Below are 52,512 nucleotides of genomic sequence, written 5' to 3'. Positions count from 1 at the left end.
TGCTATCACAGAGCACCTCACCCACTAATAGCTCTTGAATTAGATCCTCTGCACTTCGGAAGACTAAATTCAGAGCTGCGTTTCATCTTGTGGCTTCTTGGGCCAGTTATTCTAGAAACAAGTCATTTATTGCACCCAGCAATTCTTTCTCCACATTTCACCCTGATGAGGCAATTGACCCAGCGTGCATGTGGGTGGCTGAGCCCTCCCACTGCATGTCCTAAATGTGCAGCTCCTCTAATCTCACTTAATGCAGCTGTTGAAATGAATCAACGCAGGGAAACCAGCAACCTCTCAGCTCAGCACAGCTACGGCTAATGCCCGTGAAGTTTTCTAGCTCCAGATCAGCACCTGTAATGCCTGCAAGGTGCCGCATGGTGATTTGTACTACAAAGTGGTCTGTGTAAGACTCAGCTTTACCTTAAGCCCTGACCTTGCAGTAATGGGTAAAAAGAGCTGTAGGGTTGAATTCCTCACCATCGGGTTACAGCCTGGTAGGCAGCTGCAGTTGAGGCTAGCTGGAGTTTTCAAATCATCTTACAGGTGGAGTGCATCGCACCTTTCAGATGGGGAAGGAACAAAAGAATTTGCTACTTTTTTTATAAAACGATGTCATTCAGCTCAGTCACTTCCATTAAAATCAGCTTATCCTATGGCAGTATTTCAGCATTGTGTTTTTAGTAGTATATAGATCAATGTTGCTCGTGTAAAAAATACTTGAGTAAAAGCAAATTTTCCAATTTTTACACCTAGCAACCTTTCTAAAATTCCCCTGACCTGAGAGCAAGTCAGCTCTGCTGCTGAAGCCCACATCCCAGAAGTCAGAAGACACATCTGATACAGGAGGATTTAGGACACTTTCTTGACTGCTGCAACTAACACCCTCAGTTCCCTCTGTGACCGGATCCTCTCACTCTTTCTTCACACCAGACTCGTGTGCGGTGTCCAACCTCCCCATGGCCTTGCACAAAACCTCCACCCCCATCTGTTTAGCTGGGCGAGCGGGAGCATATCCTAATTCTGTAGCTGGTTTGGGGCTATGTAGGTGTTGGCCAGTGGCCACCTCTTGAAACAGTTAAGAGCTCAATTGGGCCAGCCTTCGGGCACACTCACCGCAGGAAATAATTTCACTCTCTCTCTACCCAGACATGAAATTTTCATGGAAGTTTTCACCACTGATTATCGTTGCAGCCTCCATCCTATCTCTGCTTTGACAAATTTGGTCAAAATTAGCCTGAAGGTTCAAAAGTTATCAAGGAAAGGAGGAGGGGAACAGATGGATGAAAGAGGAGTTGACAGACAGCATGATCTCATAATCCCCGCTGGCATAAGAATTCAGGATAGAATTGAAATATTTTAGGTCAGAACATTGTGCACTTAAACTTCTCATTTTGAAAGAACAAGCCTCTAATGTGAAACAAATTTTCATTTGTCAGACCCGAGATCAGCTTTTAGGGGCAGAGATTAAACAGCAGCCTTCTCCTCCAAACACGTTACAAACATATCTCCGAAATTTCTCACAGTCCCCTACCCCACCCACCCACAGCCCCAGATGCTTCCCTGTGTTTGCTTTTGCAGCTCCTTATGGGTCAAGAATGTTTTTCTCTGATTCATTTTTTTTTCCTGGTTGTGTTCAGACAAAACATAATTAAAGGCTTACCTTACCCTTTTTTTCCATTCCAGGAGCAGTTGTTTTGCATCTGTGTGCAAGAACCAGAGAGGTTGCTCAGATAGCACATTGCATTCACAAGGCATTTTATGGTGGATTCCAACAAATTAAGACGTGGACGTTTCTGGAAAGATGTCTGCAAGCTCGGCACTGCTCCATCTGTGCCATGTTGCATTTGTTTCGCTGCAGAACATGCCCGAGTTGTGTCTGGTGCCTCACGGAGGAGCTATCGATTGCCCATCGGCTGCAGAGAGCAGCCAAGGAGTGCAGTTGCCGTCATGCAGTCACTGCAGCTGCCTGAGATAAACCCTCCCACCGAGATACATCTGTCACATGAAAATCTCATGGAAAAGTGTTTTGCTTATTACACGTCTAGGATGGGGCCTTTTTTGGTGAAAAGAAATAACAGAAGAGACATGGAAACAAGTTTTTAGCTGAGGAGCTGTGACGGGGTGGAAGCTTTTTCATTTTGCATCCTACTGTTCGGTGGCCCGTAGCAGCAGGATTTTGGAGGTCCCCGATGCAGGTCGCTGGAGTACCAGCCACTCTTTGTAAGCATTGTGTTCTAATGAAAGGAATCACTTTAAGCAAATTTAAACTCTGAATTAAACACAGCTTTTGAAGTGCCATGTGAGCTTTTACAACAATCAAGGTAGATTATAAAATCTGGCACCTGCTTGCTTTCTCTCGTGAGCACACGCCTCTTCCCTCTGGAGGAACAGGAGATCTCATTCTGAGACCTTGTGTTCCTAGAAAAGCAGGCCAAAGTGATTAGCTCTCTTCAGCTGTAGTGGATACAGTGCCATAAATAATAATAATAATAATAATAATAATAATAATAATAATAATAATAAAGCAGGTCCCTGCCACTTCCTCACACTGCTCACTGATGGCAGCCCTCCGCTCCTTGCCTGCCCACCACACCGAACCCCTCCTGCCATGCCAAGGCCCTTAAATACGCTGGGAAATTTGCAACTTCCAGAAGTATAATAATAGTAATGATAGTAATAACTGAGATCTTTGCCATTGAAACCTCTTTAGACTATATTTTTAGGGGAAGCCGATGGTTATGTTACTATGAATTTAATTATAATTTATGGCTCTTTCCCACTGAAATTAGCTTGAAAAAAAAAAATCATCCTGATAGTCAAGCTTCTGGATTTTTAATATTAAAGTTACTTTTCTTATAAACAAATCATAAGATGTCACAAAACTCAGCAAAGAAGCTGCACAGGTCTCAAATTGACTGGACTTTCAAAAATAGTGCCCCAACATCAGTCATAATAAATTTAGTCATAATAAATTTATAAATCTATGATAATTTAGTAACGTGCTGGATAGTATTTTATATGACTGGCACTTTCAAGAGAAAGCTTTGCTAAAAGCATGGTTTATAATGCTTTGTGCATGAACATTTTTGCTCATTCAGTGGCTTACTGGAATCAAACGTAAAAATACTGACAAGCCACGTACCAGGACTTCAACCTAAAAGGACTGCTTCTGTATTTTTAAGTCGTCTCTGTATTTAAGTGCAACATGCTTGAGAAATTGAAACAAAAACCAAGGGATATCTCACACCACGGTTGAAAGTGTAATGACACAATTTGCAAAAGCAGTTCAGTTCTGTCCCGCCTCCCATCTCCCCTACTAACAAACTGAAATGCTCACCGTTGGCTGGCTGTGCATCACCTGAGGTGTGAATTCGATATGCAACAAAATACACAGGCAGGACTTGTAGGCTGCCTGTCACACGCTGCTTTTCTACCTTGCACCGAGCTGGAGTGACTTCAAGTGCAACTCTTTCGAACAGACAGTAACGCATTTCAATTTGCACTTGGTTTTATAGGTTGGTTTTGTCCTCAGAAATTTAATAGTGGGAATTTACACAGCACCCACGGTAACAGACAAATAACGTTAATGACTATTAAGGTTACGTTGGGCCAACGTAGGTAAAAGAACTTTAATTTGAATAGCACTCCGACCTTAATGCCATACTATTAATTTGAATTGCTAAAGCTCAGTGAGCTCCTTATTAAATAGGCATTAAAGCCATATGTAAAGATCTGCAAAGGGAAGAAACACTATAAACAGAGATGGTGGAAAATCCTAAGAAAAAAAACGAAACCCACAACAAGAAGGTATAAAAATCTGTATTTATATTATGATGAGATATTGGTACAACACAACACTCCGTGCGAGCACCTCGTAGGTGTGTACAGATGACCCCTGACAGTGTCCCACATCTCACAGACAGACCCTGCCTTTTGGCTCTCGGACCCAACGGCTCTGGCACAGAACCACTCGCAGCTTCACCAGTGACCATGCGTTCTGAAATGTCACCGTGTAAAAATCCTTATTGCACAGACTCTATAAATTAAAGACCCCCACGTAACCACATTTTATGCCTCTCGTGCTAAATGGAAGGAAGAAATTCTGAAATCAGAGCACCTTCACTATGCTTTGCTGGGGGGCAAGCCTCTCGGTGCACTTGCCTCCCCAGGAACCTTTTGCAGGGATTAATTTAAAACAAATTAGATAGAAAGAACGTGGTCAAATGGTTTCTAGTATTTTCTGTTTGATATTTCCCCTGCGTTTTAATTCTAGGTAGTTAGGTAACATTGGATGGGCTTCTGCAGCTACCAATTAACGATGTTGCATTTACTCAGCCACTTGAACAATTTGCTTAGTTGCTGGTGAAGCTTCTGTTATTTCTAATCCGTTTCCCCCTTTACCATTTGGGGGGAGTGCAGATCTTCTTTAAGAGTATCTAAAGGGATTCAGGTCTCCTTCCACCGGTTTTGGAAAGCACAAGTTAGTGGATTAAATATCAACTGTTATCGGCTCTTATCACACGCAAAAAAAAAAACGGCCTGGAGCATCAAAATATTTAACAGCTTTCTGAAGGAGCAACCTGCTTTGCAGACATTCCTTGATCAATACCAGCATCAAATGTCAGCGTATAAAATTAGCATCACTTAACTAAAAGTGGCGGTGGAGTGCTTCTTTCTTAAAGTGTCCATGTTTGCCACAGCGCTGCTCTGCAAGGACAAGTTCAGCGCTTGGCACCGTTCTGCTCTGAAGCTGGTCGGGTGGAGGTGGAATCGCTGCTCCCAGGGGCAGAGGCTGCTGCAAACACCCTGAAGTCCTGCAGACGTTCGTCCTGCGGCTGAGCGCCTCTGCCTCGTGCACGCAGCTTCACCGCGTCTGCTCCCTCGGCACTGAAGTCAGTTCGCTGGAGTTGGTCACCTACAACGTACAGGAGGGTGCTCAGGCAGCTGTCACGGTAACTTGTAGATCAACAGGTATAACTCGGTCTTTTTTAACAAAATAAGGTTGGGTGTGGTACAGCTGAGCCCATACCTGCTGATGTCAAGAAAAATAACCCCACTGAAGGTCACAAAAAGTCGTCATTCTTTAAATTAGAGGCTGGTTGTATTAGCTCCTTTTTTTTTTCTCCATCTCAAATCTCACACTAAGAAGTTAGTAATAACGAAACAGCTAGAAACAAGCTAGAAACACCGGAGGAAAAACTCTGCCCTTCTCATGGGTTCGGAGGGGCTGTTTATGGCTGCTTTAATCTGATAAAGCTCACTCTGAGATGAGTTTGGTTTTTGCACGAAACAAAAATTCAGGACACAATCTGTTGTTTTTTTTTTTTGTTTTTTTGTTTTTTTTTACAAAACTCAGGATGCACTCTCTGCGTAACAACGTGCTGCAGCTTCTACTGGTCAAACCCTGCTCTTCCAGGAAGACACACCAGCCTCCGTGGGATACAAGGTAGGCAGCGACAGGATGGGAGCGAAGGCGTATTCATCCTCCTAATTGCAGTGGAGAATCTGCAGAGAAAGTTAACTGTTTGGGGCAGCTCTGCAAGCCTCTCCCGGCTGGCAGCAGGCTCGCAGCAGAGACCCGGGACAGGGGAAAAAACAGCCCCAAAGCAGCAGAGGGGCGCGGGTCCTCTCCCAGCCCTGTGCTGCAAGGGGGCACGCTCCATCCTCCAGCCCAGGAGGAGGCTGACCCTCCTCTTGCAAAAAGGGCTTCTGGGTGACTTCATCTCTCCAGAGCCTTTTCCACAGAGGAAATGACCCAGCAGCCCTGTCATCTTTTCTCTGCTCATTCTTTCCCGGTGCGGTAATTGCAGAGTGGAAAAAGAAGATGGGCTGAGAAGTGGGAGCTTCTCACCTGCTAAAAGTATGGTCAGGACACCAAACGGCACCTGTAGGGTTTAATACAGGAGCCAGCAGCATTCATTTTGCACTAACGCCGTGCTTACAGACACAGTTGCGTGCACACACCAATGTGTGCACGCACACCAAGCACATGTGCAAGGATTCAGCCTAAAAATGAGGGAAACCAGCACGCCATCTCCATCCCTCGATGACACATCCGAGCCCCGGCTGTCCCCAGCGAGGGTGGCTGCACCCAGCAGCAGCCAGACCCAGCAGCGGGTGCAGCCGTGCCGTCACCTGCAGCCGGATTTCTTCGGTACCTGGTCTGCAGACAAGGGGGCTACAGCTGAAAACACCTCTCAGAGCAGGCTGCACGTAAGGGAGAACAGCACGGTCACGTTTTTCTTGATTGGGAGAATAGCCCCCACTGGAATAACTGAAAAAGTGAAAACAAATAAAGCCTTTTTATTTCCACTCAAGATTATTCGAGTAATTTTTATTGAAAATATAAGATCTACAAAGCCATGGATACCCAGCGTGGAAGAACTCATTAAGTTAGCACATTCATCTTTAAAAGGAAAATTTCAGGTCGACCTAAGGTACAATAATGTTCAATTTAAAATCTTGTCTTTCCTTCTGTAAGTTTCAAATCTCTTTTCATTAGGAGGTTCTGTGCAAGAGCTGCTTGTCATGAAAGGAAACACTTTACAATTCATGAGTGTGTTCATTATATAATAAATGAACAGCAACAATATACTAGCCTTTTTTTTTTTTTCCTGTTAACAGTCGTGTGTTAAAGTAAACTCTTATTTTTTTTTTTTGTTTCCATGATTTGGAAATTAGTTACATATGCACCAAAGGAGCTAGTAATTTCTGCTGCTTGTCAGCTACACACAATGAGTATATTGCTGTGTGCTTTCCCCAACAACGAGGATTTTAGTAATATGCAAGGTGTAGATAACATAATACCAAAACCTGCATCACAGAAAAGGTTAATTGTTTTCTTATTCAGCTGCCAGAGTTTATAACCTTAGGCCCCTCCCCAGAGCCAAAGTAGGGGGTGGCCATCCATTAGGTTATGTAAATTAAATGTATACGTTTTCCTTGTTGGCAAGTTCCAAGCGGTAAGCGAGAGTGCAAACAAGGATCTGTAAGCTGCCACAAAATGTATTCATATTTCTACTCTGTGTTGTAAGAGCCAAAGGGAGGACACGTATGTCAGATGTTGAAAGAACAACTGAATCTTTGTTTTTGATCATTATGGTCAGTACGTCATGAGGTCTTGTAGCTGAATGCTAAAAATGGCACCACACTTGGACATCCCATAGCCTGACACAGTACATTTGTGTTTCCCTAGCCACTGAGCGCTGGTCTCACAGAGACCCTGACTTTATTTATAAGCTAACAAAAAATAGATTCGGGTGCTGAAGAATCACAGGGAGGGCTCATACAAAGACAATTAACCCTCGCACCAAAACCTAATTTTATGGTTTTACTTAAAGCCACACTGAATCAGTTGTGAGAGGGTGAAGATATAAATACACCTCTCTGCTTCATCGGCAAGAAGGTGGACAACTGACCATTCAAACAGAGGGGCTGGAAACAAAGCTTAGTTGTCCTTTAAACAATGAAAAGGAGAGGCATACATAAATGGTCACCAAGGCACAATATGACAAAGGTGAAGAGTCCCTGAGACTCTGGTCTGGGTCTGTACCATTCCCCTCCCTATACAAGTAAATGAGAACATTTAGGAAAATATAATACAAAATCTCTTACAGGAAATATAGACTACACTTGCTAAAATCACTTCCCTAAAAGTGTTTATAGCTTTTTTCTTTTTTTTTCCTTTTTTTTTTTTTTTTTTTAAAAGACCTTCTTTAAACAGGTAATGCAAAGACTGGTCCGTTTTTTTCTTACCCGGCAAGCCAAGCTCTAATGACTTCACTAAGCAGAAGTTGTATTAAAATACATCTTCATAGTATTGCTACAATTTGGGTAAATATGTTCTGAACAGCTTGATGAGTACTAAATAAACTTTGCTGTTTTACAGCATACATTTTATTTTTTTTTTGCACTTTTAAAGAATAGAAAAATGCAATTATAGTGTGCAAAAGAAAAAAAGATTAATTATCTTCTAGCTGAATACTGTAATTTTAAGCCATGCCTTCCATAAAAATGTATTGACATGTGTAAATAGAAAAAAAAAAAAAAGAACAAGCAAACAGAAGTTTTCCTTGCGAGGAAAGATTATCGCAATCTGGATCACTTGAGTTCTGTATTCTTCAGACAAAGAAATTGAGGAAAAAACAAACACCGAAAACACTGAAATGCTTCAAACGTCATCCATTCCACAATAACAGGTTAAAATTGCAGTGTTGGTTTCTACTACTCCTGTTAAGATGGATAGAATGATTTGCTGCTGGTTGGATATTGAATACAAAAAAGCAGAAGAAAGTTGAGATCATCCCACATGAAGTCATTGTTAGAGCTGGCTTTTCCCCCGTTTTGAAGTACAGTAGTGACTTGTAAGTATGACCTTTCTAAAGATCATCTGAAATTTGAAGGTTTATCTGCCTGCTTCACCCAAACAACAACTGCTGAAAGAATTTACGTTACAGAGCCTGCTATACAGCATTCAAAATGTTGGGTTTTTTTTCCATGAAAAAATACCACAAAAAGTAGTTTTAAAGTTTTTGCATCTCTGAATCACTAACACATTGCAGGTTCCATTTATTCCTCGATGTTTGAAAATGGTTTCTGCAAAAATCAAAAGAACTGTCAAACTTCCTGACGCCATGCTTCCAACAGTTTGAATTTAATACTTCTTGAATGGAATGACAATTTATTTTCTTTAATTTGCAGTATGGCTACATCAAGCTAGCTTTAAGTCACAACTGTACCTAACCACAGTTCTCTGCAGCCAACCCATGATTTACAATATCTAATATTGTGGTTACAGTGCAGGGAACCGTGGGTACGAAACCTCCATGTCAGAGTTACTGTGGTTGGGGTTTCCTGGAAGAGTGGCAGTTGACACCTCTGGAATATTCATATATAAGTGCTTCAGTCAGATGGTCCTGAGTCGAACTGGTCACTCAGGCACTATGAGAGCCTGGCATTCAGTCTGCGGGAATGTGTGTAACCTCCGTCGCTCGAGCCGCTTTGCAAACTGTAGTGGTCTTCAGCATCACTGGCACTTCCAATACTGTCCATTTCACCTGGTGTAAATTCCATTCCTTCAATGTCTACTTCTAAAGGAAACACAAAAAGGCACGTTTTCAGAAACGCAGCGGCTCTAACAAGTGATCAGGGGCCACTACTGCCTGTGTAAATCAACATTCAGGTGAGACCTGGATGGTACCTCATTTTCTGTAATTAAAAAGATCTGGAACAGCAGTTCCTGGGGTAAGCAGCATCCTGTCCACATGAGAATTAAAATCCCTTCTGTCCTCATCCACGTACAGCACAGCATCAATACCAAATGCTGTCCCAGAACTGTTCCAACCTATGCATAGACACTTGATTTTAACAAAAAAAAAAAAAAAAAAAAAGAAACAAAACAACACACGCACAAAAAAAAAAAAAAAAAAAAACAACAACCTGAGAGGCTGTAACACTGCAGCACCACCGTTCACACTAATTCCAACCTATGCAGGTGTCAGCTAGCAGTGACTGCGGTGTAGCCATCTGTCCCCAGTAACTGCACTGGGGCTGACAACTCATCTCCCATAGCCCCTGAAAAAGTCAGCATGCGCGAGTTTTCGGTCTCAGAGAAAACTGCAAATAAGAAAATAAGAAATGGTGACAGGGAGCTTGAAGAGCTTGGTCTTAAATGAGAACCAAATGCAGAAGACACTTGGTGATCACTGCACAGAAAATATTTTAAAATTTCACAATAAATGATGTGGAATTAATTTATTCACACAAATGAATTAAGACAAATAACATCTTTTCTTCCAAGAAGAAAATATTATGCCAGCCTTACCAATAATTACACTAAAAATTCGGAACATTAAATGGTAATTGTTTAAAAACCTGGCAAAAACTCACGCTGTATAAATAGCTTTACAAAAATCAAAACTGATTAGAAAAAAAAATGTTTTGCAAAGAATGTACAAAAGATATAGTAGTTTTTTATTCTGCAGATTGCATAATGGAACAATTTTTCCTGGGTTTTGTTGAAAGCTTGATTTTAGTTCTAAATAATGCTTTTCTGTTTTCTTGCTTCCCTGCTTCCCTTTTCCTTCCTGCTCCTGCAGCTCCCTCTGGGAAGCCCTGGTTGCGTTACCTTGTTCAGAGTCAGTGGATATTGTTGATCCCATGCTGTCAGTGCGGATGCGCTCCATGCCCTGCACGGATAGCTGCTCCAACCTGCGCTTGAGGTAGCGGTGCTCCCGCTGTAATTGTTCTTTAATATTTAGAGCTTTTCGGTCCTGTTCTTCCAATTTCTTAAAGGGAGAGAGAACTGGTAAGCCACCGGTTTTTATCCACATTAAAGCAAAAGTAACTTAAGATCTTTTCATGAGCAGTTCTTTTAGAGCAGGAATTGATGATCAGGCAAAATCGTCTTTGCTACTGTTATTCAGAGCTCCCTACAATTTCAACTGTCCAGGCCAGAACTGAGTTTGTTTCACAGCAAAAGACATGGATACAGGGGAAAAAAAAATCCCTTAGAGACTCCTTTGCCACTAGCAAGTTCCTCAGCTAAGACTGAATTATTGTTGCCTTGGTTCTGGGGAATATTTTAATCATTCTGTCAGGCAAAACTGTCATCATCTTTGATAACCAGAGCACAGCTCAGGTTTCAGTCAGAATGCAATGCCTGTTTTGGTGAAATAAAGAAGTTTTTACCGTAAAGGAACCATTATGAGGCTCCTCAATGGTCTCCCTCCTACCACAGGCTATGGAAATGTTTTCCTCTTAGAGCACTTCACTAACATTACTCCAGTACTGCTTGTATAAAAGAGGAGGCTTTTACCAACAATTACCTTCATTCTTGCATTTCTCTTTCCTAGAACTTCTCTGGAGCTACTCTGGTAATTCTATGATAACCGCCTATCAAATCAGTGCTATTAATCCAATATTTCCCAGCAAATAGCCTCTGAAAGGATCCCGGCACAGCTCTGCCTAAAATCTCCCCTGTTGCTTGGATAAAAGAAGGTATTTGGAAATAAAAAGAATACCTCACACCCTGTAAAACGTGCTGCACTGTTGGTACAAATGTCGTACAGAAACATTTTACTCTAGGGTTTCAACTGAACAATTTGCCGATGTTTTTGTACCGATAGCCATTTTCAAAAATTGTCTACATAACTAGGGAAGAAAATACAATGAGTACAATGGGATCAAAAGCAGGAACTATGAACAAATCAAAGCCAAAAAAAAAAAAAATAAAAAGACGATTTTTTTCATCTAAATTATTAAATAAATTGCATGTTGTAGCAGTAAAAGCACATACAAGGAAGACTGAATTTCTCTTTGAGCTGTGTTTACATGCCCATACAATTTAGGGGATGTACTGGGAGCGAACACTGCTGCTGCTGATTCTTCCCTACCGTCTGAATGAACCTAGGCTTGGTTTTCTAGAGAAGGCTGGCGTGGGACAGCATACACCAAACCACAGGCCAAATGACCACAAAGATTCTGCTGTTCCAATGCAACCCTTAAAGCAGACGCATTTATCTTTGAAAACCTAATTGCCATTATTCAACGAGGCAGCTTCCCTGCTGACTTGAAAACTAACTTCTGTAGCCTGTAAGGCCCCACACTACTTAGATACACATCACGCATAGGAACACAAGGTTAGAGTAAGAAAATGGGCTGGCACATCCATGTACACAGCAAACCAAGTGTGCCCAATTGATCAGATTTCCTTTTCCTGTGTTTTCCTGGCCGCAGTCCCAAACTCTAACAACTATTTTGGGAATGAACTTAGTGATTTGTATCCAGGAGACTCAAAACTGTCTCAAAACTGTCCAATCATTCAGGGCAAGTTTTGGTGAGCGAGTGTGTGTTCAAAACTAATTATTGGACTAGATTATTGTATTAGAAATGACAGAGGGGCACTGGCACGCTCTGGCAGTGCAGCAGGGAGGTAGCTGTCTTCAAAGCCTGTAGGCCGGATGAAGAGGAACAATTAAGTGTCAGGCCAGGAGGGATAGGTTTGGTTAAAATCTCAAAAAGAAAACTAAACTTCAGTTTCACTTTTCAGAGAATGAGGACTTGGTACTATGCGTGATGGACTTTGAAACAACATGCTCCTAGCTTTTTTTTTTTTTTATCAGCAGCTGAAATGGTAACTACATGGCTGATCTCTCACACTTGCCACTTGTAAAAACAGATTTGCAGTTTGTATGCATAAACCCACGATGGTGGGGGGGGGGAGCCCAAGACAAAAACCACACGCAGTGCCTTTCATGCATGTTAGCCTGAATTATAAACATGAGGCCAAAATCTCAAATGGTAAAAACAGGGGTTGCTCAGCTGGAGTAAATGTGCTTACAAGAGCTGAAGTAGCTCAGTAACCTTGTTCTCGAGGTATGGTTTTGCTTAAATTCATCTTTAGTACTTCCTACGAATTACACCCATTTCTGCAATTGCACGGAATCTTAATGCTGTACAACAGCAGGCTGTTTGCAGAAATATTCCTAGATTACTGGCAGCGTTTGACCTCTCTTCACACTTTTCACTTTCCTATCTTTTCCCCTCTAACACTGAAGAAATGCCAGATGAATAATTACAGTCTTGGACACAGCAGCAGCAATCTGCATTCTTTAAGTTTTTACATTTAAATACTTGTTTTATATTTGCACGTAGCCTGATTTCCCTGAAAACTATGAGAGTGAAACTAGAGTGCCTTGGAAAGGAGGAGGCCTGGGGAGGATCTTCCTTTGTTTACCTGTGCAAATACATGACCTGTACTGCTGCTGACGCACAGGTGAGGTTTTGGTTTTGTTTTCAACTTGTGGCACAGATGTTACATGCACAAATATGCAAGGGGAGTGGCAGCTAACATGAGATTACATTTATTTTTGGTTTCTTTTTGATGACTGTCAAATGCTCCAGGATCTGGTCATCGGGGTAAAGGATGAGGACAAGACTTATAGTGGCTATAAAATCCTTTGACTCCACTCGTTATTTCATTATTACTTGTTAATATTTTTACATTGAAATTAGTGGAGTACCAACGCTACTTTGATTAAAAAACATATATTAATCAAAGAAGAGCCCTGATACATATATATTCTTAATACAATGTAAACTAAGCAGAAACCACAAAATCACCATTTCATGTATCTGAGACTGCTGGGTAAATTGTAAAACACACCAAAACTTGACACTGAGTGAAATCCCTGCATCTAATGAGGATGAACATATCCAGAAGATGAGACATATGGGTATGGATTTTGTGTGAAAATTAACTTCCTCTCTATGGATACACATTCTGGAAGGTTCTGCCTTAAAAACGGAAAAATAAAATAAAATACAGATGAACGTTTTTACCTTGATATGCATCTTAGCTCTTTTCAACAGGCTGAGGGTGGTGTGCCTGGTGCTGTCCGGCCCGAGAGGCACAAGCTGTTTTAGCTGCTCCAAATATAGCCGGAGTTTAGCCCGCCTGCAATCATTAAAAATGAAGAGCGTTGTAGTACAGTTGCACTCGGATAGCACATCCTATATGCAAACACCATCTGTTTGCAGGATCTCTCTGCAGAGCTCGATTCAACAGTGGCTTCCTCTCCCCTCCCTTTGGCAAAGTTTCAGAGCAAAAGGTCACTCGAAATGTAGTAATGCTGCTTGGCACATTTATGCAGTATTTTCATACCTAGATTTCAAAGCAGTTTGCTCAGCCTGGCTAGTCCCAACTTAAGGAAGGGGAAGTACACTCAGAGTAATTCAACCAAAGTTGCACGCTGACTTCGAGGTTGTATAAAGAAGAAAAACACGGACTTCAGGGAGAAACCAGCTCTGGCCACGCTGGGTCCTGCTTCACCTTTTCAAGTGGTACTACTAACTGCTCTCAACAGCCTTTCTCCTGTGTTAATGACATCAAACCCATCAGCAAAGCGTGGATCAAGGAGGTGGTATTTCTGCAGACACTCCGTTTCCAAACATTTTATATTTCATTGTGTAATTTCTTTGCATTTCTTTGTATTTCTTCATTTCTTACAACCTTACTTTAACTATCCAAAACAAAGCAATAGTGAAAAAAAGAACATTGTGTGAGTATTTCTACAGTTAAAACCAAGAGAAAATCCCTCCTGTTTTTCGTGCATAATCCTGAACAGGAATCCTGACGAAATTACCTCTCAGTTTGACAATAAGATAGAAATAGATGCAGAAGCGCTTACATGAGCAACATCTGTAATATTTTCTCTCTGCCAGTCTGTTACAGCTTGAACAACACGATGATCTGGAGCGTGCCTACATCCCCCACAAAGCAGTCATAGCAAGCAAAGCGGATCACAAGTGTGACATGAATAATTATCTTTCTCAGATCTGCTACATGCTGTACACATGAAGGAAACAAAACAAACTGCAGGAAACTGAACACTCCTGGTCAAGAATGAACCTTCTTTTGAACACTCAGTTCAGAAGAAGAATTCAGCATTAGTCTGAAGTGCCACTTGAGAGGATTTAATATACACTGATGACAAATTACACGTGTAATTGGAATGATTAGTGCAATATAGAGACAACCTGAGAATAAATGGGGGAAAGAAGTAAAACAAAGCAAAAAAACTAATTAAAATTCAGTGCTGTAATGACAACACATTTAGTTCTGGCTGCCTATACATCAGCAGTGTATTAGGTGGGAATTCAAAGAGCATTTCTATGAAATTATTAATTCTTCATTATTAATTCTCCATTCAGGAGAAAAAGATTATTGGTGAAAATGCAATTCTCAAGAGAAAAGCAACGACATGTTCTTTGTTTAGGCCTGGGGTTTGTTTTTAAATTCAAGGTTCTAAATTTAACAATATAAAAGCTTTTATTTAACCAACAGCACTATGGACTCGGGTAGATACCCAGGTAAGTAACCCCACCAGCCTGCAGAGCACCCTGTAACTGCTGATTTAAATTCAGACACTGACCTTTAAAATAGGTCCAAAAGAGAAAGTACCCCAATTAGGGACTACTGGTATCTGTACTGAAAACTGTGTCTCTAGCCTCTGCCAACTACCTGGCTTTTCCGTGTTTTAAATAAAAAACTTGCTTCAGGCACTAAATTCTATTAATCTTTTTGGTTTTTAAATGGCCTCTAAACACGCACGCAGTCATCTGCGTCACTCAGCACAACTTGGATGCAACTCTATTTAGACAGCTGACAGAAGTAGGGACTGCAGATAAAGGAGGACGTGGCAAGGAAGAGGACAAGAATAGCATCCAAGCAGCAAAGAGAGAGTTAAATACATGGAAATGGAACTAGCAGTGTGCTTACAGTAGTTAGAAGCATTATAGTGAACATACAGAACTGCTGATCTGAGATCTGCTTGGTAGGAATCCTGAAAAACATTAACGGAGCTCGACTGCATGCTGAACTTTTCAGCCTCTGTTGCTATTTGAAGAAAGTCAGCTTGCCACGGGGAAAAAATCAGGTTTTAGTGTGCTCCATTACCGTCAGCTGGGGAATTAACAGAGATCCAACCACGATCAGTGGGCAATGCCGTGTGCCTTTTCAAAGCACTCATTCTTGTTGTGTTGTATGCAAACCAGGTAAAGCAGGACTTCACAGAACTGCTAGGAAGAGCATGTGACTGAAGCTAAGAAGAATATTTTAAACAACCAACAAGAAGAATTAAAAAGAGCTAAATATTAAAAAAAAATAAAACACTTAAAAGCATTCTCAGCACTAGCTACTGTCAGCACTGTATGTAATAAGCACATCTACTAAAAGACCTATTCTAATTTCATTTTTTTTAGGGTATTTATTTCATTTATTCACTCAGCACCTATAAAATCATGAAAGATTTTAAAGCATAAGCACGTAGATCTTTACATAAATACGGGCATATTTATGAGGCTAATTCATACATCACAGCACAAAAGCATAATCGATGGCAGGGATTAGGAAGGTAACAAAAGAAAAGCAGCCCATCACAGTTACCAGAGTAAATATCCCCGTGTTTTCCAGTTTACACATCACAGAAAAAAAAACCACTGTAATAATGCCAGCAAACGTTTCAGGCATGTTATGGTAACAGACCACACCACCAGCAGCAAGGGACCCGAACTTCACGGCAGGTGAGCTGTCACGTACAGGATCTGCCAGCACCGCCTTCCCTCCTTTACTGCAGGGACCCGACTGCTCGCTCTCCTCGGCCGAGGGGAACCACCCAGCAGGCAGCCACAGAGGTAATCACAGCCCGAGCTGCTTTGTGCTTCGCAGATCACGCCACGTACTCCACCTAGAAAACAAGCCGCCCGGTCCCAGAGGAACAGGGGAACGGTCTCCCTACGTGAGATGCGGTTCAGGCGCGGTAATTACACTGCTCCAGCTTCAAAACCCGGCACGTTCGCCCACACCACGTGTGATGTCAGGCCAGTAAAGCAGTGCCTATAAAAGCGAGCACTTTCCCCACCTCATGCGGATGCACAGAAACATCCCCCTCGTTGCCACTCCTGAATTGATCCAAGGTGAGGATCTATTAAAAAGTGCCCCAAATCTGCATCCTTGAGCTGTGCAGCAGCAGTGAGGTGCCAAGCTGGAGCTGGGAAGCCAACGCCAGAGGGACCTGTCTCACACTGGTACATCTGCTTTTTGCCAGAAAATACCAGGGTTTTGGATGTTCTGAGGCAACGTCTGCCAGCTGGGACTCCCCTGAACTGGTTTTGACTGGGCACTACTGGTCAGCACTTCTGCACAGACAGCAGGACGAAACCTGCCACACCACAAGGTGTGGGTCAGCGGTGCTGTGCCTCAGGTCTCTTCAGAATCACAGAATCATCAAGGTTGGATAAGCCCTCCAAGATGATCTGCTCCAACTGTCCCTACCACCAATGTCACCACCAAACCATGTCCCCAAGCACCGGGCCCAACCTTTCCTTGAACACCCCCAGGGACGGTGACTCCACCACCTCCCTGGGCAACCCGTCCCAATGCTCGGCCACTCTTTCTGAAGAGAAATGTCTCCTCATTTCCAACCTGAACCTCCCCCAGCACAACTTTAGGCCGTTCCCTCTTCTGCTTCATCACCTGTGGGCGTCCAGCTGGGAAGTTGAGGCCTGCCTCAGGGCGCTCCACCACAGGACAAAGCAGAAACCCTGTGGTGCTGGCAGCTTCCCCACACGGGCACATCCACCAGAGGTTTGTCTGAAGACCACTCACTGCAGCCCACAGAGACCCCACTCCAGCGCTCGACCACGAAAAGCCAGGAGAAACACTGGCCGCTCCGCTCACCGCATCTCCCAGACAGGCTGCCACACAAAAGCAAATGAAGATCTTTGGCTCGAACCATTTTCGAAATTGCAGTAAATGCATCTGTGAAGTAATAGTCAAAAAAACTTCTCCATATGTAGGAAATCCTGGGTGCAAATACATTTTAAGACAGCAAGAAATGGAATACTACACTGCAAAGGGGGGGAAAACGAAACAAAAAAGCCTATTGTTCACACTGGATAATCTTAATTCCAGGAAAACTGCAACAATTCCAAGAAATTCCTACAACTACTTGATGGGTGGTTGCAATGGGAACAAAATCCTCCTCAGTAAGGCCAATTAATGTAATAAGAAGCAATGGTTGTGAATTGGGAGCTTCATGATGGTCATTAAGAAACAAATTTTTTACGAGGGCGGTGGTGCACAACTAGCATAGGTTGCCCAGAAAGGCTGCAGAACTGCTGTCCTCGGAGGTTTTTCAAGAGTCACCTAGACAAAACCACCGGTCCCTCCGATGGAGATTTCAGTGATCACACAAATCAGATTGCTTGTGAAGATGCAGTATTTGACTCAGAAAATTGCCCCTGCTAACAAAAATGATGCACTTGACACCGTGCCAATCCGACCCAGTACAGTGCTGTAGGCTCGGGGAGCGACCTGATCCACCTGTAGTCTTTCCACATGGGCTCTGCAGTTTTTTTACACAACACAATGACAGAAACAGCCTACAGACAGTCAAAAAGCAGGTATATTCAGCTGCCCAGCTCCCTGATGGCAGCGAAGAAACAAAGGTATGTTTCCTAAACCATACAGGTACAAATCCAGGGACCCTATTTGGGGCCTGTTATTTAAACCACCGATCTACACAAAGCCAACTGGAAAGGCAAAGCTTTCCTTTGGCAAGTGCATGTCCCATACAAGTTGCTTTTTCCTCAGCATGGCATGCCTCAGCCAGGCCTAAGCAAAATTAAATGGCCACAGATGCTTGTGACAATGAGAAATCCTGTCACAGCTGTGCGGAATCACTTGCAGGAAGCATCCAAATGGCAATGCTCAGCCGTGATTTCTCAACAAGCACAGGGAAGAACATAAATCTCAACAGATACAGGTCAAATTCCTGACATGTCCACCTGGTGTGTCCTCGAGGTCTCAGTCCCCGTCCTCCCCAGGCTAGAAGAGCGACTCTCACACGTACTCCTTCTCTTGTTGACTCAACGCTGGCTGTAAAAGGGAAGGCCCAACTCTATCAGCCACGTTTTCTGTCCCATGGCAGGTCCTAGAACTGTCCACTCCACTTTGTTTCAACACCCACAGCCCAACCATCATGTACTACTGAGGCATGCATGGGCAGGAACCAACGCTTGCCTCACAAGAAGGCCCAAGCTGTGCTTTCTGCAAGATGTTTTCACTGCTAAAAATGCTTGCATGGCTGAACATGTGTCTCTATTTCAGATCTCCCAAATTTAGTCCACTAAGCTAAGCAGTGTGTACAGGAGGTTGTCATACTCTCAAATCAACTGCTAAATATACGTGCATGGTGATGCTATGCAAAGAAAAGAGCACAATACATCAAACATTCAAATGACGTTGAAAATCCAATCATTAAAAGCTGTACTAGTGAGAACAAGCTACATTTGAAATAATGCAAAAATTAAAAATTCATCATTCCTGTACTCAATTATCTCAATCCAAAAGCCAGACAGCCTCGGATCCTATCACGGGGTAAGTTCTGTCCTACCTCACAAGTAAAGCCCCCAGAGTTTTTAATCCAAGCACCCTCCTCACACACACACTTCAAAGAACATAAACCTATTACAGGTAATGTGAGCAAAAATTTTGAAATGAATCTAGAATTAGCAATATTATTACAAACTGGACAGCGTTACCGAAGCATTTCAAATTCTTCCTCTCGTGTTTTGCATTTTTTTCCACATTTACACCTATCCTGGTCCTGGTGCTGTGCAATGAAGTTAATATACACAGGTTTAAATATAGAGCAGTTACTAAATTTTTCATTGTTGCATAATGACTATGTAATCTGGATTAATAACGTACCTAGGATGCAGTCAAGAGAGGAATCTCTGCACCAAAAAAATCACTTCTGGAGTCAAATGTTCTCCAGGTACTTTGTGAACCAAAAGGGTCTGGGCTGAGCCCACAGCTCAAGGTCAGAGACCCCTGCCACAATCTAACTGTTGTGTTTTCTCCCTAAAGAATGGTGGTTTTATCTCCCTACCAGACATGAAATTCAGCATAAAATACAGAAGTGAGCTAACTGCAGTTGTAAGATGCTTGCGTTTCTACAGGAAGACTCTTCACAGTTTTATTTATGAAAGATCAGCACCTGCGTATGGGGAGCAGTGAAGTTTTAGTCATAAAAAATCAGCAAATCAGGATCTTTCGCAACTCTTATTGGTCATGATGAATGAAGACAGCATTACTATTCATATCTTTACCATTATTTGTTTTTTAAAAAAAAATAGAGACCAGCATTAAAAACTTCCCCAGTGCAACGTCAGAATTCACCTGACATGAAGGTAAAACAACAGAGAGGATTCTGCCTGCACACCGACCTCAGCGCCAACTCCTTTAGAGTGGACTCTGCCACAAGAAGTCAGGATCTCTTCAGAGCTTCAGTTCTTTGCATTTTATGCACAATCCCACTTGAGCAGTGACAGAATATGGCTGCAAATGGCTTTAATGGTACTGTAAATGAAATGTTCTCATGTCGTTTTCTACATTCGTGGTATTGTGTCCATACATACAATGTAGGCACATGAGTAATTAAATGCTCTGCTTAGTCTAAGTCAGTATTCACACACACTTGCCTTACTCCTCCTTAAGCTAATACTTTTCCTGAAGTACGTGTCAGGAATGATGTATTTACAGATGGAAATACTTTTTGTAAGCTACCAAAGATAATCCTGTACCAATTAGAAGACATGTTTACGAAGACATTTTGAGATATTATAACTAAAACTTCAATCATAAATAATAGAAAGTCATAGAAAAATGCTCTAAAGAAACCTCTTTATTAATGATCTTTACAGCATTTTGAATATCTTCAGAAAAAGATCAAATACAATGGAAGATAACAACCCTCCACTGAAGAATGAAATCCAGTCTTTTCCGTATTTATTTCAATCAGAAACACTTTCAATATATTTTTTTTATTTTTTTATTTTTATTCTACAAAGGATACCTCAAACATATATTCCTTTTTTCAAAAGAGGGTCATATTCAAGCGGCACAAGCTACTTCAACAAATTTACTTTAGTGAAAAGGAAAGAAAACCTCTTAGTATTAAAGCACTGTACCATGGCAAGGCACCCAGTGTGCCGCACTTGGACATTCTGATTGCTTCGAGATGTGTGAAATATTTGCTCACAGCTCAGTGCCTCCGAGTCAAAACCAGAAAATTCAGTAGTGCCCTTACAGCAAACTTCTTTGGTTCTTATTATACAAAGAAAAAATAAACCAAACATCAGCGGCCTGTAATGGATGCACTTTTCTTTTCTTGAACTAAGAAGAAAATGCTAAAATTTGTGCTGCAGGTGAAGATTCATAGAAGGATTGTTCCAAATATATGTATTTTTTTCTCTACATCCAATACCTCACACAAGCCCCTACAACTAAATTCAACAGTGAAGCACGGGAAGGTACTGTGGAAACAAACAGCTGGAAAAAGCTCTGAGTACCTAATTGAAGAGATTGCTAGTGGATTAAATGCAATACCCAGCCGTGTTTACTTCAGCATTTTCTAGGAGTTTCACACTCTACATGCATTTTCAGAGTCCCAAATATTTTCATGCATCCATTTCTCTACATTGGAACTCGCCAAATGGCTCTAGCAGCCAGGTAGCTGTCGGTCTTCAGGTACTTCTGAAGTGCCCAAATATGTGACATCACTTGCCTACAAAGGCAATGGCTCCAAGCGTATCTTAAAATCATTACCTTTGAAAGAACCATGGCTGCTATGAACTTGGTCATCCACAAGTTTTCATGTGAATACCGGTTAGAAATGGGTGGTGATGGTGCTAACTCTTGCACTACAGGGGACAGAAGAAAATATCTGCTGCCCCGACAAAGTTTACCATTTCCATGTTTTCTGCACTTTATCACTCTGAAGCATTCATACTGCCTTTATTTACTTTCACTTAGTGTCGCTTTGGCCCACTTGCTGAGCCAGGACCCCACACTTTTAACTGTTTTTGTTTGTTTGTTTGTTTTTACCTTCCAAAAGCTGCAGATTGTTCACATTTTAGAATATATGCATGTACCAGACCTATTCCTATATCTTTTAGCAAGTGTAATTTAAAGGAAGTATCTGCAATACCGTAAAGGTATAAATATTTGGCCTGCTAAGCAGCATGCAGAAAGCTAGCTGGGGACAGGTGGATACTGGTTTATACTGGGAGGCTCCTGACTGCTGACGGAGAGGAGGAAATCTTGGTGCCTTATATTGTCCTCTTCTCTTCTTCCTCCTTTCCCTGACCCTTGAGAAGCTTCCTGCTGGGTAAAGCAGCTGCCTGTCCTACAGTATGAGCACAGGGTGACACTGATATTTCTTCATCTCTCAGGAAACCTACAAGCAGCTTTCAGTGCTCTTGCACTGGAGGGTGGGCTGTGGAGGCCAGAGTACCCCCATAAGACAGAAGCAAGGTTGCAAAAACAACAGGAGCTCCTGGGGGGGCTTACTTTGGGCTGGAACATCTGTGTGAAGCAGCAACCTGGGCAGCAGCGGTGTGAGGCCCAACCTGAGCCTCAGCAGCTGGGGGCTGGCATCTCCCACCCCAAAGCTCTCCTCTGCCTCACCAGGCCCCAGCATAGCCCCTTCTCTGCGGCCCATCCACTGCTTTTTGTCCACCAGCTGGTGCCAGAAATGAGACTTGAAGCACCAGGACCGATGCTCACCTCAGCAGCCAAGCATGCCCCTTGTGAGGCCCTGGGTGTCCTGGGCTCAGGCTGCCCCTCAGGAGCGTCTCTCACGGCAGCAGCAGAGCATGAAACATCCCAGAGCCACACTTTACTTTGGCCAGCAGAGGAAATAAAAGCCCTGCGGTACATTTAGTCCCTGTTACCACCCAACTCCTCAATCTTCTCCCACTCCAGCACTCCCCCAGCCGCGGTGACGCGCGCAGGAGCCGCCATGGAGGCGCGTGAGGCGTGACCCTGCTGCGTGCCCTGCCGGCGCCATCCCACCTCACGCACACCCCAGCGCCCGAACTGCCTGCAGACCGACCCCACGAGAGGACAAAACGAAAACACAGCTTGCTTTCTTCACACCATGTGCACGGCAGCACAGTGTGAGCAAGGGACACCAGCAGCTCGGACTGGTACCAGTTTTAGCTGTGGGGGAACCACAGCCTCAGGACTGACATCTGACCGCTCTCCTCTCCTCTCCTCTCCTCGTGTTTTTCCAGCGCTCCTCCTCCCTGCAGTCAGGCTTGGCTTCCACACCACTTTCCCCAGGCTTCAGCTCACTGTCGTAAGCTGCTCCGTTTTGAGCAGCAGCCAGGGAAGGTTTAACAGCCCTTCATTGTCTCAGGTCTCCGAGGTAAGTAACAGAAACATGCAGAAATTCGAGATGTGCTTCTCGGAAAACTTCAACAGGAATTTACAGGCTATACAGGGATTCCCAGAAGCATCCCGAGCAAACAACGGCAGCTGGCTGCCATTTGCCTTCCCTGGATGGTTACCACCTCAAAGCTACACGTAAAGGATTCCCCCATCCTCTGACCAGAGGCAATAAAAATCTCTGACCTTGCAAGAAGCTGAGGCAACAGAAACCGGAAATTACGGTAACCGATGAAATCATCTGCAGTAAGTTTTCACCCTCGTATGGATTTTTTTTCCTCAGTTTAAAAAAAATAAAAATATTCTAACCAAGTAATGTAGCCTTTAAGGTTGTGCTCATCTACAGACAACAGTTTTCTGTTATTTTAAACCTTCAAAGTCAAACAAGCGTGAATAATTCTTACACCTACGGAAAAGGAATTTCTGTTTCTAACGTCTTCTGTTTTCAGCCCTGGTATCTGCTGGTTGTCTTTCAGCTTTTACCTCCCAGCTGCCTGTGAGCAGTAGCAGGAGGTATCACATAGCACAACAGGCTTGGCATCACATCTGCCACACCTGCGTAATACAGGCAGAAACCAACAGTGCCTTGTGGGGAAATGCACGAGTGATGGCAATGCATTTGTAGATACTCGAAAATACAGCTTACAAAAAAAATAATCAGCCTTGTTTTCATTAAACTTATTAAATACTTCCTTCAGCCTGCCTTACACTTGTTTGTTTCACACATTACGATGCACACATTGCAACTTAGTAGTCCTCCTAAATTAGACCTCTCAAATCCATCTGTCTTACTGGCACTCAAGTTTCTTACGCTACACTCTGGGGAGACTTCAGATCTGAAGTTTGTCTGTTACCTCAGAACACTGATAGACCAAATGAGATAAGCAAAGTGTCGCTGCAAGATCAGACCACGCTGGTATCAAGCGGTTTTAATTCCCACTTGAAGTTACACAAGACACACACGTACTTACACACTGTCCCTCTGAAACCCCAGGAGTGGGTCACGACTCCATCCTGCACACGGGGGCAATGCTGCCCTGCTCTCTGTGATCAGGGGAACACCATATGCCCTCCTGCACGACAAATCCAAGCCTCCTGCCACAGGTTTGCAGTCCTACAGCAGGCATGCCTTTGGTACCTTTCCTAGAGCTCTTGTCAGGAATTTGTTGAGGACTGCAGGGCACGGGTTGAAGAGAAGTGAGCTTACTGAAATAAGGAAAGACTCTGTCATCACCAGGGGTTTGCACGAGTGGAGGACAACAAGACAACTGGTTTTTCCACAAATCAACAGCTCCCCAAAAGGTGGTTTAAGAGGACAGATGCCCCCCCAGCAGCTCTGGGAGCACGTACATCCCTCCCGAGGATGAAGGCTCAAGGTGCAGTGTGGCACCACACACGAGCTACGCGGCCACCCGCCGACAACACCCCAGCGCAAGTCACTGCTTACAAATCAGCCCATGGCTTCAAACCGGCTTTAATTATCAGACTGTTTCCCCACATCAAAATGCTAAGCAAGAACATCGTGTCTCAGGACAGTTGCCAACAGGAAGGATCTTCAAAAAAAAAAAAAAAAAAAAAAAAGCGGGGGTGGGGGGACGACAATGCTTAGAGAAGCCGAGAAAAGTTGAGCTTTAGCTCAGCACTGAGCAAGAAGAGCACAGAGCGAGGCCCAGCAAGCTCCTGCTGCCTCATTTTAAGCCTCCCTAAAGACCTAGTTATTTTATACATGTCAAATATGTTCAAGAATTATTATTTTATTTTTTTTTAACACCACTGTATGATGCCAAATTAAAGGAGAGGCAAGGCGGGCTGAATTATTTTAGCTAAATTAAAAACACAGACTGCCTTCACACGCTGAGCGCGAGGCCTTTGGATGGCAGTGGGCTGTGACGGGATGGCCTCTGCCTGCCTGAAGTCAGAGTGATGCCCCAGCATCAGGAAGGCTGGATACCCGTGGTTGCCATTTTACTGCCTGTTATATCCGTGTGTCCAACCGAAAAGGAAACACCAAGGGACCGATGTGACCCTAAGGGCCGTCTCTAGCCTGAGAAATGCCACAGGAACCCACCTGGCATCGAAGGCATGAGGCACCACAAGGAACAACAACCAAACAGCTTTTTTAAAGCCTATTTAGAGTTAAGGCGACCGTATCTCCATTTAGGCACCCGGACGATCACTTTATCCTTCTCAGAGGTAGGAAGCGTTAAGTCTGACTGGGAAATTCAGCGAATTAAGCATCAGAAATGGGTGTGCAGTGCGTTTCTTACTTCTGTTTTTGCTTGTGCTGATACTTCCTCAGCACCTGCCTCCACCAAAGCCTCGCGGCCATCTTAGAGTAGCAAATGGCGGATGCTTGCGCATGAAGGAGCAAAGAGAATTTGCTTTGAGGGGAAGGAGCCGGTGGGTACTGCTGTCTTTAGTGCTGTAGGTATCCGAGATGTCCTCCAGCGAGGAAGCTGGGGGGCCTTCCTGTCCCTGCCGGAGACAGCGGGGTGCCTGTTCCAGCCAGCCCAGGACGGGCTCAAGCCCCAAGTGAAAACACCAAAGGAAAAGAAGAAAAGAAGTCACCCTGAAGTAAATAACAACAAACATCCCCAAACATCTCGCTGCACGTCTCCAACCCTGTCACTGACACCTTGTAATTAGAGGTGGGTAGAAAAGAGAGTGTAGATGCATATATAAACAAATTTCAGGGAAGAATTAAGTACGCCGGCTGTAATTAAACATGGTCTGCTCCAGGACTAAATGAACTAGAAGCTCAGCAACACTTCCACGGTGTTTTTCCCCCAAAACAGTGGCCCAAAAGGGTGCCACGGGACAGTGGAGGGTTGCAGCCATCTGACAGCCCTGCCTCAGAGGTTAGCTTTAGCTGGCCACAGCACAGATAGGGCCTTGTTTATAATATAATTTCCGTTCTATTTCCTCTTCCATTGAGCAGCACAGAGCTGATTGTCTCCGTGCCAGACAGGGGACAGTTGAGCAGAATATGAAAGCAATCCATTTTGAGACGGCAAGGTATGGCACGGCTCTCCAAAGCTCTGCCCCTTCCCTTCTTCTTCTGCCTTCCTCACAAAATTCAGCCTCGATTTCTTCAGCCTGGTGTTCTGAAGTCATCTGGCAGTGAAAGGAAAAACCTGAAGTTTGGACCCACTTGCCACAGGGCTATGTAAATCCAGGCACTGGGAACCGAGGCATCTGACAGCCTGTTTCAAATACCTGTGAGCACCTAAAGCCAATAACTGCTTCTAGCCAAACGTACACAACCAGCTCCCGAATTTCCCTATGAGGAATTATTTGCTCCACCCATGCCGTGTTTATTTCAGCAGCCAACACGACAGCGCTCACCTATCGGGATTGGGTCAGCTTTCTCGGGGGAATTACAGGGTTTGCCACCTTCGTGTTTGGTAAACACCAGCTAACCTGGTACCTACGACAGGGTCTGTGCAAACGCTGACGGGGCTCCCGACTTTAATAGCAGCTGCTGAGTTCTGACAGCGACCACATGCCAGGCAGGCCCTTATTTAGCAGCTTGTATCTTCATTTAGGTACCTAAATGGAAACAGCCACGGAACAAAGGCAGATAGATTCGTTAGGCATTAATCCCAGGCTGCCTGTTGGGAGGACAGGACTCACAAGTGCTTCTCCAGGCTTTTAGAGGCATTTTGGTACGTTCAGAGGCAGTCTCTGTCTCCCAAATCTTCTGCATTCCTGCTATGAAGGTAAAGCCTAGTACAGGTTTTCCTAATGTAGGGCACGCAGCCCGTGACAAGTTATTAAAGTTAGGAACATTGCAACAGATGACCTCATGTACATCCAAACCCACACCTCTCCTGTATCAGCTGTGTCAATCTCCTCACGCTACGTAATTAGTTATGCTAATTTGAGCAGAAAAAGCAATTGGGTAACATAAACGAGGCTTGAAGGGACGTGCTAGCCACTCGCAACCTTTGGCGAGTCCTGCCACTCCGCTCGGCTCCCGCGGGACACACACACGGCTCCACCAAATCCCAAAACAACCTCTCCTTCCAAAAATAGGAAGGGCCTGAAGAGACGAAAAAAGGAAAATCTTACCCGCTCTTGTGGACTGCACTTTTTAGGACAAGGAAAGTCTGGATCAGGCGGGGGGGGGCGGCTTTTGGTGGTTTTGTTTGTTTGTTTTTCAAAAAAAAGGCCCAAACTCAGCTGCTGTGAAGGAAGAGCATTATGCTTTTTTATGCTCATGACCCACTGGCTAAAATGTTCATGCTTGGAGCTTCCAGAACCATATCTGCAGGCTCTGCAGCCGTCCAAAATTGTGGGGTCTGGCCAGGTTCAGGTGCAGGCACACACAGCTCCTGCTGAACCCCCTGAGCTGAGCACAGAATTGGGCCAACAGCCTGCCTTACGCTACCCCACCACGTGCACCGAGGAAAAAATAGAGTGGGAATTAATAGACCTGAGGGAATTCCAGGCAGTGCATCGAAGCCACGGACTGCTACGCTGGCACAGAGCGAGGAGGGAATGCAGAACAAGGTGTAAGGGGAAAGCATGTGTTGTTCCATTCAGAAGGCACCGTCTGAATTTGGGACCAGGCCACGTTATTCCCAGTACAGGACTGGTTGGAATTCAGTCGAGGATTCCCATCGTGTTATGCAGGGCTAGCTGCAGAGGCCAGCTTCTTAAAGCCCATTAGCTGCCTGAATACCTTAAGCAAATAAATAAATAAATCAAGCTGCAGTTTACTTGCTCAGCTGTGGCTAAGTGAGCTTAAAAGGAAAAAACTTTTTTTTTTTTTTCCATATCTGATTCAGCAAATCTCCTCCAGTTAACAGAGCAGCCGCCAGCAGGCACCTCTCCCCCTCTTCACAGGGTGCAAGCACCTCGCTGCTGTCTGTACAGTCCTGAAAGCACCTGGAAGCCTGGCCCATCGCTCTGGTTTCTGCAAGAGCCACCCCTATACCGTGGTGGATAGGGACTGGTCCTGTCACTTAGCAGATGCCAAGGACGTAAAGCACCTCGCACACAGTCCATTAGAGGCAGACGCACAACGGGCTCATGTTTGGAGAGCGAGGGATGAACAAACGCAAGTGGAAAAAACGCGTGCACTTGGTTGCTCGCCCATCTGCCTTCTGCTCGCTGTTTGTCTGGCCAGGAAGCACGTGGCATTCTGCAGCCCGAGCCCGTACGTAGGGCCTGCAGCTCAGAGCCGACTTCAGCAGGAAAAAGGACAGGACAATTTAGTCAAGAGAGCACTTTAGTCAGTTTTTCATCGCTGAACAAAAGCTTTGTCCAAAGCATGAGGACGCGTGCATGTCAGACACCTGGAATATAACTTCCTTAGCAGCCAGATTTCCAAGCTCCATCGGCTTAATGCACTCCTCCCTTCCAGAAGGGCAGCATACGTGGGAAAGCTCTTTTGTTGGGAGCATGTAACCCATGTCACGTTGCTGTGGGCCCTGAAAAGACAATACTTCAGAGCACAGGCATTTACAATAGCTATTGCAGCACGTTGTGTGGGGCGAGTCACAGGTCCTGACATCTGCTGAACAGCGAGAGATGGGGAAAAGGTGAGGGAAGAGCAGCACCACAGGACAAAGCTCTGAACCTTCTGATTCCATCAGAACAACTCAACAAAACCACAGAATTAATTTTTTTTAGTTCCGTGGGTCCGGTTCTTTAAAGACTTTGCTAAACAAGCTCCGGAAAAAAAAAAAAATACAGCAACTTAAAGACACAAACCCCATCACATGCTTTGCTCCTCAGCTGGAAGCCTGAAAGTTCAGGCAAAAAGGGTTTGAGCTGGCTGTGGCAACACCATTCATTCACCTGATGGCTGCAAATGGGATCCTCCAGGAGGCAGAAGCAGCCAGGAGGCGAGCAGCTACCTGAACAGTGGTGCCTGCCTGCTCCCAAAGGCAATTCAGCCTCTTACGACATTACCTGCAAATGTATCTTTATTGCAATTCATCTGAAAACCTCTTTTCACCAACTAGATGGCGTATAAAGTCCTTTGCTTGATGGGAAATTAACAACATGGAGGTTAAGTTCTGCTAGTAAGACCAGGTGGTTCCCCAAACTAGTGTAGCAGCCACGGATCAGGATGGTTTGGGTATAATCTGCACTCATCCTAGCGATGGCAGCTGTTTATAGACCGATTACAACAATGATTTCTGTACCAGGTCAGCAAGACCCATCCAGTTCAGCAATCTCTGGGCAACAGCAGCCAAAACTGGATGTCAAGGAGAAGCATTAAACTGACAGAGGAGAGCAGTGTGTTGTTCTGTGCTGCAAATTAAGCCTGTCGCTCACAGAGGCGATCCCACCCTCCCTGAGCTGGCATCAGGGCATGCCTGTGACAGGCAACTGGCTGAAAAAGCCAACTTCTGCCTTCCCTGCCACGTCAGGAGGCAGCAGGACCACCAGCAGCAGGGCTGGATTAAGCTCACGATGGCAGCCCAGCAGCAGGACACACAGCAGGTGATCCTTCTGGGGGAGCAGCCTCACGTCCTCAGCCTCCAGCGGGCACCTGGGGATTTCCTGAGCCAGCGGCTGCTCCGTAACCTTCCACTGGGATGGATTGATGCAGTTATGTCTTTGTGCTGCACAACGGTACAACCTGTGATGGCAATTTGCGATTTGGAAAAGGCAGCTCATAATAAAAATAAACACCAAGTATTGTTTTGCTGCACTATTATTTCAGTGATCTTTCAGTTCTGCTTCAAAACCTCCAAATTTATCAGCAACTGGTGGCTGCACGCTTCTTATTAACCCTGCCACTCGGTAGCACGAGGAACCAGACAGAACTTTGAGACCATCATCTATACACTCTCCAAACTCAAAATAACCCTGATGGGGGAAATTAATGTGATGTAATCATGAATGTAATTGTGCTCCTGGCAAGCTCATCCACGCTTCTTTCATGAGAACCGATGATCTATAAGAATTTAACTTCGGAGGCACCTGCTCTGATTTATCAGCTAATGCTGCGCGTCATAATGCTTCCATCAAAATACAGATATATTTAATCAAACCCTGTATTTATATACAGGTGCCTGCTTCATACACACAATGGTGCAATGTAACAACGTTTGCCAGGCAAGATTTTGGGTTTAAGGCCTGCCCAAAGCACTACACAGAGCTCAGGACATTACCTTCTGCACACATGGGAACACACTTTGACTCTCCCTCCGATCAGCACCATAAAGCTGTATATAAAAAACTGTATATGTGGGGCTGTATTACCCATTTTGGAAAAGGAAGGTTTGTTTTCTTCTGCTAGAAGGTGCTTGCTGTGAAGATGCTGCAGCGCTGGGCACCGCCATGTCCATTTGCTGTCTTCAGGAATGTACACAGGATGATTTCTACTCCTTGTGATCTGCCCCTTCCCCCCTTCTTGAAGAAAAACTGACCAAAACTCACCGAGAATAATAAAATCAGCTTGGCAGAGGCAGGAGATAACTGTCCCTCCAGATCCAGCCTCACCACGTTCACCAGCCAAACAAGTTGCCAGCCTGGGGACAGCAACACGTGGCCTGCCCATTTCGAGGAACGCTACAGCAGATGCTTTTTGTTCATTTCCTCACTAACTATTAAGAGCTGTGCTTTAATACCATCCAGTTTCATGAGCTATTTTCAAAGGCTTTGCCATCGACAGGGCAAGATCTTGACCGCACATAGCTCCTCGCAGCCAGGTGAGAGGAGTGGAATTGCTTTGTCCGATGCCCCAAGTGTCAGCCCTGGTGCTCCTGTTCAGGGCTCCCCTGCTTCAGACAAGCACGGACGCAGAGAAGCAACACTTCCTCCTGCAGTCCTGCACGAGCTGCAGGGACAAGTCCAACACGAAGAGCAGAGGGCAAATGACTCACTGCCTTCATGCCGTGGTAAATCTCAGTGCAATCTCAAGAGGGCCATACCTCGCTTTTTCAAGACTTGGTTTCAATTAATGCAAAGAAACAAGATTACACCGTGTCTTTTTAAGATGCTCCGGTCCCCCAGGGGTTCTTGTTTTTGTACTGGGAAAGCTGAATTCCTCTGTATAGCTGTCAGGTTTGACTGACTGGAAAATATCCTTGCAGAAAGTCATGATTACCGATGCACTTGCTATTTACATCGCTCACTGAAAGCTTACTGATACAATGCGTGGGCTAGGAACAATAAAAATACATATATATTATCTGTTGTACCATTAGAAACTGCTTAAATTTGAGTGCCATTCTGACTGACATCCCTTCAATTATTAAAATATCTCCTAGAACACCACCTGTCCTTTGGACAGATTTCTTTCCTCCCTACTTTTTCCTTAGGGTGGGTTCCTGTTTCGCAGCTCTGAGATGCAAACCTGACCCACAACCAGGACTGCCATCAGATGGACGGGTCCTTAGGGAGTGTCGCTATAACAGAGCACATCCAAGGTGTGAGCAGGGTATCATCTTGAGGCTAAAATCAGAGAGAAAGGAGTTTTATGCATGAACTGCTGATAAACACTTCACATCATGTACCCGTAGATGCTATGAGGCGCTCCAGTTAGTGCCAGCTCTGGCTACCCTCATCCAGGAAACAAGGGCCCTATAAAATAAAAACCATTTCCCTGCCCTCTGGCTCACATCCTACGTGAGGGCCAGGGCCAGGAGGAGGACGTGAGCAGCCACCTCCTCCCCGTCGAGCTTCTGGGAGAGACCCAGGCGTGCCTGGGCCGGGAGCATCGCGGCTGGGCTGACTCAAAGGCGCTGGGGCTGGAGGGATCCACCTCCAAAATCAACAGGCAGTGCTCCACAGCTGGCAGGGCAGGGCTGCGGCAGGGGACGAGGCTGCTTCAAGGAGCAGCTGCTGCAGGGACCGGCGATGGCTGCGAGTCATTAAGCTTTACAAGATGCTTGGTGGGGTTTCGTGTAGTTTTGGTAAAGTGGAGTGAAGAACAGTATGATCGGTATTATCAGCTCGTAAATCAGCTGGAGGAGAGGGCTGGTAGAGGAAAAAAGTTACAGGAGTCCTTCACACCAATATGTTGGGTAACTAGAACCGTGCACACTTCATCTGCTTTGGTAAACATCTTTTTTTTTTGTACATCCAAGGCACCTGCACTGTTTCCCAAGTTCACACCCAGGAATAAAATCTGGTGTAAAGGGACAGCCTAACTCCAGGAGGTACAGCAAGCAGCAGCAGTTACAAGTTCTAGTTGTACAGTCCCAAGACACACCTCGCAGTCTACCTATTTTGACCTTGAGACAGCAGAGAAAAAAAATGTAGCACAGCAAATACTGCACAGCACAGGTACAACACAGAACTGAAAGCAAGAACAGAAATTGGACAATGGATGGATCCCACTTCTGTCCCTGCATCTGCTGCACCCGCCGTACTGTGCTGCTTAAACACACCAAGGCAGAGCAGAGGGAAGAAGAGGCAGCTCCGTGCTCAGGTTATAAACATGTCTGGGAGCAAAAAGAAGGAATATGCAGGTTGGATGCTGACAGGAATGACAGAGCAGAAGGAATGGAAGAAATAGAAGAGAATATCTGGAAAGAGGATGGAAAAAAAATAAAGACAGGGAGAAAGAAGCACAGCTGGGGCAAAATATTATTATTATTTTTTTTTTTTAATAAAAGAAAAAATAAGCCATTAGGGAAGGGCAGAATTTAGCACGGAGTTGTTTTCTGGAGGGATCTGTCAGCTGATTTTCCCTGCCGTGGCCACGGCACTGCATTCTGCAGCCCAGGCCTGCATCTGCAAGCAGTTCCTCTCATCTCCAGCTGACCACGTGGCCGTGAGGCAGGGCTGCAGTTTACTCATATTACAATTAAACTACAGGAAAGCATGTCGGCATGCAAGGGAAGTGCTGGCCGAGCTGCTACGTAACTGTGGCCACAGAACAGACTTTAAAAAAAACAAAAACAAAACAAAACACGAAAAGCCCCAGTGAGTTTGGGCTTGTTGTGGCACCAAAGCAACCAACAACCACTTTCTGCACGTTCAGAAGCAGGCGGATGGCTTCAAGTCATCTGTGCTCACACAGCCCTGCCTTCGTTGGATCCATGAATCCATGAAACCCAAAATGCCACAAGCTAGCGAAAAAAGGACAAAAATGACCCAAAAAGACAGCTTGTCCTGCTGCCTTGATGAGTGCCAGCACGAGGACGGGCACCTTCAGCATGCTGCATCCTCAGGGCAGTGCATCCCAGGAGGTTTCCTACAGCTAAACCCCACCTGCAGACAAACCCTGACAAGATCCAGCAGACATTGAAACAGTCCCTGAAAGCCTGCAGACACGGGGCCTCTAAAATTCACATCTTAAGGACTAAAACGTCCGCACAGCACCGAGCACCCTGCACCAGGGGCAGCTCTGGCCATGACCTGCACCAGCAGGGAAGCAGACCAAGGGGAAAAATGTCTCTGGAGGTACCAATGTGCAATACAAATCACAAGGCTGAAGCTAACTGTTTGCTAAGTACGCCTGAAGTACACCAAATAATCCGTTGTGGCACGCTGTTCCCTGAAAATCACCTGCCTCCATCACAGCACACCTCTAGGAAACAGGCGCTGCAGTCGAGTTCGTTACCAGGAGCAGTACAGTTAACCACTCACAGCATTAATTAGCCAAAAACTAATTATCAGGGGCGTTTAAAAAATAGCATACTTAACATAATAAAAAACAAAGCAACATTATACCCATTAGATTTCAGTTGACAAAAAAAAAACAGCACTTAAGTGATTTGGTGCAGAATGAATAATTGCCAGATACTCTTAATTAAGCACAGCCATTCTCACGTCAGCCATACATCTTTTAATTTGCTTTATTCTCAAGACTTACCTATGTTTTTCTAGTTCGTTGTGTGATGACCTATTAAAAAAAAAAAAGAAAAGAGATATTAGAGAACAGGATAAATACCAAGACTTCAGAAGATTAAGAAGCCAACGCCTGCAAATGCTGCAGAAGAGCTCTAAAATCTATCCTTATAGGTGTTATGAAACAGCTCTGCTGTGAAATTGGCTCACTTTTACAGCCCTTAGATACTTCAAGGTACCACCTTCATTTCCATGAGTAAACCGTGGGTTTGTGGGGAATTATAATGAATTTGCATACATAAAGTTTTCAATAGATTCAGAGACTGAGTTGGACACAAAAAAAAAAGATCAGGTTAGTAATAAAAACAGCCCACAAGATCTTTATCTGCAAAGAAAGATTATGAGGGGGCAGAAAGCGTTAGAAGATCTAACTGGCAATGGGTAAGAGGAAGAAGCCCCCAGAAAGCTGGCTTCCAAGCCCAAGGAGAAGCAGAGAGAAAAATCAGCACAGAACCACTGCCGTTGCTGCTGACATCTTTATGACAACACAGAGGAATCCTCTCAATTCTTCCGAGCCTACAAACAGAAGAAAAATCACAGTCTCTGAGCTGACAACCTCAGCACACAATTCTCTTCCAGGCTACCAGGATTCAAGATTTGAGCTCCCCAGCCCGTTACTTTCGTCCAGCTAACTCCACTTCCAGTACATAAGGATCTGAAGACACGGCAAGGCAGCTCTCCTACATCGTGCCATGACCCCCTGCCTGCCCCAGGCGTTATGTGCTGACAGAGGTGGTCGTGCTGAGGCCCGGGGTGCAGGCACTCAGTCCGTTCTTACCCGCAGGGTGTGAAATCCCTCCTGTGAAATCCCTCCTGCTCAGCCACAGGCTGCTCTGCCTCCCCCTGCACGCACGCGGCTGCCGCAGCAAACCTCGATGCTCTACGAGCAAGAGGAACAAAGCAAGGAGAGCTCACGTGAAGGAGTAACCACCAAACAAGCCCAGCACAGCGCCACATCCCGCAATGAATTAAGTGGACGGCCCCTCCGCAGGTGAAACAGAACTCAAACGTGTCCAAGGTTCAGCACTGATGCTAATCTGCTTTTGCTGGAAAGCATCCCGGCGTTGTTGCTAAGACATCAACTAGGTCAACCATTACCTGGTGTCATTTTCTGAGTAGCCTGGGAGTTATTTTTTAACCTGCTGCATCAGGTGAGCCACGGCCAGGTAACACTCGTGTTCCTCCAGTGCCAGGCAAGTGGTGCTGAGCGATGTGGCCAGGCTGAAAGAGGTTTCAAGATGTTCTGCGCTGCACCGACAGGTGAAGGTGAACCAGGTTTATTGCAGTTTACTGTCTTTGCCATACGACCACAATAAGGGGTGCTGTTTTTATTTTCCACTCCTACGTCCCCTGAGATAGATCAAACTTCTGCTCCACAACAAGTGAACGCCGCTGTGCCAAACCAGCAAAAACACCACAGAAAACACAGGTTCAGTCTGGAACCGCTGCCCCCAAACACAAAGCCACGCAGGTGATGTTCACAGGGGACTCCCAAAGAGAGGCAAAACGTAGGCAAACCTAAAATGGTCTTCATGGAGGGACCTCCCTCACTTTTTGAGGATTACACACGAGCTCTCCACAGCCAAGCCCGATCCCCTGATCACACCTGACTTTGGTGACACCAGCAGGAGAAGCACTCTCTCCTGAAGCCAGATGCACTCCCTCCTTGCACCAGGCACAAACAAGGGGCTACGAAGCAGTGTGCAAGCACAGGCACCAGCTGCACGCTGCAGGTAGCGCCGGGAGGCTGAGCACCAGCTGATTAACACGCTGGCTGATTAACATGCTGGCTCTCGGGCCCAGCCCCGGAACCAAAACTGAGCACGCTGACATTTACCTGACAGCTGCTGCAGCTACAGAGCAGGCTGAATGCCCTGCAACCTGACAGGTCGGCTCCAACAATTAATTAGAAAGCACAATAGTGTGGTTGGTTGCTTTGGGAGGGGGCTGGGGGAGAGATGAACACCAAAATACCACGTACTTCCTCTTTCTTCTGCATATCAGGAGAATATCCATCTCCTTTTAATGCTACCTGAAGTGAGGGAAAAGGAAGTGAGCACTGGTCTGCAGGTGAGCACTGCCTCGATTTCAAAATGGAGCCTTACTATTTTGGTAATAGGGAGTGGGCCAAGACTAAGATATATAAATACATATCTATATAGAGGAAACAGGTCTGTGACTGCATTTTTTGGATAAACGGTCTGCAGAACTCCTCAGAAGTAGCTGCAAGAGCAGAAAGACTCTTGGTGTTCAGGTTAAGTCCATTACATTGGGTTCTCCAACCAAGATCCTGGGGAGCTGGGGTAGCACCGGTACCTGAGAGGTGTCAGTGAAAGAATTCAGCTAAAAAAAGGGAACAAAATGTAAAAAAATCATAAACAAAAAGGATTCAGCAAGAGAGCAGGAGTGGCACTGCTCATTGCTATGCTGCTGATTTGCAGCGATGGCACTGCTGACCCGGGGCACCCCCAGCACCCGTGCAGCACACGCCAAGCAGTAACCAGCTAGGAAGCAGCAGTTGTGTTCCCTTGGAGAATAAACTGTCAAACGAAGGCTTGGAAAAAGGGGGAAGAACCAAGTAAATTCCTGTTTTGTTTCTGCAAGATGCTGCACCAGGAGTGCTTCCCCAGCTTGGTTTCAGAGCCCCGCTCCCCTCCGCAGCCTTCCTCCCCGAACCCATGCCAGGCTGCAGGTCACCGAGACGCTCCCAGTTCCCAAAGCCTCCTGCAGCACTAGGGCAAGCAGAGCCAGCCACTGCTGTGCCAAAAATGCAGGCAAAAAAAAAATCCTGCGTGCACCGGGGCTTTCAGGTAGAGGCAGGGCTGGGCAGGCACCGCACAAGCCCCGTGCAGAGGGCAGCACAAAGTCACGCAACCCGGCGGCGGCGGAGGACACAACCCCACCTCAGGCAGCACTCGCAGGACTGCGAGAGCAACAGGCGGTGTAAGAACTGCTCTGCCTGCATTTCACCTGCCGGCCAGGCCAAGGAAGCAAGGACAGAGAAAGAAGTTGTATGGGATGCTGCATGTTAAGCTTCTGTATCCAATTCCCACTCCTGATGTGCCGTGGTGTGAGCACACAGCTCATGAACCTCATCATCTCACCGCTGTCCTGGATGCCACCTCCACACAGCTCTTCCCTGGACGGATCCTGATCTGCTTCCAGGGCATTCCTTGTCCTCACCCATGACCTGCCATGGGACGCACACCAAAATACCAGGGCCTGCAGCACGTGGGGCCAGGAGGAGCGTAAGACCGAAGCACACGCAGGCGGCCCGCCTCCGCAAGCTGCTCCCGGGGTGTTTTTCCATTCGGTTTCATCCGGGTGCACCGCTCACCGCTACGGGATTAATCCACCAGAAATGGCTCCTGCATTCTCCTCACAGCACACGCGGCACGCTCCTCGTGCACGGCTCTGGCTCCCGATGCAAGCTGGCGCTGCCACATGCTCGCAGCAGCGAGCTCAGAGGCACTTCCCAAACATCAATGATTTTTTTTTCCTCCCTCGATTACTTGAAGGTTGCGAGTCCTCGGCGGTGACAGAGCAGTTGGTGAGATTTCACGTATCAGGACTAAAATGCAGCAGTTTTAAAAACAAACTCGGTGGTGCAGGTTGCTGCCCCTCTGCCGAGGGTTTCAGGGAAGCAGACCCAGGGGGACCCGTCCCATTCAGAAAGCCAGGCAAAGAAAAAAAAAAAAAAAAGCAGAGAAGTCATCTCCACAGCCTGGCTCACGGTGTTTTATTCTCAGCCTTCCACAAAATAATAATAAAAAAAGAAGATCAGGCTCTGGTCCCTCAGCTGCTTTGCGTGGGCATGGAATAACATCTGCAGGGAGCAGGGGGCTTGCTCTGCGGGGCACGGGCTGCCTCTCGCCGCGAGCCAACACTAACAGAGGAATTCGGACACGAAGCTCTGTTTTCGTTTGAAAAACCAAACGCAGCTTTCATCCTCTTTTGCCCATAACCCTTCACCAGAGCACGGCACCGAGTACGGGTCTATTTATGTAACACTCCAACGAAAACACCGATTTTGATAGATCCGGGAGATATATTTATAAACGGGCGCTTATTTTGCTTTCCTTCCCTACAGCAGCTCCTCAATTAACACGCCGAGCGCCGCTGACGTCCAATTCCTTTCTCTGCAAGTCAATTTACCCGTGACCTCAGTAGACTGGCATCTAACGCCACAATTTCGCTTTTCGTTTTACCTTCTTTCTGACCCTTTCACGGCAGGGACGCTCGGGGGCTGGCGCCCAGCCTGTAGGGGTTTGGTGGTGGAAATCCTCCCGGCCCAGGGCTGCAAAGGGTCCAAGCAGCAAGCACCGAGCCCTCCGGATCCTCCATGTGCTCTGGCACGGCCACGAAGGGTGCTGCCCACAGGGAGATCACTTCAAATCCTCTCTTCTTCCCTCTATCTCTTCTTTTCTATCAGCACTCAAACATTTGGGCTTGCTAAATGCTAACACCGTTTCCACGGCACAACCCCGCGAAACTCAGCTGTTTGTTTTATGCCTTTTCTTTAATTCCAGCCAGACGTTAACAAGAGTTATTAGACTGCATTGCACTGCTTTAGGAGCTCCAGCTCCTGCTCCGCGAAGAGGAGACATTTATTACCCTGCGGTCAAGTGCATGATAAGTATTTGTGTAACAAGATGTGACCTAGGTTTACCTTTCCTCCCCAAAAACATCAATTACAGACTTCTGCTTTTCTCAAATCTCCTGTCCTCCTTGCAAAACAAGCAGGCAGTTTCATTCGCCAGAGGATTTTGGTCAAAGCTACTGGAGGAGAACAAGGCTGAATCTCAGCAGAGGACACCGTAAAACAACAAACTGGAGAGAGAAAACAAAGCAGCTTGGCTTGTGTGACATGGGAAAGGGCACGTTGTAGGAAAGCCGGTGAGAAGAAAACACAAAATCAAGTAATTTAACGTAGAAGTGAAAAAAGATGGCTAAATATGATGCCTGAGAGCCACTAGTCATGCTGGGAACGCTCTGCTTAGCAATAAACACTTCCAAATTTGATCTGAAGCTATCAGTGGGCAAAGCAAAGCGGTCAAATTCCTGTAATGGACAGAAGGCTTACAGGTTTGGGTTGATTAAATGCAGTTATGCTGCTGTTTTTCCCCACCGTGACCCCAAACCTGCCAAACCTCCTCATTTGATCGCAATCGAGGGGCTGCCCCCCTCCATCCGATGCTTTTCCCTCCTTCCCTTCTCCCATTTTGCAGGCATGAGGAGGAAGATGCTTTTCACGCCTTAACAGACACACACATACGTATGCTTAGCTCACGAGGCACAAAAAACATGCCTTTTAAATATATATCTTGTATACACAGCCTGATCAGGTGATGTAAGCGCGGGGAGCCGAGGATGCTGCAAGCAGCAGGATGGAAAAGCCGATGACGAAAACAACAACAAAACCCCTGCAGGTCTGAAACGCGCAGCTCCCTGCTCCGCTCCTTCCCCTCCAACCTGAAGCACAGACCTTGGTGTAAGAAAAAGAAGAACGCAGGAACTAGGCATGAGCTCCAGACACGCAGGCACAACATGGACAAACACTTCGCATCACCTACGGCCACTCCTCATCCTCTGAACTTCAGCCACTCGTCTGCCTCTGCTAATCTCTGAGTTGCTCAGAGATAAGCAAACTGCATTACCAAAAATCCAGGCTCTAGCCCAAAGCTCAGACCCCACAGCTCCAAATAACAACAATGAGCAGCGATGCTGGTGCACGTCATGCGTTTTAGGCTGGATGTTCACACGTAAGGGTAATTTTTCCCCCCTCAAATTTAAGCTCGAAGGCACAGCTGCGGTCGCTAGAAGCGGGTACAGCACCGGGAGGCACAATGCAGAGGTGCCCACACAGCTCAGCCCCTGAAGGAGCAGGATGCTGCATTAAAGCACTGCAGCTCCGCTCCACGAGGAGCCTCAGCCCGTCCCAGAGCACAAACAAGTCGCTGCTGATCGCTGCAGCCAGAAGAACTGAAAGTGCAAGTAAAGGCGTGCGCTGCATGCCGCTGGATGGCATTTCTGAAGGTTACCGCTGCTGCACGGCGAGGGACGGAGCAAAGTCTGAGCAGGTAAATGCAAACCTCTAGTCAGGAAACAAATGCAGGATGCAAACTGCAAGCAGGCACGCATGTCTCCTTCGATAATGCCAGCAAACCTGCAAGCGGCAACCTTTTAATTCTGCTGTATTTGATAGATTACAAATCCTCTCCTAAAAACTCCTGAAAGCAGCTTACAGTTCAGACAAATAACTAGTTTGCAGTGGGTGACAAGTGACCGAAGAAAGGAAATGATGGAATAATAGCTCTGTAAGTCACACAGATTTCCTGAATACCAGAGACAGAAATCTGCAACTGTGAGCTCTTCTAAAGGCAGCAAGCATCCCTCGTGACAAAACAATTACAAATCTTCAGGGGCTGTGTCTCAGGGCAGTCCTGCTTCCTTTCTAAAAACACTTTCTTTTCAAAATGAACTGACGACTTCTCCATACCCCAAAATGAGACAGAGAATTTGACTAGAGCCCCAACCTGTCAGACTGCAGCAATGCAAACCCCAGAAGCGTTCGCCTGGCTTGCAGCAGGGGAACAATTCGCTTCCCCTGTGGCCACAGCAAGACAGGGCTCAGCCACAGCAGGCAGAGCAGAGCCTCACGGGCTTGCGGCTTTGTCACGGAGGGAGCCCCTCAGCTTTTGATTTCAGTTTGTCTCTGGCACCCCACGACCCTTCGGGGCCCCATGGGATCCCCAATGGGGGAATGAGAGCGGCGGCCAGTTTGGAAAACAAGTCACGTGCAAGCCGAGTTCATTTTAGGCTATCCTAGAGGAGCCACCGTCCGCCGTGCCATAGGGCCACGCAGGCCCAGCCGGGCACTGCCTTGAGACCAAGGCAGCCCTGGAAGAGCGAAGCAGAGCAGGCAGAGCACAGGGCTGGAGGAGTTCCCAGGCGGGGGCCGGCGCTGTCCCTGTAAGACAGCCTCCTGCACGTACACAGCCACTGCCGGAGCAGCAAACAAAGCTGCAGAGCCTGCGCACAGCAGCCCTCCGCTAATGCCATCGCAGCACAGGTAGTGGCTGCGGGGAGGAAAACAACGGGCAAGAGAAAAAAAAATGATGATAATAAATCGTGGGATAAGCATGATAAACCACCGCCAGGTCGTGCAGCTCGATGGCGGGGCACGGGGCTGGCTGGGTGGGCTGGGAGAGCTGCAGGAGCCCCGGAGGGGTCAAGTTCACGCCAACACCTCCTGCCCTGGCACCTGGAGGAGAAGCCAGGAGGAGAAATCGCAGCACAGCATTGGGTTTGGGGCTCTGACACCCCAACGGGGGCCACATGTGGGGACGGCGGGCAGGGTGGCGGGGCAAGGCTTGGGAAATAAACATCTTGGGGGGGCGTCAGGGATGGCAAAAAGGGGGTGTCAGGAAGGGGAGCCAGGCAGGGAGAGGCCTGGATGGCAGCGCTGAGGGCGGCGGGAGAAGCCGGCGGCGGCGGCAGCGCGGCCAGGAGCGGGTGTACGCGTGGCAGTGTTTATACGGCCCATCAAAACACAGCCAAGCCCAGGCAGGGGAAAAACATGGCGACGGCCGGGACAGGGGGAGCAGGGCCAGGCCGGGGGGCTCGGCACGCAGCTGGGGCAGGGCTGTGGGGTGGCCGGGCCTTACCTGCTGCTGGGGGCTCGCCGCGCCAGGGGGGCCGCCCGGGGCTTCTTGCGGGAGAAGTCGCTGGCGAAGGGCAGCACGGAGGCATAGCCGTGCTCTGCTTCTGGGGACAAAGTCAGCGTTAGCAGCCTATATATGCATTTTCCTCCACACGTTTTATTTTTTTTAATCAAAACATTAAAAATAATGATTTTTTTTTATTATTTTTTTTTTGTTTGGGTGTTATTCTAGCCAAGAAGCGAGGAAAAAAGATAATAATAAAAGGCACCGAGGTGAAAAAAAAAAAAAAAAAACAACACAAAGCGAGTGCCTAAAGAAGGAGGATTTCCCTCATAAAAATAAAAATAAAGCCGGGCGGAGCACGCAATTAAAGGGGAGTGGGGGGGGGAGGCTGAAAGCTGCGCTGCGATCGCTTCCCAGCGCCCCCCGTACCTCGGTCCCTCCGCTCCAGGTACTCGGCCGCCTCCAGGAGAATGAGCAGCGAGTTCAGCTCCATGGCTGGGTGCGCGCAGCCCCCCTCAGCGCCCCTCAGAGCCGAGCCCCTCACGGCCGCCACCGCCCCCCCCCCCCGCCCGCTCCGCGCCGAGCCCCACACGCGGGGACTCCCCGGTTATAAGCGCACCCGCGCAACCTACATTTGACACACGGCTGACGGGCAGCCCCCTCCGCCAATCCCCGCGCCCGCTGCCGGCCAGGGGCGGGACCTGCCCCCTCCGCCGGGCCAATCGGGAGGCAGGGCTGGCCGCCGCGCCCCGCCCCTCCCCGCCCTTTTCCTCTGGCTGGGGCAGGGAATGTTGACAGATCGCCGCGCGCGCCGCGATTGGCTGGCGGCTATGGTAACAATTTAGAAGCCGAAGCTTAGCAACAGCACGTGGTGGCCCGGCCCCCGCGCTCGCTGATTGGCCCGCTCCCTGCATGTTAATGAGACGCCCGGCGCCGATTGGTGCGCCGGGCGGCATGCAAATGAGGGAGGGTGAGGGGACCAATGGGGCGTGGCGCGCGGCGGGGGAGGGGGCGGGGCGTTGCTGTGAGGAAGAGGCAAGGCAGGGAGGGGGCGGGGCCGGCGGCGGCCGCCCCTCACGCGGGGACGGCACCGCCTGACGGGGGAAAACAAGCGGGCGGGAGGAGCGGGGAATAAAGTGGGATAAAACGAAATAAAACCAAACAAAACGAAATAAACCGAAGTAACGTGAAATAAAATGAAGTAAAATTAAATAAAATGACATAAAATGAGGTGAAATGAGGTGAATTTAAATAAAATGAGGTGAAATTGAGCGGAAAAGCTGCTGCTGACGGGAGCCGCCGCCATGGCCGCCTCGTGCCCGGCCGCCCCCCGAGGGAGGGCCGGGGGTGCGGGACGATGGCTCCCCGGAGGGCGGAAGGGGCCGGGCCGCCGCCGCCGCTCCCCGCCCAGCCCCGCTGAGGAGCCGCCAGGCCCGCCCCGGAGCCGCGCTGCGGCTGCGCGGGGCCGTGTGGTGCTGGGGAGTGTCGTGGGGGGGAGGCACAGAATCGGTGATTTTGGGAAAAAATGTCGAAATCGGCTGTTCCAACCGTCCCTAGCACCGGTGTCACCACCGAATCGTGTCCCCAAGCACTGCTCCAAGTTTGCCTTGAATACCCCCACGGACGGGGACTCCGCCACCTCCCTGGGCAGCTCGTCCCAATGCCTGGCTGCTCTGAGGAGAAATTTCTCCAAATTTGCCACCTAATTCTGTCTGATGTTCCAGACGGACCGGGTATAACACCGAATGATGTCGGTGTATAAGCAGAATTAAGGAAAAGCCTCAGAGCGGAGAGTATGGAAATAAACGGAATGACAAAGGTGGCACAAATCGGACGGCAGAGATCTGTGCAAAAACAAAAGTGCCCGGCACGTATATCCATGACCCCTTAGGGCACGCAGGCAAGAGGAAAACAGCAGCACTGCAAAAACATGCAGAGTTAAAAGAATTACTAAAACAGTACACAATAGAAAACCTAACCTGCAGAAAAAGAAAAAGAAAAAAAAAAAAAACGAAAAGCTCCCAGAAATGCAGTCAGAATTCCTGCCAGCTTTCCAGCCCCTGCCATGCCAGCACGTTGAGCTGCCTTTTGTCATCCGCGAACACAGAAGCCACCGACCAGAACAGTCTGACAGTCTGGCCCCTCGCGTGGGCTGTGCTGGGCAGGAAGGAGCTCGGCACCTTTCCTGTGCGCAGCATCCCTCCGCGCTGTTCGCTTGGCAGCCTTATCTCTGAGAGCTGCCGCACAGTTGTTGCCCGAAAATGTTTGCCTTTCATGCGAGCAAGTTTTAAAATAGATAAATTCGAAGCCGTTCCAGGCCCAATGTGCTGGAAGGCTGCCATGGGTCCTCCTGCCGAAGAGCACTGAGGCACACCAGTGGCCCTGTGGGTTTTAACTGAGCAGTCTGAATGGGAGCTGCTCAGCTGATTGCAGGGATGCAGAATTTTTTCCTCTGTTTTATTCCTTGGCAAAAGACATCAATTTGTCCAGCTACAGTTTCCTTTTAAGAGGAGACTAGTGACTCGGACTTAAAATAAGGATTATGCTTTACCTTTTATTTTTTTTCCTAGTCTGTATCTTTATGCCTCAGATATGCAAACCTAAGTAGCTGGTAAATGTTGCTGATCGCATTTTACTGCCATTTGGTCCAGGCCTCCTGGATGAGATGAAACACGAGGCTGTAAGGAAAGCAGCACTGTGGTGTAATTTAAAAGAATTTTACACCTGCTTGGAAAAAACATGACTCCATGAATTACACAACAAAAGAGAATTTGGTGTATAGATTGCAGCAGTAAATAAATAAATAAATAAATAAAAATTGCTCCAAGATTTTCTGCTTGCTGCCTGAACCATTGAAATTGTGCTGCATGTCGATGAGACAGTAAGGTCTTCACTGCACCCATCAAAATTTATGGTAGCTTTGCTGTTGACTCATCTGGAAGTCGATTTAGAAACAATTTCACGTTGTTTTCTGCTGTGAAGTAACATGAAAACGTATATGTACAGGTCTGTGTTGTCCACGCATGAAAGAAAGTTCCCTTTGCCTGACCACCTGCATAGGGCATGCAGTAAAGACAATGCAAAGGTACACAGATATCCTCTCTCTGCTCGCTGCAGCTGCTGGGACACGTTCCCCTGCCTCCCTAAGGGTCAGAAACCCAGCACATCCGACCTCTCCTGGGATGAAAACCATCAGACTCAATAGAATTGCACTTTCTGTTTTTAAATGTGAAGTATTCAGTTTTGAAAACAGTTGTTTTAAGGTGATCCAGCACAATTTGATGTGTTCATTTTCCAGGTCCCTTCCCTGCACTGATGGAGCGCTTTGGGAAGAAAGGGGTCACCAAAGCCAGATGGACGATGTGCACAAGCTTGTGTCATGCAATGCTAAGGGCTGCAAAATAGGTTCCAGCCAGTCACGAAAATAGCAGATTCTTGTTTGTGGTGTCTCTCAGCCTGAGTTACAAACTACTCGAACAGTGAGGGTGTGTGTAACCACACACAGACAGGCACAGGCACACACACAGCTCCTGCAGATGAAACCCAGAGCAAATCCATGTGCACTTAGGTAAGACAGTGCATGGGTTGGCTCATACCAAACAAATGCTGTACGGTACACACAGACTGTACGAGTGCACGCTTCTACCTGTAGCTGCATTAAAGGAGCTGTCAGTACAGCATCCAACTGTGTTAGAGAACATAAAGCAAGTGTACCCAGATTATTTCCTAGAGTTCAACTGAGCTCCGAAGCCACCATTCAAACTTCTAAAACACGTGGAGTGAATCCATTTGGGTCTTTTTTTATTTGTGCCCATGAACCCTACAGAGGACTACAGGGGACTACAGGACTGGCTTCAGTGAGGTCAGCATAGAGGCACAAGCGTAAGGTGGATATGAAAGATCAGCTGAATTCCTTTAAGAACCAAAGTACAAGCTCTAAAATATACATAAGCTTTTGCAGATTTGCATCTCTAAATAGCGCTTTTTTTTTTTTTTTTTTTTCTTCTCTCCCATTTCTACAAGCACGCAGCAGGAGCAGCTGAGTGCTAAAGTAACAGCTGGGCTGCAGTGATAAAGGGTAGCTGTCACTTCATGGTGAAGTTCTAAAAACTTCATATTTAGAAACAGAAGGGAGAGCCATCAGTAGCCACGCCCCACAACCTGCACTGTTTGTGGTCTGTGCACAGCCTGCACTTCGTGATTGGAGTGAGAGTATTTACATTTCTTTTCCAAAATCCATCGGTTGCCCTGTGGTGCGACATGACACGCGAGCAGAGCTCTGGAGCTGAGAATCCATACTTTGAGAAAATTCCTTCGATCACCGCTCACCGTGTACTCCCTCAAAGAAATAATTTGTCCTTGCATTCTTTCCAGATTTGGCTCACTGCAGCTACTGCATATTTCTTTCTTTCATCTTTTTCAGTTCCCTACTGTACCTGATCCCAACCAGCAGGTAGTGATTGCAGCCTCTTGGCCCTGCCTGTCCTCTGGGCTGCTGCTGGTGCATGCGCGGCATTAGTCACAGGCTTTATTTATGTGTGGTTTGCTTTCAGTTCAGAGGGTTGGTGTTTTTGTTTTTGATTTAAAGCTCAGAGTGTCTGAAGATGGACTGATGTGAATCGGAGAGCTGCTGTCAGAGCCTCAAACTGAGGTTATGTGACATGATGGTAAGTGGGATACTGGGGGTGATGAGTTTCTGGCCTGCGATATCCCTCAAACTGCACCCAGGCACGGGCTTGGAGAGAACCTGGTCCGAGAAACAAGGGGCAGCAAGGATAACGTGGGGCCCTGTGGACCTGGCTCGCCCCCAGGTATTCAGGCAGGTGGGCTCTGTACGTGATGCCCACCAGCCCAGCCTCCTGCCTGCTGCTCTTCAGTTGCCTCCTGCACTGTTTGAGGCACTGGCTTTGCAGAAGTGGTTCCACGTCTCACGTCTCTGTTTGGGATTTAGCTGGGGTTGATGGAGTGCTATGGAGCAGACGTGCCTGAAAGTCAAATCTGAAGAAAAAAAAGCAGTAATTTGGACTGAATGCCGGTCCCTTTTAACATTCATTCCTTGTCAATTGCAGCATTATGAAAGACAACATTTGTGTCTTGGCATCCTTGGGAGTTTGGCTGAAGGGACCTTGAGTGCTCCCTCCTCAAGCAGCGAGCTGCTTGGAGAGGCGAGACGCACGGTACCCTGCCTGCAGCCCCCGGGGCCACTTCTGTGACGAGGCATGAAATTATTCCTAACTGATTGAAGCGAGGCATCGACTGAAAAGCTTGAGAGGCACTGATTTACGCCATCACATCAACTCTCTTTTACCTGAGCCGTGTCTGATAATTTGGGATAGCATCTTCCTAAAAAAATCTTCCCTGATGCTGCCACTCTCAAAGCATTTTATGAAAGGCAGCGGTGTCACTTCTTTCATTTTAAAAGACAAAAGAGAAACGGAGACATAGGCAAACCAACTCTGTCACTGAGCCAGGGGAGGAGCTGGGGGTAGGACTGGGTATCCCAGTTCCTAGTATAGCATGTTGGGCTCCAAAAAAAAGATTTATTATGTGATTTTGGTTTTGAATCCCAGACGTGTCCTGGCTGAGGAGAAGGAGGCAACTGCAGGCTTTGTAAATAAAATCAGTTAGTGGTAATGCAGCCTCAATGGCATCTGTCCTGTGAGCATAAAAACCCAACATTTTCTTACCTAAGGTACATGCTTCCTGGGATCTGTGAAGTGGATCACGTCTTCTGAATTTCCAGGAAGAATCTCTAACAAATCTGTATCACTGTTCGGTCTGAAAGATGGAAGAATGAGCTCATTTGTCCTGTGGAGCCCGACAGAGCTGTTAGCTGCCATTAGTTTCTAAAACATCTATTACAAGTGGGGAACCAAGAGAGGAAAAGATGGAAAGCTAGATTGAAAAATTTGAGCATGGAAACCTCTTACCTGGATGCCTGGGCATCCAAGATCAACCACGTCATAAGCTGGGGAAATCAGATTTTCAAATGGAAAGGAAATTAAATGGAAAGGAATTAAATGGAAAGGAAATTAAATGGAAAGGAAATGTGCATACATATATGGGAGAACAGCCTTTTGCTCATCGAAGGACAGATACCTGTAACATGTTTACAGGCCTGCAGTAAGTATGCAAGCAAATTGTTAAGTTTTATTCCCAGCAGGGAAAAAATAACACCTAAAACAGGTGAAGGAAATCTAGAATCGACTGCAGGATTCTGCCCCTTACTGCTGTTAGCCATGAGAGGATCCAGGTGAGCCTGGAAGAGCATAGGTATACCCTGTATGGTTGTCCAGTGACAAAGTTGTGTGTTTCTGCAGCATGTCCAGCACTTCAGGCTGCTTAGTCAAGCTTTGCCAGTTCAGGCCCTTAATAGAGATTGGTAATTAGGTAAGTAAAATGCTGTCCAGCTGAATAAGAGGGGGATCACCATCGATCCCAAACTGCTAGTACAGTTGGGCCAGTATTACCGCCGTAGAGATAAGCGAGCTAGTGCATCAATACGTGTGTTCAAGATCAAAACAACCCAGGTGGTAAATAACCTGGACAACTGCCTGCAGCACCTAAAATTAGCAGCATAAAAACTTGGCAGGTGAACAGTCAGCAGATGCTGTCTTATCTCTCTATTTGCTTTGGAAGTTTGAGCCTGACCCAAAACATGTTGAAATCAATTTGTGTCCTCTCCTCTGTTTCGATGGGCTGTGCACCAGGCTCTAATCCGTTGTGGGCCTAATTAAATGATTTTCTTCATTGGAAGCTAATTACCCCTATGGAGGAATGAAACTGAATGCGAAATGAGCACTCTATAGGAACTGTGTCTGTAATGTATGGTTTAGAATAAAAAATTACAGGCTGGATTTTGCACTGTCTTATGTAGCCTCTTAGTCCACATCAAGCATGTACAATTTCCACTCTCTCATTGGGATAAGTATGGAAACTGAGTGAAGAGTCAGATAAAATGACTATAACAAGCTCCCCTTCTCACGACAAAAAAAAAGCTAATGCAAGCAGGAAATCATCAGCTTTCAGCATCCGAGAGAGGAGGAAGCTCTGCACAGAGATTGCAGCAAGGTCGGGTCCCAGCAAAGCGCTGGGACCGTGGGGCAGCGAGGCACTGGGCTGGTCACCCGGGGAGCCTTTGGGATCTCCAGCACGCGAGGGAATTTCGGCAGTGTTTGCTGGGACGGGCACCCTTGCTGCAGCCCTGGGCAGGAGATGGAGCTCCCGGTCTCCAGAGACCTCCTGGACCACTCTTGCCTGTGGCAGGATGGAGTTTTGCACCCATCCGGGGTGAAAATGCAAAGGATAGGACAAGGGAAAATTCAGTCCCGTCACCTTGTGTTGACAGAGTGTTTGTTCTTCTCCAGAAAATGGCAAAACAGGTAACGTGGACATGGGAAATCTGCAGCAATTAATTAGATAGTGGGAAATCAATCGTGCTAATGGGCTTGTAAGTGTTTGTAAGACCTTTGCTCCACAGCCTCAGAACACATCCACGACAGGGGTGGAGGGGAGAAGGCATGGCCTCTGAAAGACACAAACTTGCTGAAAGCAACGTTGCATGCAAAAAAATAAAAATAAGAATTTCTTCAGGTGCTGTATCTGCTTGGAGACCAGAACGCAACACGCTGCAGGACAGAGTGGTTAGGACCCAGCCATATGGTACCCACACAGCACTGCATTTGCTAAAAGTGATGTCTGCAAAATGCAAAAAAATACAAAGAGAAATCGTCATCCCACCATGGAGGACTTAGCTGACCTGATTTGTTTTCCTTCCAGCTTTCTGCAGGTCTGTTTCCTTGCCCGTGTTTGGCTCTGTGTCTCCGATCCCGTCTGTCCTGGTTTTGTTCTCCATCCCCTGCTGCCGGTGGCTTCCCGCTGCTCCCATCCCTCTCTCCCCGCATGGCACAGATCCTCTGCCTCCGCCAGGTCCAAGGTGTCGGGCTCAGGGCTGAGGACGCAGCCTCCTGCTTCGCCGGCAGTGCCAGCATTGTGTGAGTGAGCGCACCTTTTACATGCAGACAGTTCCAGGGCATTGCTTCATGGCTTCTTCTTTTTCTGACTGGTCAGGACACCAGCAGCTCTTCACCCCTTCTTCTTTGTTGTTGGTGTCTTGGTATCTACAGGTCCCTAAGGAGACCTAGGCAGGTCATCTATTCTATGTACACATAGTGAGAGAGCTTTTTTTTTGGTCTGAAGGCTGTACACTCTCAGAAAGCAGAAAAAGGTATGAGAAAAATCTTATAATTCAACCTCCCCTGTGCAGAGGGAAGTAGAAACAGAGAAATCCCCAGGTCTGCAGCTGAACTTGGGTACTTCAAGTCTAGTTCAAGTCTTTAGCTGCAAAATTCCCTTCTTTTCTTCACTGGGCCGCTGTGATGTGGGATGGATTTTCACCTTTGCCTCCTGTTTGGATGTGGAAACGGGGTCTGTATGTGTGACTGCCACTACAGCACCAGCACAGGGCATTTCATCACCCGCTCCCTTACCTGGGGAAGTTCAAGTCATGCCAAGTAACTCCGTCACCTCCCTAGTTTTGAATGAAACGATGAGGATCTCTTTAAAATGTTCTGTGTGTTGGCAGTTATCCCCGAGGGTGTGGAAATTAGTGGAAATATATACCGGGATGTAAAAAGATAGTTGCAAGAGGTGCACTGATGAGACTGAAAGCTTTAACTCACCATGAACATTTATCTGGCATCTGAAGGCACCCCTGATCTGCAGCTAGGAGGGATTGTAATTAAACTCCTAGCTCCTGTGAGCTCAGAAAGTCCCTGAAGGCAGTTACACTCTGATGGCTGAGCAACAGCACTGCTCACTTCTAAAACAGCCTCATAGACTGAGGATGAATGAACGAAGGCTCGTGAGAGCCCTACAAAAGGCAGCTTTAGTCAAGACCGAGGAGGCTGGGATCTTGCTGGAGGAGGCTGGGACCAGGAGGTGGTGGTGGCAGCAGTGGGGGAATTGGTTGTGCTGGGGGGAAAACACCCCAGGAGCTGGCAGGTTTGTGGTCCACACCGTGTCTTACTGCACAGAGGACTGTGCTGCTGTATTTCTGTCTTGACATCAGGTAGCAAAACCCTCTCTGATGACTCACTCCTCTGTTTTACAGGCTTGCCTCTGCTTCCCAAATAACGCCGCGTGCTTTACACGAGCCGGGGAGTATGCTGGCTTCATGAGGAGGAGGTAGGAAGCAATGCATTACTAATGACCTCTGCTCTCACTGTGTGTGCCTTTGACATCTCATCAAATACATTAAACTACCCAAAACGTGCACATCTGGGCTGTCTGCGGAGTGTGTTTGTTTTGTGTGTGGGTTTTTTTTTAGTGTGTTGCTTACCTGTGGAGCCTCCTATTTATTGCGTGATGGTTTTTGCCACTTAGGCACTCTGCTTAATCAGATTTGTAAATTAATTCTCTCCTGGGGTTTCTCTTTGTGTGCTCAGAAAGCATAAAAAGTGTTCATGACACGCTTCAGAACACACACTGGTTACATTAGTCATCCTCTCAGCATAATAGTTTTATGGAGAACACTTAAAATGTTGAAAAATAAAAATAAAAATCCTTTAACCCAGTTTATTTCCCCCACTTTTGATCCCTGCAGTTACGTTACATGTTAGTAAACAGCCACACAAAGGCTGTAATTGTGATTTTTTTCACTGCAGGAAATGCCTACTGTTTCTGTCTGGAAATATCTACTATTATTATTTTTTTTTTATGATTTATTCAACTGAAAGCATTTTCATCCAGGCACCTGACCTTCTCCTGGTGGCTGGGAAGCAGGTTTTAAAAAACAGCACTGCTGAAACGTCGCGTGCCTTGTGCCTGCTCCCCACCTCACCAGGTGCGGGCATGGTGCAATGCAAAAAATCTCCTTGTGGGGGGGACTTTCCAGAAATCACTGAAAAATGTGGCTGTCTTCTCTTCAAGCCAGTGGGACCCAGGGAAAATCTCTCCTCATCACACTGAGGAGGACTCTTGCACTCTAGGCAGCCTCATCCACCCCCTTGCTCAGCAATCTCTCAGGCCCTTTGTGTTTTACATAAACCATGTAGATTAATCACAGCTTTCAACTTCCTAATTATGGGAGGGACAAAGGTAGGGCCCCCCTTAGAGGATCAGAAATGCTGAAGTGGTTGGAGAAAAACAAAAAAGGCAAAGAGAAGACGTGAAACTGAACAGGGATTTTACGTGTGGTGCTCTCAGAGCTGGTGGCCCAGCTCTCACTCCTGGGTGTATTTGCCCGAAGAGGACAGCAGCACGGGGTGGACAGAGCCGTATCTCTGAGGAAGGATGCAGTAGCAGGGAACTCTTTTGTCTGACAGAGCAAGCCGTGAGCCTGAAAAGAGAAAACGTTGCCTTGAATCGCTGCCCAGAGCAATTTGCTCGGCACAGCGGGGAGGAACCTGGCTCTGACACTCCTCTCCAGCGGGACCTTGGGGCTTTCGAGATACGTTTTTCCCAAACCACTTCTCTCTCGGCCTCTCTCTCTCCCTGGATTTGTGCCTGCCTCAGAGCTGTGGGATAACCAGAGGCCCCAGCACGTCACCCAGTCTGCACCAGTAAGGGCACACGCGGTGGCAATAAATGCACGTGATGGAGCCCCAGCAAGGAGCTGGAGGGCAGCTGTGACCTCCTGTGCTTCCATGGTCCTTGGACACCGACCAGCAGAGGCTGAGCTCACCCTGCTGCTCTTCCCCTGCTCCATGGCCCACTGAAATGCACCTCCAGGGCTGGGCTGGAGGGAGCGGAGGTGCCCGCTCGCCACTGCTAGCAGCAGTTCTGTGGTTCATGGTACCAGCACCTCCAGGCTGTTCTTCTTTCCACTTCCCACATCGCCACAGCCTCTGTGTGTGTAACTCGAGCTCCTCTCTCGCTGTCTCCCTGCTAAGCCTCCTGCGCTTCCCCTTTTCCCCAGGGCACAGCCCAGTGGCAGGCAGGCAGCAGGATTCCCCCGCTCCGCCAAGCTCTGGGAACGAGTGCCTGCCACCGTTTTCGGGCAGGTGCCAAGAAACCCACGTCACTCACAGGCACAACTCACATTTGCTTCCCTAGCAGTTCCTCTGCTCACCAGCTCATCATCGGGGTCAGTGGGAGAAGGGAGGTCCATCAGGCACTGCCGGCCAGGGATTTTAGGATGCAGTCAGGAACCTGATGCAGGTGGCAGAGCACGGGCAGGACTTGGTCTGTAGACAGTGGAGCTTTCACATCCAGCTGCTCAGCTCCTGCAGG

At 46.8% G+C, this 52,512-nt stretch overlaps 1 protein-coding gene and 1 long non-coding RNA gene across 5 annotated transcripts; one reads left to right on the top strand and one right to left on the bottom strand.

Moving 5' to 3' along the window:
• Window positions 1-6,319: 6,319 nt before the first annotated feature.
• Window positions 6,320-41,826, bottom strand: MXD4 (MAX dimerization protein 4). 4 transcript variants are annotated; one of them, XR_014317400.1, is made up of 8 exons: window positions 41,710-41,826; window positions 41,281-41,380; window positions 33,579-33,608; window positions 13,342-13,456; window positions 10,127-10,286; window positions 9,439-9,615; window positions 9,200-9,343; window positions 8,960-9,089 (listed from the first exon to the last, which is right to left on the bottom strand). XR_014317400.1 is itself a non-coding variant. In XM_082759287.1 (6 exons), exons 1-6 carry the CDS (start codon window positions 41,771-41,773, stop codon window positions 8,941-8,943), a joined length of 618 nt encoding a protein of 205 aa, XP_082615413.1. In that variant the 5' UTR covers window positions 41,774-41,825; the 3' UTR covers window positions 6,320-8,940. The 4 variants fall into 4 exon arrangements, 2 of the variants coding, with proteins under 2 accessions (XP_082615413.1, XP_082615414.1); XR_014317399.1 differs by having other exon boundaries at window positions 9,200-9,615; XM_082759287.1 differs by lacking the exons at window positions 9,200-9,343; window positions 9,439-9,615 and having other exon boundaries at window positions 6,320-9,089; window positions 41,710-41,825.
• A 3,757-nt stretch (window positions 41,827-45,583) lies between these two features.
• On the top strand, window positions 45,584-50,545 carry LOC309877433. Its single transcript, XR_014317359.1, has 4 exons — window positions 45,584-45,733; window positions 45,869-45,947; window positions 49,060-49,274; window positions 50,393-50,545. It is a non-coding gene; the product is annotated as an uncharacterized lncRNA (long non-coding RNA).
• The last annotated feature ends 1,967 nt before the right edge of the window (window positions 50,546-52,512 follow it).

Source organism: Aythya marila (genome assembly GCF_965140915.1).
Source record: "Aythya marila genome assembly, chromosome: 4".
Classification (NCBI taxonomy): domain Eukaryota; kingdom Metazoa; phylum Chordata; class Aves; order Anseriformes; family Anatidae; genus Aythya; species Aythya marila.
The sequence above is the reverse complement of the archived record's forward strand: the minus strand, read 5'-3'. Positions and strand labels throughout refer to the sequence as shown.

Excerpts from the sequence above, each read along its gene's own strand:
- MXD4 (XM_082759287.1), bottom strand. The coding sequence starts at position 41,773 with ATGGAGCTGAACTCGCTGCTCATTCTCCTGGAGGCGGCCGAGTACCTG. Across the intron at positions 13,457-33,578 it reads AACGAACTAGAAAAACATAG|GCGGGCTAAACTCCGGCTAT; the intron begins GTAAGTCTTGAG and ends TAATGATTGCAG. Across the intron at positions 10,287-13,341 it reads GAGCTAAGATGCATATCAAG|AAATTGGAAGAACAGGACCG; the intron begins GTAAAAACGTTC and ends TCTCCCTTTAAG.